Source organism: Suncus etruscus, chromosome 17 (assembly GCF_024139225.1).
Source record: "Suncus etruscus isolate mSunEtr1 chromosome 17, mSunEtr1.pri.cur, whole genome shotgun sequence".
In the NCBI taxonomy this organism is placed as follows: Eukaryota; Metazoa; Chordata; class Mammalia; order Eulipotyphla; family Soricidae; genus Suncus; species Suncus etruscus.
The window spans coordinates 65,640,379-65,711,302 of NC_064864.1; the positions used below are offsets into that span (position 1 = coordinate 65,640,379).

Sequence of the window (70,924 nt, forward strand, 5' to 3'; positions counted from 1 at the left end):
GGTATTAGGGAGGAGAAGGTATTACACCCAGGATCCTGTGTTCAAACCAGGGCTTTTGCCCCTTGAGCCTCTGATTTGGAAATAGCAGCTTTATAGCTGCAAGGGCCACAGCTTTTTTAGAGGGTGGGAAATCACACCCAGCAGTGCTCAGGGGTTACTCCTGGTTCTGCATTCAGAATCGCCCCTGGCAGGCTTGGGGTAACCATATGGGATGCAGGGAATTGAACCCAAGTCTGTCTTGGGTCAGCCACGTGCAAGGCAAAAGCCCTATTGCTATGCTTTCTCTCCAGCCCCAAGAAGCCTTTTATTTATTTATTTTTGTTTTGGGGGGGCCACATCCGGTGATGCTCAAAGGTTACTCCTGGCTATGCTCTCAGAAATCGTCCCTGGCTTGGGGCACTATAGGGGACGCCTGGGGAACAAACCGCGGTCCTTCCTAGGTCAGCCGTTTGCCAGGCAAATGCCCAACCGCTGTGCCACTGCTCCGGCCCCGAGCCTTTTTTTTTTTTTTTTGGTTTTTGGGCCACACCCAGCGTTGCTCAGGGGTTACTCCTGGCTGTCTGCTCAGAAACAGCTCCTGGCAGGCACGGGGGACCATATGGGACACCGGGATTCGAACCAACCACCTTTGGTCCTGGATGGGCTGCTTGCAAGGCAAACACCGCTGTGCTATCTCTCCGGGCCCCGGGCCTTTTATTTTTTATTATTATTTGGTTTTGGTTTCGGCGGTTATACCTGGGTTGGACTCAAGGCCCACTAACGCCTGGCTCTCATTCATGGATCATTCCTGGCAGGCTTGGAGACCTTATCAGGTGCCAGGGATGGAGCCCTGGTGGGCTGCATGCAGGCGTGAGCACCACCTGCTGTGAAGTGTGGAAAGAAAACAGGTGTCAAACCTATGTTCTTCGCTATGACGCTGTCCTGAGGAAGGTACCTGGAACCACTCAGAACTATGCCCAGGCGGGTCCATCCTCCTCCTCTAGCTCTTTCAGACTTGACCTTACTTCAGAACCTGTGTACAGGGCCCCTGCCTGCAAGACCTGGGCAGGTTCTCAGGCTCCTCCCTCAGCATATGCCCAGCACCCTGGCCTAAGAGATGAGGCAGCTGGCCAGAGAAACAGAACCAGTCAGCAGCCCCACCCCGTACCAAGACCATGTTTAAGTCAGGTTCCCTGGCCAGGGAGCTGCAGCCAGGCTCTTGGCCCAGCGTTTTCGCAGCTGTTTCCCAGCCCAGGACCACATGGGTACGTTGGAATCCCAGTTCCATCTGTTCCAGACCTGCCCTGATTTCTCAGGCAGGCTGCAGTGAGGCTGGGGCAGGAGCAGCCTCAAGCTTCCAGCTGCTGAGAGGGCTGTGGCCCCACAAACCCCAACCCCCGCATGCTCCTCCGCTGTCTGCCTCTGTCTGTGCTCAGCAGCAGCTGTAAATCTTCTCCAGCCCCCTCAAACTCAGAAGAAAAACGGGCAGGCAGAAGAGAGGTACTGACTGTTCGAAAGGAAGGAATTAAAAGTACTTCTTCAACACATGGAAAGACGTTCAGTTGTACTCATACTCAGAGAAATGTAAATCAAGAGGACCAGCAGGGGCAATCTCTCAGATGGACAGGAGGAGACTGGCATTGAGGCCATCTGGTGAGGGGGAGGTGTGCCCGGAGCGGGTGGTGCCCGGCCAACCTGACCTGGTCTCTTGGCAATCAGTTTGCCTGAAGAGCTCCGGTTCTTGGGTCTGATGGCTCAGACCTTGTGTTTCAGACACGAATATATAGAAATTACTGCAAAAGGACTTGCACCCAAGAATTTGGCTTCAAGAGTGTTTCTGACAGTAGAAAACTGGGAACTATGGAGATGTCTTAGCATAGCAACCAGGTAGATGAGACGCAGACGTGTCCCCACCACCCAAACAAGTAAGGAAATGAAGGAACAGCAGGGAGTCGTAACAAGGGGAGGGAGGAAGGAGAGGGAAAAAGATCGCATATACGTGGTCAAAGCCATGAGGTTGCCTTAAAGAATACCTGGAAATTTGGAGGCATAAGAAAGGGGAGACTTGGGAACACCAGAGGGAAGGAGTTGTGTTTTTTTTCCCCACTGAGCACCACTTATTATGAGCCACAAAACCCATGTGCTGGGGCCAGAGCGATAACATAATAATTTGAACATTTGCCTGTATACTGCTAACCTGGGTTAGATCCCCACCATCCCATATGGTTCTCTGAGCCTTCCAGGAGTGATCCCTGAACACAGAGCCAGCAGTAACCCTCACCACTGCTGCGTGTGGCCCAAAACCAATAAAATAAAATAAAATAAAAAATAAACAAAACAAAAAACCCATGTGTTGAAGTCCTAATGTTCAGCATCCCAGCAAATGCCCTTATTTGGAAACAGGGTCACTGCATATGGGATTAGTGAAGATGAGGTTGCTCAGATCCCTCCTCACTGGGACCCCTGTCCTTGGTCAAGGGAATCTGTGGACACAGACAGGCCGGCTGGCAGAAAGCAATGGGAAGAAGAAGACAGTGGTAGGTGCTTTTCAGCAAGCTTGCAGAGGCATCCTTCTCTAATCCAGCTCCAGTTCCAACCTCGAGCTGTATCCTCACTACAGCCCCAGGAAGCTCAGGTTTGACCCCCAGCTTCCTATGACTGCATAAACACTCAGGAAGCAACCCTAATTACAAAACTGGGAGTAGCCCCTAAATACTGCTGGGAATAGTCCTAAGACCCCGCCCCCAATAAAGAAAATTCTTCATGAAGTATTTCTTTTCTAATGGAAGGTGTGTTAACAGGGCTCTCCCACCATCCTAGCAATCTGTTTGGGTCTGGTCTGGAATTGCACAACTGAAACATTAAGAGCCGAGTTCGGGGTATATGTTCCTTTGTTGCTTTGGAGGCCAAGGCCCTGGAGTCTTCTGTGGAACTTGGTGTGTGCGGCAGGTCCCCACTGGCTAGCTCCACTTCCTGACAAATTGCTGTGTTTTTCCACTTTCCTGTTCAGGACCACTAAAAGCTAACATGTGGAGGCAAACCAAAACAAAAGCAGCCCATTATGTTCTCAGAGAGGTTTTTAAATTTGATTTGAGTGTTTGTGCAAAACCACCTTTGGAAGCAGCAACTATCAAGTCTGAAAAGCAATTGATGCATCCAAGAAACTCTTTCTGGGGTGTGCCTGAGTCCCAAAGCTTTAACATCTTGTTGTAAAGCTGAATGCAATAGCATTCCATAAGCAGTCTTTTTTATTGTCTGATCATGGCCTAATTTTAGTACAATAAAAAAGTGTGAGGGGGGCCAGAGACATAGCACAGCGGTAGGGCATTTGCCTTGCATGCAGAAGGACGGTGGTTCGAATCCTGGCATCATATATGGTCCCCCGAGCCTACCAGGAGCGGTTTCTGAGTGTTGAGCCAGGAGTAAGCCATGAGCCATGTGTGCTGCTGTGACCCAAAAACCAAACCAAAACAAAAAACAAAAACAAACAAACAAAAAAAATGTGAGGGCTGGAGTGACAGCACCGTGGTAGGGCATTTGCCTTGCACGGGGCCAACCCAGGACAAACCCAGGTTCGATCCTCACCATCCCATATGGTCCCCCAGCCTGCCAGGAGTGATTTCTGAGCACAGAGCCAGGAATAAGCCATGAGCGCAACTGCTGCCGGGTGTGACCCCAAACCAAACAGACAAAAAAGAATTTGGAGGCCAGAACAATAGCACAGTGGTAGGGTATTTGCCTTGCACGTGGCCAACCCAGAGTGGACAGTAGTTTGGATCCTGGCATCCCGTATGATCCCCCGAGCCTGCCAGGAGCAATTTCTGACCACAGTAACCCCTGAGCGCCATCGGGTGTGACCCAAAAGCAAAACAAAACAAAAGTGTGTATTGGGGCTGGAGAGATAGCACAGTAGTAAGGCATTTGCTTTGCATGCAGAAGGACGGTGGTTTGAATCCTGGCATCCCATATGGTCCCCCTAGCCTGCCAGGGCGATTTCTGAGCATAGAGCCAGGAGTAGCTCCTGAGTGCTGCCGGGTGTGACCCAAAAACCAAAAAAAAAAAAAAAAAAAAAAAAAAAAAGTATGTATTAAAAATAAAATAAAATATTGTTGTTAAATAAAAATGTTAAAAAATGGTAGCCAAAAAAGAAAAAAAATAAGATAGCCATCAGGACCAGAGAGATAGTACAGGGTTTAAATGCTTGATTTTAGGGGCCAGCATGGTGGCGCTAGAGGTAAGGTGCCTGCCTTGCCTGCGCTAGCCTAGAACGGACTGAGGTTCGATCCCCTGGTGTCCCAGATAGTCCCCCAAGCCAGGAGCGATTTCTGAGTGCATAACCAGGAGTAATCCCTGAGCATCAAGCGGGTGTGGCCTAAAAACAAACAAACAAACAAAAAAATGCTTGCTTTTACAGGGCCAATCCTGGTTCAATCTCTTGCATCCCTTAGGGTCCCTGATCATGCCCAGGAGGGATTCCTCAGTGCAAAGTAAGAAATAACCCCTAAGAACCGCTGGGTATGACCCCCAAACAAAATAATTTAATTTTTGTTTTTTGGGTCACACCCAGCAACCCTCAGGGGTTACTGCTGGCTCTATGCTCAGAAATCACTCCTGGCAGGGTCGGGGGACCACATGGGATGCTGGGATTCAAACCACGGACCTTCTGTATGCAAGGCAAACACATTACCTCCATGCTATCTCTCTGGCCCAATAATTTAAAAATTTATAGCTGTAATCCAAGCATTTAGCCAGTTTGTACATATAAAAAATTTAGTTGTGGGCAGGAGTGCATGTACTAAAATTTGTTTGTTTGTTTGTGTTTGGTTTTTTTTTTTTTTTTTTTGTTTTTTTGGCACAACCCGGTAACGCTCAGGGGTTACTCCTGGCTAGGCGCTCAGAAGTTGCTCCTGCTCTTGGGGGACCATTATGGGACACCGGGGGATCGAACCGCGGTCCGTCCAAGCTAGCGCTGGCAAGGCAGGCACCTTACCTTTAGCGCCACCGCCCAGCCCCCCTTGTGTTTGGTTTTTGGCTCATACCCCGTGGTGTTTAGGAATTACTCCTGGCTCTGTGCTCAGAAATTGATCCTGGTAGCTCGGGAGACCATATGGGATGGTGAAAATCGAACCCATGTCTGTCCAGAGTCAGCCGCGTGCAGGCAAATGCCTTATCACTGTACTATCACTCTGGTCCTGAGCAGGCAGAATTTCTTTCAAAATTGCTGTCAATTCGCTGAACCCCTTCCTTTGTTGCTGTTTTCTGACCAGACACCCAGACCCCTCTCTGCTTTGACACCTATTCCCCTTGCTCCAGTGCACTTGACCTGCAGCGCAGGAAGAGAGGAGGGAGGCCAGAGATTCCAGCCCAGAGACCCTGGATTCCTAGCTTCAGGCTGCCCATGGCAGAAGGTAAAGGGTAGGATTGCAGGTCCTCGTGTCTGGTAGCATCTGAGGCCAACGAAAAGGATTTGAGATGATGTGCATTTTTCACAGATCCGGGAGGACTGGCTGTTCTAATATGCCAGCTCATGTGTTTCATTCGAAATGAACTTAATCACCCAGATACTGAAATCTTTTGGGTGACATTTTCATTTAAAATTTAGCACCATCATGGCCGGTTTGAACAGCCTTCTCTGTGCCCTGGGCTCTGAGTCAGTCTGGTCCATTCACGTCAAGAACAGGGAGAACTCATCAAATTTTGTGTCGTTCTTGTTTCCTTGACACTAAGGGGTGGGGGAAGTACATGCATAAATCTGTGGGCTTTTGTGATAATTCTGCAATTGTTTCCCTCAGCTGCCGACTCACCTACCACTTTCCAGGGTGCTTGGATAAGAATATGCCTTCTTGAATCCATCTCATAAATCCAAGTCTGTTGCAAGTCAAGCCCCTGAAGAGATTGACTGATGGAGGGGATGGAGGATGAGGTCTTTCCCCCTCCAGCTCGGAGCACGTGTCTGTCTGCCGCCATTCTGAGATGAAACAGTGGGTAAAACAGCTCGCAGACAGTCAGGACTTGTGGAAATATTAGCTTTATTCGGTGGACAAGACTGAAGTCCAACGTCTCACAGCTTCAGTTCCAGCCAAAAAAAAAAGCCCCCCCCCACAGACCCTTGTTTTTAATCCCCAGAATCAGGTACCACCCTAGGGTGGGGGCAGAATGCCAGGCCACACCCTAGGGTAGGGCAGAATCACCGATCAGGGTAGGGTCAGTAACATAATAATCCCATAAAATGTTTACATACACAACACAAGTCCAACCTCTGCATATTTTGAATTTGTCTGTGCCAAGCAGATTACTTATCCTTTCAAAGACTGAGGTCCTTCATCTGTCAGGGCAGAGGAACAAATCTAGCTTTAGGAGTGGGGTTTGCACATCTGGCTCTGTACTCAGAGATCAGTACCGGAAGTGCTTGACGGATGATAAGTGTTGCTGGGTATCAAAGCTGGGTTGACTGTGGACAAGAAAATATCCTACCTGCTGTACCATCTCTCCGGCCCACATAGTATCTACCATTAAGGATGCTGTGAGGTTGGCTCTGGGTTGGTTTCTTGGAAAGCAGACTGTGGGAAAGCAGTCAGTCAGAAAGTAGGTTTTGATGCAGAGATTTTCTTAAGGATCATCATCGGGAAAGGCAAAGCAGGAGATGAGTTGGGACACAGGGAGAGGTTGAGAAGAGTTGTGGCAGAGGGAGAGGTTGAGCTGTGCTGCAAATCCCCAGAAGCCAACCTTAGGGGATGCTCTGGAGCTGGAAGCATGCCTCAGCCCACTCCAGGGTTAGACTTAAAGGTTATGCTCAAGGGAGGGCAGCCATGAGCTGCTATGTGCCCCATGCCCTGGCAGGATGTGTGACCTTGGGTGAGGCAGTTTCCTTCCACTGAGCCAACTTAGCTAAGCTGCGTCTTCCTGCAATGTTCCCGGCAACTGGTGGATTGAAGTGCTCCGGGATCACCAGTGTCAACTGCCAAAACTGAATAGTGAATCCACAGAAAGTCCACAGACCAGTACCGGACACAGCATGTAGGCTTCAATCCAGAGCAGCCCTTTGAATAGCGGTTTCCTGGAGGCTGTGCTCAGGATTCTGCTCTGCTCTTCAAGATACTCCACTCAAAATGGAATCAGGCTGCCAAAGAAGCAATTGCAATGCCATGCACACAATAGGTGGCATGGGACATGCCTGGGAGTGCCAGGAAGGGCACAGGACCCAGACTAGGAGAGAAATGGAGAGTGACAAGTATAAAGGAGGCCCTGGAAGAAGAGTCAGCTAGGCAAAGGACATGGGAGAAGAGATAGAGAAAGCTCAAGGTGCCTGAGATGGAGTTCAGCATGGCTGGCACACAGTGGGCACTGGAGAGAAAAATATGTGCCCACCAGACTAAGGAGTATGGGCCTAGATTTTGAGCTGGCAGTGGGAGCAGAGAAAGCATTCTGTCAGAGAATGCTTCTAGTCCATTTAGACTAGAAGGTACCCCAGGCATTGCGTGGAAATGGATTTGACATGCACAAGACTAAATGTTGATGTTAGGATCCAAATGAACTAAAAAGGGTACCAGATACAGAATTTAGCTCAAGATGGTTCAAAAACTTCAATATTTTTTTACTCAGAAAGATAAATATGTTGAGGAAGACAGGCAGAATATTCATAGCAGAGGTATCCTCAGTGACTCGATACTGTTGACAAAGGCAACAGAAGCAAAATAAAGTTAATCAAACTAAAATATTTCTAAATTGAGTAGTAAAAGACAACTACAATATAAAGATACCCCACTGAATAAAAGAAAATATTTTCTCATCAGACACCTGACAAAGGGGTAATATTCAAGATTTTACATAAAGCACAAACCTTAACAATGAAGACAAGACAAATCAAAACAGGGGCTAGAGAGATAATATAGCAGGTGAAAGACACTTGCCCACAGTCCACCTGGGTCAATGCCCAGCACCACATTTGGTCCCCTAAGCTCCAAAAGGAGTGATCTAAGAGGATGTAGAGCCAGGAGTAAGCCTTGAGCACTGCCAAGTGTGATCTCTACTTGCCCCTCCAAATAAATAAATAAATAAATGGGGAGAGAAACTGAACAGATGTTTCTCCAAAGAGGATCATAACTGGCCAACAGGCATGAGAATAAATGTTCATCATCACTGATTATCCCTGATTATCAGGGAAATGCTAATGAAAAAAAATGACAGATCACCTCCCATCAGTGAGACTACACCGTAGAAAAAAGATCAGGACCGGGCAGTGTTGCTGGGGGAAAGGAATTCTCCCTCACACTGTTGGGGCTGTCTTCTGGACTAGCCACTGTGGGAAACAGTATGAAAACTTATAACTAAATTAACAGAATTCCCATGTGATCCAGCAATTGCATCCCTTGGTATCTAGCAAAGAACAAACAAACACCAAAAAGTTCTTTTGAAAAGATATTTACATGGGCTCGGAGAGATAGCACAGCGGGCGTTTGCCTTGTAAGCAGGACCAAAGGTGGTTGGTTCGAATCCCAGTGTCCCATATGGTCCCCCGTGCCTGCCAGGAGCTATTTCTGAGCAGACAGCCAGGAGTAACCCCTGAGCACCGCTGGGTGTGACCCCCCCCAAAAAAAAAAACAAAAAAAAACAAAAAAAAAAAAAGAAAAGATATTTACAGCGCTAAAGTGAGTACAGGGGAAAGGGCAATTGCTTTGTTCATCAGTGACCTAGATTTGATCCCTAGCATCCTAAATGGTCCCAAATCCCACCAGGAGTGACCCTGAATGCAGAGCCAAGAGTAAGCCCCAAGCAGAATTGGTGTTGCCTAAAAACCAAACAAAAGAAAAGATATTAGCACATCTAATCCATTATGGCACTATTGATAATAGTCTAGATCTGGAAACAATCCAAGCAACCAAAAACAGGAGTAGCTAGAGAAACAACAACCTATATATGCAATGTCACTTAGCTATGAGCAAAGATAGGATCTTGCAGTTCATCGCAACTTGGTTGGAGCTGAAGACTGTCAGCTGAGCAGAGTGAGTCAAAGGGAGAAAGATAAGATAGGAGATAAAGAGCTTGCTTTGCACAAGGCCACCTCCAGTTTGATGCCCAGAACCATATATATCTTATATCTTATATTTATGTTTATATTAAATATTACATATAATATATAATCCTCTGAGCACTGTGAGGAGTGATTCCTGAGGACAGAGCCAGGAATAAGGCCAGAACATCACCCATGTGACCCCCAAACAAAAACAAAGAAGAAATCTTACTGCCGATGATAGCAGACCCTCAGAGTGGGCCTAGAGGACTGTGAGTGGACAGGAACGAAAGGGAACCTGGAGAAGCAATGTATGTGTGTGAATGTGTTTGTGCGTGTGCGTGCAAACAGACACATAGACACACAGTGATGTTACAATAAACACTATTGTAAACCATAGGGAAAGGAAAAAGCATTTGATGTGACCTTGAGGGTCCAGCTCCGTCAATACTAATATTTCCTTCTCCTTTGCCCTCTCTTCCCTTTCTTTTGTTGGAGTGGAGCTCCACGAGTGGTTCAAAAATGTTTGGGGATCAAACTCAAGGCTCAGGCAGCACTTTACTACTGACATCCAAACCTCAATAGTCATATTTCTATTTCTTGGTGTGTGTGTGTGTGTGTGTGCGCGCGCGTGCATACGCGCACCAGGTGTTCCTGGTGGTACAAAAAGGATCATGAAACTGGGGTATGCACTCCAGTCCAGCCTTTGAGGGATATCCCCTAATAAGATAGGGCAACACTCTGCAGTGCTCAGGGCTTCTCCTGGCTCTGTGCTGAGGGATCACTCCTAGTAGTGCTCTGGAGACCTCTGCATATGTACTCTGCATATGAGTATCCAGGATCCAACCAGGGCTGATAGCATCTAGACAAGTGTCTTACCCCCCTATCAACTCTCTGGCCCCAATAACAGGATTATCTATTTGGGTTAATGAACACTTTGGGCTTATACAGTAATACTAGAAATCTGTAAGCCAGTGCCTGAGGTAAAAAAGCTTTGGTGCATGGGGCCGGGCGGTGGCGCTAAAGGTAAGGTGCCTGCCTTGCCTGCGCTAGCCTGCCTTGCCTGCGCTAACCTTGGACGGACCTCGGTTCGATCCCCCGGTGTCCCATATGGTCCCCCAAGCCAGGAGCAACTTCTTCTGAGCACATAGCCAGGAGTAACCCCTGAGCATTACCGGGTGTGGCCCCCCCGCCAAAAAAAAAAAAAAGCTTTGGTGCTTTCATGAAAGTGAATGTCTGGACTTTCCAGCTGATAGCTGCCAGGGTCCAGCCCTGGGTGAACAGCCTTGAAGCAGTGGTGCCAAAGGATTAAGAAAGACCCGAACCTGGAGAGATAGCACAGCGGCGTTTGCCTTGCAAGCAGCCGATCCAGGACCAAAGGTGGTTGGTTCGAATCCCAGTGTCCCATGTGGTCCCCGTGCCTGCCAGGAACTATTTCTGAGCAGACAGTCAGGAGTAACCCCTGAGTAATGCCGGGTGTGGCCCAAAAACAAACAAAGAAAAGAAAGGAAAGAAAAGAAAAGGAAAGAAAAGAAAAGGAAGAAAAGGAAAGAAAGAAGGAAAGAAAAGAAGAAAGAAAAGAAAGAAAGAAAGAAAGAAAGAAAGAAAGAAAAGAAAGAAAGAAAGAAAGAAAGAAAGAAAGAAAGAAAGAAAGAAAGAAAGAAAGAAAGAAAGAAAGAGACTGGGGGCCTGAGAGATAGCAGAGGTGTTTGCCTTGCAAGCAGCCGACCCAGAACCTAAGGTGGTTGGATCGAATCCTGGCGTCCGATATGGTCCCCCGTGCCTGCTAGGAGGTATTTCTGAGCAGATAGCCAGGAGTAACCCCTGAGCAGCGCCAGGTGTGACCCAAAAACCGAAAGAAAAAAGAAAAAAAAAGAATAGAAAGTAAGACTGGGGTCTGAATGTCTTAGCACATAGGGCATTTGCCTTGCACGCAGCCGACCTGGGACAGACCCAGGTTTGATCCCTGGCATCCCATATGGTCCTCAATTCTGAGTGCAAAGTCTGGGTGTGTTTCAACCCCCTCCCCCAAAGAAGACAAACATAAGAGGGACAAGCATGGGGTCAGAGAGAGCCTCATTTGTCCTCCACATAGGACATTTATTGTTCAGGAACAATCAACCATAGGAAGAAGATTGATGACAATTTTGACCTAATGCTAACTAAGTGGGGGGGTGGGGGTGGTTACATTTCGTAAGATATGTGTGAGGAAAGAGGAAACTGAGGTAAAATCTCTGAAGATTGTCTTCCTTCAGGAAGGGGTGACAGTGGACAGGACTCCTGACTGCTGGGCATTAAGAACCTTCAGATCTTCTCCCTAGGACCATCAGACTTCTAACAAAACTTGTTTATTTCTAGGCTGTCTTCATATCCAACAGATACCAGTGACCTTTCCGGGTAGGACTCCTTCCTTTGGAAATGATCCAGGGCATCCGCATTTGCTCTAAAAGGAGCAGTTTGAGGCCGGAAGTTTGAGGGCAAAGGAACAGTCTGAGGCGGCAGGACCTCTTAACAGCGCCCGCTTCTCTTCAAACACAATATGACTTCAAGGAGACTGGGGCGGAAAAGGAAACCGAGCTGCATAGCTAAGGATGCCTCACCTCTCTGGAGGCACATTCTCTCTTCTCCCAGAGCAACTGGGGTGCTTGGCTGGGGTGACAAGTACACCCACCTTTGAGTTCCTGACCAAGAAAGAGTCCAGCAAACTGCTTTGCTGTCACCTTCCCAAGTGAGGGTCAAGAGAGCAAGGCCCAGCGCTGCTGCTGGACTCCCAAGACCCCACAGTCCAGGAGGCTGTTTGTTGGGGCTTCCAGGCCGCGGGGCGTGTCTGAGAGCTGAAGTTCTGGAGAAGAAAAGCAGGGGCTGAGCCCACCTCCGGCCTTTAGCTTCCCCCAAGGAAGCCCCCCGAGGTGAGTAGGCCGGAGCACTCGCATCCCACCCGGCCCCCTGCAGCCAGTCGTCCTGGAGTGCTAACTGCGGGGTCCCGGCCCTGCGGGCGGCCCTTTAATTCAGCCCACGCCAGGAAGTCGTCACAAGGGACGCCGGGGTCCCCAAGTCAGAGTCAGGCGGGCCCGGGACCCAGCGGGGGTGGGGTGGGGGAGCGCGGCTTGGGAGGCGAACGATGACTTTGCCTTTCCCTCCTCCGAGCGGACTCCGCGTGCCGGAGACACCCACAAGCTGGAAGAAGAGGGGGCGGATGTGAAAAAAACCAAAAAAGCCGAAACCCGCCCGCCACACGGGGAAGACAGACGGATCCGAGGTGGGGGGAATCCGGGGGGCTGCGGGGCTCGCCCGTGGGTGGATCCCGACCACGTGGGTCGCCCGGAGGTGGGTCTTATAGGCGCCGGGGAGCTTCCGGGTTTCCAGGAGGGGCGGGAGGAGGGGCTTGTAGAGGACACGCCCACACAGGAAAGATTACGCCCCTTACATCCGTTTCTACAGCACTATGCCCCGCCCTATCTACCCCTAGACCCGCCCCCGACGCAGCAGGCCCCGCCCACCACGCCCGGTTCTTTTATCCGGTCCTGCCAAGGTACGCCCCGCTCCTCTTACTCTTAGGCTCCGCCCCCGACGCAACAGGCCCCGCCCCACCACGCACAGCCCTCATTACCATAGACCACGCCCCCTCTGCCATAGCCCCGCCCGGCTCTGGGCGGAGCTCCGCATCCGGGCGGCCCGCGCCGCCGCCAACTTCTCCGGAGGGGCCCAGAAGTTTCTAGGCGGCCAGTTGCTCCGTCCCTGGCTCCGGTCCTTCCCCCTTGGCCGCGGCGAGGCTATTTCCAGACACTTCCAGCCCTCTCCGGCCACGTCAGCCCCCGCCCGCCTTCGATTCATAAAGGTGCCCGCCCGGCGCCGGCTTCCCGGACGGCCTCGCAGCCCGTGAGACGTCTGTCTCCCCGCGCGACCTCTCGCTCCAGCGCCCACCCCGCGCCCAGCCCGCCACCTCGGCCTCGGCGCCGGGCAGCCCCGCCGCGCCCCGCACCTCCGCGCCCAGCCCGCCACCCCGGCGCCCGGCATGAGCGCCGCCGCCCCCTCGCCCGCGCTGCAGATGCAGATGGCGCCCGGCCACGGCCACGGCGACCGCGACCCGCTGCCCCCCGGCTGGGAGGTGCGCGTCGACCCGCAGACCGGCTGGCCCTTCTTCGTGGACCACAACAGCCGCACCACCACCTGGAACGACCCGCGCGCCGCCCCCGACGCGCCCAAGGTGAGTCCGCCCGGGCCGGGCCTCGCGCCGAGCCGCCCCGGCCTGGCCTGTCCTCCCGCGCGCCCGGGCACTGTCCGGGGAGCCAGGCCCGGCCGAACCCCCGGCGGCCCTCGGGCTCACGCCTCCACCCCCGGGCGCCCAGGGCTCAGGGCCGTTGGGGGACCCGCGCCCCGCGGCCCCCGAGATCTCAAGTTGCCCCCTGGGGTGCGGGCTGCGGGGCCGGAGCGCACCGTGACTCAGGATTCCTGCCCTGGCCATTACTGGACGGTGCGCCGGTGGGAAAGCGTCTCCCCCCGGGGGAGGACAAGACGGACTGGGCTTCCGACCCAGCTTCTCGGCCTTTTGGCTCTTGCTTGCCGTCCCTCCGTCCGTTCGTCCGGCCGGCGCACAAACGGAGCCCAAGCTGTCCGGCCTGTCTCCGCAGTGCCCACTGGCCGCGCTGCAGGCAGGAGAAGCAGATAAAGTGGCTTGCACTCCCTTCCTTAGTACACTTATTAGAGGACCCAAGATCAGTTTCTGATACCTAAATAGCCCAGTAGCCGTGTTGCCTGCATACATTAGGTTTATAGCCTTTATCTACTTGGACGCAAGGTTGGAGATTTATTACCCAATTCTTAGCCAGGACCCTGTGGAAATAGAAATTTGTATTCAGTCTTTTTTTTTTTTTATGTTTTTTATTTATGGGCCACACCCTGTGACGCTCAGGAGTTCCTATTGGCATTGCGCTCAGAAATCGCTCCTGGCTTGGGGGGACCCTATGGGACGCTTGGGGGGGATCGAAACCACGGGTCCGTCCTAGGTCAGCGCGCGCGTGGCAAAAACAGCCTTACCACTTTGCGCCACTGCTCTGCCCCCCCTTTCTAAAATGTACTACATACTATTGTAGTTTTTAGTTTTTCGTTTATTGGAGCCTTTTCAGACTTTTTCAAAAGATTGTGAGAGAATGAAAGGTAAATCTGTAAAGGAATGAAAAGTTAACATGAAGATTTATTGACATGATTTCACAGAACTCAGAATACTTTATAAACCACTTGTAGCAGAAAGTTCTGTGTGTCCCACCTTCCTTTTTCATCACTTTTTCTGAAACTTTTTTTTTTTTTTTTTTTTTTTTGGTTTTGGGCCACACCCTGCGGTGCTCAGGGGTTCCTCCTGGCTATCTGCTCAGAAATAGCTCCTGGCAGGCACGGGGGACCATATGGGACACCGGGATTCGAACCAACCACCTTTGTCCTGGATGGGCTGCTTGCAAGGCAAACGCCGCTGTGCTATCTCTCCGGGCCCTGAAACTTTTTTGTTTGTTTTGTTTTGGGCCATACCTGGCAGCTTTCAGGGGTTAATCCTGGTGCTCAGAAATTACTTCCTTGGCAGGCTCTGGGGACTGTATGGGATGCCGGGAATTAAACTTGGATCAAACCTGGATCAGCCTCATGCAAGGCAAACACCTTACCCACAGTGCTATCTCTCTCTTGCCCCCTTTTTGAAACTTTTTGATAAAACTCTGGTGAATAGGCAATGAGACTTTGTCCCTTCAGCAACTTACATTTATAAGAAATTAATTGTATATTTCTGTAAATTAGTATGAGGCTATAATTACTTGGGGTGGCGTAAATAAAACGAAGCCTGTTAATTCAGCCAATTACTGGGTAGAGCCCAGGTGTTTTTCTACCTAGCTGTGTTCTGGTGGTCTGCATAGACCTTCAGTGTGCTGAGAAGCCACTGCTTTGCAGGTTCTTTCCTGAACAGAAACAGGGACAGTTGGAATCTGCTGGCCCTAGTGAGGCAAGTTCAAGTTTGAACTTATCCACCGTGTGCTGGCAACTTTGTTTTCACCATGAAAAACTCACCTTGCAAGTCATAATCTTCATGCACCCTTCCTATGAATGAGCTGGCTGTGGCTTCATAAACTTTTTAAGGGGGGGAACAGGTTGAGTTACTTTTATTGTTCCCCACAAAGTGAGAAAGTAAGAGCTACTGGGAAAGTTAGCTTGAAAATTGACCAGAGTTTCAAAGTTGAAAGGTCCTGAGAGCTTTTGTCCTATGGTCTTTTTGTAACTCCACCCTGTCAGTGGTCCTCAAACTATGGCCAGGGGCCACATACTGTATTTGTATCTGTTTTGTTTCTTCATTGCAAAATAAGATATATGCAGTGTGCATAAGAATTCGTTCATAAGTTTTGTTTTTACTATAGTCAGACCCTCCAATGGTCTGAGGGACAGTGAACTGGCCCCCTGTTTAAAAAGTTTGAGGACCCCTGACTAATTTAGATGTATCTACCTGAGACCCACCCGTTCCTGGGAGGGCTCTTGGGAAGTGTGATCTTTACCTGCAAGACCCCGCCTTTTCCTGGGAGTGGTCTTGGAGAGGGTAGATAAAGTCTTTAACCCAGGGGATGAGGGACTTTTGGTCTTTTGCCAGCATGGAGGTCAAAGGGAAGATGGCTGAAAGGAGTTAAGACGTAGGGCTAGCTAAGAATGGCTGAATGCTTAATTGGTATGATATAGGCCATACATGTGGTGGATAGGGAAGTATCAAGCTGATACTTCCTGAAGCCCGACTGTGAGATTTCTACGCGCTCTCATGAACCTCCAAACCCGCCAGCTGAAGGGGGCTGCAGAGCCATGTGGCCTGGGATGGCAGAGAAAGGTCTCTCCATCCATCCATCTCCATCCAGCACCATCATTAATTATTTAACACTACAGTCTTTCTATTTTATGGATGAGGAAACAGGGACGTTTTAGGTATGTTTCCAAAGAACATGAGCTGAGTACTAATAGGAGTACTTAGTACTGGTTGGCAGGAGGTCGGTGAGGTCTTCTTGACTTTTAAATTCAGAACAGAGGTTATTTTTGTGACCTTGGTTCTCCGAGTGGTGGAGTCACCTTCGATGCTGTGATTACTTGTGTGATGGTGACCAGCTGTGAGCCACTCCGAATGGTTCTTTTTTTTTTTTTTTTTTTTTTACCAAATTAGCTGCTTGAGACTTGTTCACACCACCCTTGAGCAGGAGGAGGAAAGGGAACTTTTAACTGATTAGCTCCTTGTTTTGTTGTTTGTTGTTTGCTGTTTGTTTTGGGGCCTGCCACTGTGCTTGGGGGGCTCTGGGAACCATATCAGATGTTGTGGATCAAATCCTGGTCATCCAGGTGTAAGGCAAACGCCCTACCCACTGTGCTATATCGCTCTGGCCCCCATTAGCTTTTTGAACTTGATTGTTTTTCTCTTTGATATTTGCAAAACAGGGATGACTAATTCAGTTTCACTTGCCTGATTTACTACAGACTAAGTACGACAGAAAAACCTTCAGTGTAGAAACCACTAGTAGAAAGTGGTTTATTTAGGACCACAAAGATATGCACAGTGAGAAAGGCACTTGATTGCCTTGCACATGGCTGACCCCGGTTCGATCTCCGGCATTGTAAGGTCCACTGAGCCTGCCAGAAGTGATTCCTGACTAGAGTCCATAGTAAACTCTGAGCATTGCTGGTGTGGCTCAAAAACAATAACAGCAACAAAGCGGTTTATTTTTAATCTGGGGCCCTTCTGCTCTGGGGGCTTCTCCCGACTTGGTGCCTGGGCAGAGCACCATGCAATGTCAGAGGCAGTTCGGGCCCTTCTGCTGCTCCAGTGGCCAAAGCTCTCTCAGTGCCTAAAGAGCCCAGAGCAGTTTCGAGGACCATCTGCCCAGCCCCACCTTCAGCCTGTCCTCAGACAAGCTCCTCTTCCAGCCCAACCCAGCTGACCTCTGGGGAAGATACACATATCTGGGCAGTGATTCCGGGCAGAATCCTGCTGCTAAAGAGTGACTTTGTGGGAAGGAAAATGAGCGCTAGGCTTGGAAAGGTAGGGCAGTTGCCTTGCATGTGGCTGACCCCAGAGCCCCCAAAAGGTCTCTCGTACCCCACCAGGAGTCAGCCCTGAGCACAGAGCCAGGAGTAAGCCTGGAGTATAAAGCCAGGTGTCAGCCTTGAGCACCATTGGGTGTGGTGATCAAACCAAAATCACTAGTGTTTTTGTGTTTGATTATTTAGCTTTTTACTTTGACACTTGATTCTTCTCTCCCCACCTTCTGTTGAAGTGGGTTCAGCAGCTCTGTGCCCATTGTTACAGAGAACGGAGTATCCTGCCCCTCATATGAGGCTAGAGGTGGAGCCTGGCCTCCCAGTCAGGGAGGGGGAACCCCGGGTCTCCCCACCAGCAGCTGTCCCCGGTTCTGATGGGTTCTGATGCTCACACAGTTGGGCTTCCCCACTAATCCCCTGGCAAGTTCATACCCTCAGAGGCCCCTTCTCTGCAGAGGTTGGCATTGGCTCTGGAGGCAGCCTCGCCTTGCAGCTCTCCTTACTGAACCTAGGCCGTCACATAGCTCGTGTTGGAACCTACGACTTCCTCCCACAGTTTCCAGGAACTGGGAACCCCTCCCCCACTTCCAGGCAGCAGATCTCGGGGTTCACCACACCTATTTCTGAGCCTGGCACAGTCCAGGGAAAGCTTTTCTTTTTTTTTACTTTTCCCAGTGCTCAGGCTTTGTTCCTGGCTTGGGGGACCAGGCCCTCTGCACACAGAGCCTGTGCTCAACCCCTGTGCTCAGCTCCTAGGGCTTTCTCTCTGTCCCAGCTCTTTTCTACTCCCTTGCGCCCCTGAAATCTGTCAGCCAGCAAAGCTTTCCTGGAGATTCTGTGCCTGGAAGGTGTCTGGGAGCCTTGGACGGAGAGAGACCCCAGTATTTGGGGGGGGGGGCACAATTTCAGCACTGGCCCTTGTGAGAGTTCTGGAACCCCTCAAGCTGTATCTCTTTACTATCTCACCTGTCTTTATGGGGAGATGGGCACCTGATCCTCTGGGGTATCTTGCTTTTCCCACTGAGGGTGTGGAGAGGTGGGGAGGGAGGCAGCCAGGTAGGGTAGGTATGGGGTGTCCGCTGGGGCATAATTGAGTCCCTCCTAGACCCCAGAAAGAAGCGAGCCTTTCATCAGGTCCTGGGGGGAGGAGAGAGAGAGAGAGAGAGAGAGCCTCTCAAGAAACTGAAAATGCTCTGAATTATGATGGACCTAGAGGGACCCATTTATTAGAAAGAGAGAGAGAGGCAGACAGCCTTTTAGAGGAAACTGAAAATGTTCTGAGTTACGATGGACCGAGAGGGACCATTTATTCTGCTCCAGGGTCAGCAGCCTCTCCCAGATGCTCTGAAGGATGAGGTCAGGCACTGTGGGTTGATGGTGGGACCTGGTGCAGAGTAGAGGGCCAGTGGAGACATCTTCCTTTGTGTCTGGCCCATCTCTCCTGTTGCTTTGTCTGAGGAAGCCTGAGATCGTGGGGGGGGGTAGGGGATGGGGACAGCTCAAGAGTGTCCCTCAGAGACCCTTAAGAGTCCAGCACATCCATAGTCTTGGATTTTTTTTTTTGTTTTGGGGGCCACACCCATTTAATGCTCAGGGGTTACTCCTGGCTAAGCGCTCAGAAATAGATCCTGGCTTGGGGGAACCATATGGGACGCCGGGGAATCGAACCGAGGTCCTTCCTTGGCTAGCGCTTGCAAGGCAGACACCTTACCTCTAGCACCACCTCACCGACCCCAGTCTTGGATTTTTTCCCCCTCTCAGCAGCCTGTGATTAAGGGCCTGAGCGATCCCCTTAGGAGGAATGCATTGGCCCTGTGCAGAGACAACCTTGGTTGGATCTCTAGCATTCCATATGCTTCCCTGAACACTGCCAAGAGTAATTCCTGAGTCCAGAGCCAAGAGTTAACCCCTGAGCACTGCTGGGTGTGGCTCCAAAACAAAAAAAAAGCACCAGCAACCTGTGCTCAGGTTGGGCCTATTTCTTTTTTTGGTTTTGTTTTTATGGTTTTGGGGCCACACCCAGCCATGCTCAGGGGTCTTTCCTGGTGGTGCTCAGGAGGGACCCTATGGGATGCTGGAGCTAGAACCTGGGCCAGCCGCGTGCAAGGCAAGTGCCCTCCCAACTGTACTGTCTTTCCAGCCCTGTTTCGTCCACCGGCTTTTCCCTGTCAGGGAAGGTGCCCAGGAGCCGCGGTGGCGATGACGAAAGCCAGGCCTGGGCAAGGCTGAGCCACTGGCTGCGTCGGGCCTGCTGTGAGTCAGAGGTGTCTCCTGAATGCTGCCATGTTCTGGAATGACACGCAGCTCCTTATTTAAGCCGCAATGCACGGTCATGGCTCCCCGGTGACATTTCCAAGCCATCTGCTGCTGCTCCTTAGATGCTGGAAACCAGACGACCTCCAGACCTATCCTTTCTCACTCAAGGGTCTGCAGTTGTCACTGTGCTCTTGAAAATTTAAGATGAAACCAGACGACCTCCAGACCTATCCTTTCTCACTCAAGGGTCTGCAGTTGTCACTGTGCTCTTGAAAATTTAAGATGCTTAAAAAAAAAAAAAAAAAAAAAAGAAAGAAAGAAAGAAAGAAAATTTAAGATGCCTGGAGAGAGATGGGGCATCTTAGTCAACAGAAATGTGGGGAGACGTATTCAATGGAACCCTGAGGATCCTCAGTCATCTCTGATGTGCTGTAGTGCCCTTTCTGGCTCCCCGTTGTTCATGAATCAGTTCTAGCCCCCCTCCCCCCTTATCATATCTTCACTTAATGTTGAAACCTCTTGTGCTGCAGATGTGAAACTGAGCTCCTGGCTTATTAAAAGCTGATTTGTGTCTGTTTTGGGGAGGGCATCAAATCCTCACATATTTGGGGGGACTTTGGTAGCTTTTCAGGAAGCCAGGCAGGCAGCCAAGTAAGAGAGAATTCCTTGTTTTTGGGTCACACCCAGCTGCACTCAGGGGTTACTCCTGTCTCTGTGCTCAGAAATTGCTCCTGGCAGGCTCGGGGAACCATGGAATGCCAGGATTCGAACCACCGTCTGTCCTGGATCTGCTGCATGCAAAGCAAACACCCTACTGCTGTGTTATCTCTCTGGTCCCAAGAATTCCTTTCTTTAAAAAAAATTTTTTTTAATTATGTCACTGAGATATAGAGGTAAAAGTTAAAATTGAGTTTCAGTCACGTAATTTTCCAACATCTGTCCCTTCACCAGTGTTCCTTCCTGCCACCATTTTCCTCAGTTAACTGCCCGTCCCCACACCTCTAGCCTGCCTCAGTGGCTGATACTTGATTCTCTCTTACTGCACTTATTGCTCTGTCTGTGCCAGCCATCTGTGACTCCTTGAGTTCTGCTTCTTCCATCCTGGACCCTGTTCTGGAACTTTCTGAGCAGACAGGTCAGAGGGGTGAGCCCAGACATAGACAGTGTGGCCTGAGGTTTTTACACTGTGGGGGCACTCACGGACTTGTCCACTGTGGGCCAGGCTGCCTCTTGAACACCTTTCCGAGTCAGCGTGCCAGGCCATAGGCCGGACCGCCAACAGACTTGGTTCCCTTGGGATCCACTGAGCAGAACTGTTGGCCCATTTCCTGGGCCTGGGTCTGCACCTTGTCACAGACCCCGTCTTCTTCCCACTCATTATTCTGCTGCACTGGGCTACAGCTGCCTCTGCCAGCCAGGTGGGTCTCTGTCACAGCACTGCCCTGTTGACACCCTTGTTCACAGACCAATCTCTGCCTCTCTGCAGCTGGAAACAGACCTACTCTGCTCTGTCTCTCAACATCAACTTTGGTCCTCATCTTTCTTTCCTGAGGCTCTACTTCCCTGTTTTGCCTTGGGGTCCTGACCTTGCCGGTTCAAGTCCCAGAGGCATGTCCAGCACACATGGAACCATTCTTTGTGCCTGATGGTGTTCCCAGCCCAGACTCACAGTGTTCTGGCTTCATCTTCCGGGCTTATAGTGTGGGGTGCTGATGCCTGCTGTGAGTTCCCATACCACAGTCTACTTGCGGGCCCCTAACCCCTCTGAACCAACATTTATTTATTTGTGCTTATTTATGTGTTCATTATGTATTTAGTTATGTATTTATTTATTTGGTTTAATGTGCCACACCCAGCAGTACTTGGGTTGCTCCTGGCTTTTTGCTCAGAAATCACTCCTGGCAGGCTCATTTGGGATGCTGGGGTTCAAACCTGGGTTGGCTGCATGCAAGGCGAATGACTTACCCGCTGTGCTATCACTCTGGCCACCAACTTTTCCTAATTCCTTACAGGAAAAACTTTTCTCCAGTGGGGTTTTTGTGATCAATTCATCCTGGTAGGTGGAGACTGGGAGGGGATCAGCCACCAGATGTGCCCACCCACAGCAGCAAGCAGCCCCCACCAGCCTGGAAGGGGTGTCTTTAGTCATTGGGTTTTCTATGTGGCTGGCAGCAAAATCGGGCCACAAAGTGCAGCTGCTGCCTCTCTGTGGATTTCAAACAGCCCAGCACTGAAAGCCTGATAGCCTGTAAGGCCTGTGAGTGTCAGGGAGTCACAGTTCCTTAGGATTTAACCTGAAAAGAGAAATTTCTTTTTTCTCTTTTATTTGCTTTTTGGGCCACTCCCGGTGACGCTCAGGGGTTACTCCTGGCTTTGCGCTCAAAAATTGCTCCTGGCCTGGGGGACCATATGGGATGCCGGGATTTGAACCGATGACCTTCTCCATGAAAGGCAAACGCCTTACCTCCATGCTATCTCTCCAGCCCCTAATTTTTTAAATTTTTCCTTTTATTTAAACACCATGATTACATGACTGAATTTCAAGTCTTTCAATGTACACCAACTTTCACCCCTGAACATTTCCCACTACAGATGTCCCTGTTTTCCCTCCCCCTCTCCTCTGGTGCAGGCATTTGTCTTCTCTCTCACTCTCTTTCTCTCTCTCTTCCCTTCCTCCCTTTTCCTCCCCCTCCCCCTCTCCCTTTATTCCTTTATTTTTGCTTTTTAGACACTCTGCTTTTGTCAGGGTATTATACATACTATGTTATCTCTGTCCAATACCTAGTTCTTGTCCAGAGTGATCAGTTCCAACTATCACTCTCATAGTGGTTCCTGCTCTGCCCTAACTGCATTGCACCACTATTTGTGGCAAGAGAAGAAACATTTCTGACTTCTTTTTTTTGGGGGGGGGTTTTTTGGGCCACACCTGTTTGATACTCAGGGGTTGCCCCTGGCTTGGGGGACCATATGGGACGCCGGGGGATCGAACCGCGGTCTTTTTTCTTGGCTAGTGCTTGCAAGGCAAACACCTTACCTCTAGCGCCACCTCGCCGGCCCCAACATTTCTGACTTCTAAAGAACCTCTGCTTGTAGCATTTTCTTTTCTTTGGATCAACCCCCCACTCCCACCCCCCAGCAGCAGCCAGGGCCTGGTTTAAAATTCCAAGACACAGAAAGCATGTGTTGCAGTCAGTTCCAGCGACCACCCAGGCTCCAGGTTCCTACAGACCCAGAGTATCAGCCACGAAGAGGCCTGGTCTGGAGATGGAACTGGGTTTTCTCCCACCAGGGGACCTCTGTAGGCACTGGTGGCGCTGGACAAGGTTGACTCAGAACTGAGCCTCTGCCCTCTGTGCCCGTGCTGCCCGCCAGGCAGTGACTCAGCACCCAGCACTGCTCCTGATCCAGGCCACACTTGAACTGAATGTTCCAGGTCTGGGTCGCGGCCCACTTGACTGGGCAAATGAAACACTTTGCTTTTCCTTCCTGCTGTCGTTTTCACTGGGGGGAAGATACAGCTTTAGAAATGTTGGGGTCTGGTAGACCCCAGAGCACAGGCCTGGTTCCACTGACCATGGATTGGTGACTGCTCTTCCCCGAGACTCGGACTCCCCTTTTCTAGAGTTGGCACCCAGCAGTGTCGGTCCAGCGGGACCAGGTAGGACACCTCAAGAGCCATGAGCCAGGACCGGATCTGACATGCTGCTCTGCCAAAATGGGGAGACTCACATGAGTACACCCTCTCTGCAAAATAGCTCTTGTTGGATAAGGGGATCTCTGGCTCCCAAAGGGCCCTAAGTCTTGCTTCTTAGAAGCAGGGAGGGCCTCCTCTTCCCTTTTTCTCTTTTTTTTTCTTATTTCTTGGGAGGGCACATACCTTTCAGTGCTCAGGGGTTATTCCTGGCTCTGCACTCGGGTTTCTCTTCTGGCTGTGGTCAGAAGACCATGTGGGATGTTAAAGATCAAAACCCGGGACCGGGCGGTGGCGCAAGAGGTAAGGTGCCTGCCTTGCCTGCTCTAGCCTTGGACGGACCGCGGTTCGATTCCCCGGTGTCCCATATGGTCCCCCAAGCCAGGAGCGACTTCTGAGCACATAGCCAGGAGTAACCCCTGAGCGTTACCGGGTGTGGCCCAAAAACCAAAAAAAAAAAAAAAAAAAAAAAAAAAAAAGATCAAAACCCGATTCTCTGTGTGCAAGGCAAACACCTTACCTACTATACTGTCGCTCTGGCCCCTCTTTTCCCGCTTTTACTACTGCTAAGTGCCTTTTCTGTGGGGGGATTCTGTGTGGCAGGACAGAAAGTCAGGGGTATGGCATTAGGGTCTGATGAAGGCTGCTGGGCCTTCTGCAGCCTTAGCCAGATCCTACGACGCCCACCCAGAGGACAGCCGGGCCCTGTCTTTTCCGCACTGGCCACAAGGGGTGCAGTGTCTGGCTGGTGTGAGGAGACACAGACCAGACTGTTTTCTGGCTCAGATGGTGCTGCAGTGAGCCTAGATCACAGAGCTCTCTGCTTGCCTTCCCGATGTGGAGAAGCAACCCCTCCACCACCCACCCTAAGGCCATCATCGTTTTTTGGCTGATTTGTCTCTTGTGTACAAATGTTCACCTGTGCCGAGACCACAGAGCTGTGCGGATGCTTTTCTTTTTCTCTCTTTGGTCTTTGGGTCACACCAGGCAACACTCAGGTTACTTCTGACTCTGCTCTCAGGGATCACTCCCGGTGGGCTCAGGAGACCCTATGGGATGCTTGGGATCGAACTCAGGACCATCATGTACAAGACAAATGCCCTCCTCCTGTGTTGTCACTCCTCAAACTGGCTGCCTTAGCAGGTGCTGGGCTGGCTGTCAGTTTCTATGGAAAATTCCCCGGAGGCGAGTTCTGGTGCATCCGGACAGACTTGCTTCCTGCTGTTAGGAAACTGCAGCTTCCTGCTCACCTACAGCCCACCTGTTGCCCCAAGCCCAAGTCTTTCTTTCCCAAGAAAGAAAGGGTAGTTCTGCCCTGGCCCTGCAGTGAGAAGTAGAGCTGGTCATCAATGATGGGACTCTGACACTGACACTGTGGGGCCTTCCCAGTGCCTCGGACTGAGAGCTGCAGGGCAGAGGACAGGGCAGCAGGACACTGCTGTGCTCCTAGCCCAGGAGGGCCTAGTGGGGACCCACAGTGCGTGCGGAGAGGCACCTGGAGACCCCAGAGTTTACTTCACCTCCTTGTGGCCTTCACTGTTTTTTCCCTAAATCCCGTTGGCAGTCTTCAAACCCAGGTCCTTACACTGGCAAGACAAGAGTTGCCAGGCCTGGTGTCATCTCTGCCCAGGCTTGGGCCATGGCTCAGCCTCCTGTGGACGCTGGCCAAGGGGACAGGACTACAGGACTCCAGCCTTGATGTTGTTTTTGGCTCTTTTCTTCCTGGCTCTGGTTCAGTTCCTGAACTTCAGGCTCAGTCATTGGGAAATGGCACCTGTGCCGATTAGCACCCTCTCCTTGAGGGGCATCCTGTTGCCTCTGCCTCAGGCAACTTGCTTGGCTGCAGGTGGGGCCCTCAGTGGAGAGAGAGAGAAGGCCAGGAAGGTGAGGTGGAGGCTGTAGAGCAGCTCAGAACTCAGGGTCTCCTGTCTGATCTCACATACATCTGGCTAAAATCCCTTGTAGAGGGGCTGGAGGGTTAGTACAGGGTGAGGTACGTGCCATGTACACTCTTAACCCCTGTTCGGCCCTTGGCACCACCTTTGTTCTGTCCCCGTCCCCCCCCCAGCATGGCTGGGCTGGAGCCCTGAGCACAGCTGGGTGTGGCCTAGAAAACCCCAAAGCAAAAACAAGTACCAGGCAAAGCTAGTTCAAGGTTAAGGCACTCGCCTAGGCAGCTAGCTGGCAGCTGCAGCCCTGGTTTTAGTCTCAAACCTCACCACCACACACACATCCTGTACCGCCTGCCTTGGCCTTTTAACAGAGCCAGGTATGGCCCCAAAACACCAGAGTAGACACCCCCCTCAAGTAATCACTTGGGGATATGGGGATTTCTAACTTGGAAAACAGTCATTAAACTCTTAATTTTGGGGGCTTCCCAGGCATTGTTCAAGGGCCCCTTTTGGAGTTTTTTGGCCATCCAAGCTGGTGGTTTGATGCAAGGACCCAAGGATGTGGCACTTGTTGCCTGGGCTCTGAGGTGCCACTGGGGTTAAGCTGGTTACCCTAGTGGTGTTCCAGAGTCACTCCTAGCAGTGATGGGGGTGGGGTGGGGGTGTCTATGCAGTGCTGCGCTTAGCTGGGACTGTCTGCATGCACAGCACACCCCTCCCCTGTGTTTTCTCTTGGGCCCAGACGTATGGTAGAGCTGCCCCCAAGTTCCTGAGTACAGTAGGATGGGCTGGAGCCTCGGTCTCTGCTCCCCATGGCCACCTGTTAGTTTTGGTTTGAACACAGCTGCAGGAACAGCAGTGCTGGACTTTCTCTTCTAAAAGGGATTTCTCCACAGGAGACTCAGAGACCCCGCCGGGCCCCATGAATCCGACATCAACTAGAGACATTAGTGGTTCCCCGGTGTTTTCTTGGCCTGTGTGGTTGGGCCAGGCTCACCGGCTGTGCAGAATTTCCCTGTGGGTCTGTATGTGCCCTCAGCAGGCTGAGGTAGCAGGATGAGGCCCTGGAAACGGGTCGGGCACACTACTGGGCATCATTTGCTTTGCAAACAAGAGCTCTGATTTTTTTTTTTTGGGGGGGGTTTTGGGCCACACCCGGCATTGCTCAGGGGTTACTGCTGGCTGTCTGCTCAGAAATAGCTCCTGGCAGGCACGGGGGACCATATGGGACACCGGGATTCGAACCAACCACCTTTGGTCCTGGATCGGTTGCTTGCAAGGCAAACACCACTGTGCTATCTCTCCCGGGCCCAAGAGCTCTGATTTTGGGAGTTGGGACCATTGGCTCTTTTGGAGGGAGCCTCAGGACTCACTCTCATTTATATTTGGCCCAACAGTGGGGTGTTGTGTGGGGGACCTTGCCACACCTCTGGCTCACTCCCTGATCTCGGCACCTTTTTGAAGAGGTTGTGTGCCCCTGAGCTGACAGCAGGAATTCACAGGGGGCATTTTCAGGGGCTGTGGGTCACTCAGTGGACATCCCTCTGGTCCCTTCACGGAAGTCTTCAGCAAGGAGATCCGTTTCTCAGATGTGCGGGGCTGTGTAAGCCACATGTACCTCTCCAGCAGAGCCGGAGCAAGGCCCGGCCACAGAACCAGCTTGGCCTTCAGCAGTCATTTGGGTGATTTCCTGCATGTGATCTGGCCAGCTCCTGGGGTTCTTGGGGTGCTCAGAGGCCTTGGGTGTGTGGCACACGAGGAGGAGGCACCTCAAGGGGATTCCTGAGGCACTGGGTACGGGCAGCATCCTTGCTGCTTCTGGGTCTTCTGGCACCATGTTGATCTGATCTGTGGGAGCTGCTCCCTGTCACCCCATCTTACCCAGGAGGTATCAGGTGGGCCGTGAGGAAGAAGAGGAGGGCAGCAGAGGGAAGGCCTCACACAGGTCCCCTCTCCTGTGAAGGGGGGACAGGTGCAGGGCTGGGTCTCCCCGCCTGATGCTGATCTGACAGGCTGGTAGCTGTTCCTCACCTCGGAAGGTGAAAGTAGAACACTACTTTCTTTGTTCATTTTAAATTTTTTTTTTTTCATTTTAAATATTTTTAAATTTAAATATATTCTTTCTAGATAATGGCATGTAAACTGTAAACAACGGAAAGACCTCCAGGCAGTGCATTTTATTTTATCTTTTTTTTTTTGAGGGGGGGGTCACACCGGCAGTGCTCAGGGGTTCCACCTGGCTCTATGCTCAGAAATCACTCCTGTCAGGCTTGGGGGACCATTGGTGTGCCAGGATTCGAACCACTGTCCTCCTGCATGCAAGGCAAACGCCCTCTCTCCATGCTATCTCTCTGGTCCTAGCTCTGTGCTTAGGATCGACCCCTGGCCTTGCTCAGACTGTTTATGGCTTCAAGGGATTGTTTGTTTACCTGGTTGCAAGCACCTTGTTGCAAGTGCTATTTCTCAGGCCTCAGGTGTGGCGTCTTCTTACTTTCATTATTATTGTTGTTGTTGTTGTTGTTGCTATTATGTCTGGGGGGCTCACCGAGGGGTGCTTAGGGATCTCCTGGGAGTGCTGGGGTGGGGAGGGGAACAGATCATCTGTGGTACCAGGGATTTGAACTGGGTAATGGATGGTCTCAGCTGGTTAAGAGTGAGGGCAGATGGAGCCCTGAATGGGGACACTCACATTCCCAGCACAAACTCAGGGGCCTCCCAGCTGTGATGGAAATGGCTCCTTCACTCACAGTGTCTTCCTAACCTGGAAGGTGGATGGGGAATTTTCAGGTGCATAGCTTGTCCCCCGTGCTTGTCATTAGCTGGCAGAAATGGTTAGGGAACCCCCAGGTGCCCTGGGATGCAGTAGCCCCTAGCCCCTTCACCTCTGCTGTCTGCTAGGCCTGCCCTCTACATTCTTCTCCTGTTTTCCTGGGGCCTTCCCTGCCCTTGCCCTGCCATGCCCTAACATGTTCTTTGCGCTTTGCGCCTTCCTGTCATCACCCAGCCAAGTGTCCCTGCCTCTGTGCTGCAGTCTTATCTCCAGTCCCCCTCCAGCCCATCACCCCCAGGCACCCCTCCTGTGCCACAGACATTCCTGCCTCCCTTTTCTCCTCTCTTGCTGAGGGGAGACTCCAGGAGGTGCTCTGCAGGCTGCCCCCTCAGTGGGCTGGATGCTTGGGCCCCCAGGAGAGGGGGACAGGCCCAGCCAGGCCTCTCAGATGTGTCCAGGTCTGGAAGGGCAGGGGCTTAAAGCAGCTGTTGGCGACAGTGGGTTTGGCCGGTGGGTGGGTATTCCAGGGTCAGGTGTCCTGGGGGTGCAGCTGTCTCCACCCAGAGACAGGTCTAGGTCCCTCAGACCCTTGGTAGTCTCTTCCCTTGGCCAGGCCTTCTCTAATTGCTCCGACAACAGGTCCTGAGCGGCTGAGTCATGTACCTATTTCGGGATAGATGCTCACATGCAGGCACAGAGCCTTCTGGGCCACGGCCACCTCACTGCGCTCCCCGAGGACCCCAGCCTGTAGCCCTTCAGGTGGGCAGACCCTTACTAGCACCGTTGTCCAGAAACAGGGGTCAGGCCTCGCAAGGGGCCAGAGGAGCAGCCTGATCATGCACAAGCACACACATGTGCCTATATGCACTTTCCCACACTTGTGCACTCTTTCATATACATATATATATACACACTCTCATTCCCATGCCCGTACAATGCTCCCACACATGTATGCTCATTCATATACATAGTTTCACACATGCACATGGTTACATATATAAATGTACACATGTACACATGCTCCCACATATATCAAAATCACACGTATTCACGCATACACACACACTCACTGACCCAGCCTCTATCTGCTGGCCGGATTGACTTCAACAGTCAGGCCTGGACCCTGTTCCATGTGACCTGCAGACTTGAGCGTAGTCAGGGCCCTATAGAGTCCGGCAGCCCTGGTGGGCATAGATAGACACAGCTGCCTGGCCCAGGACTGCTGTAGCAGCCGCTCATCTAACCTGGATATTTGCAGTTCAAGCACTCGCCCCACTTGGGGAGGGGGGTATCACTGTCTGAGTTCAGTGGCCCCACCCACAGCACCCTCTGTGCCAGGAGATAGACACGCAAAGCCGACCCAGAGCCCCGGCCCTGCTGTCCTGGCGGCTCCTGGTGAGTGGCTCTCATTGCTGGTAACCAGACTTCATTCTGTGGCATATCTGGAACATGGGCCCAGAATAGCTGGGCTAAAAGGTGCCCTGATGATGGGACCCCAGGATTTTTCTTCCCTTCTCCTGCTGTATCCCCAGGAAACCTATTCTTGGAGCTTGTTCTGGAAGGATTCTTCCTGCTTCTACACCCAGCTCTGCAGACTTCAAATGGGGAGCCTGTAGGGGGGGTGTCTCCGGGTCACCCACAGGACATACATGGGCAGAGCTGGAGTTGGACTTGAACTTGAACTCCCTTCTGATCTGGCTGCTGAGTGTTGGAGGGGGTGCCTCCTGACACCCCACTAGGAACTTAGGACCTTGCTGTGTCAGAGAGCCACCAGCTCCCCAGCTCTCCCTTTACCCTGTGGGCCCAGGGTAGGGGTGCCCAGCTACCAGGTCCAACACTGTTTTCTTTTTTTCCCAGGAGACCCCAGCCTCTGCCAACGGCCCTTCCCGGGAGGGTGCCCGGTTGCTGCCCAATCGGGAGGGCCACGCTGTGTACCCGCAGCTCCGCCCCGGCTACATTCCCATCCCCATCCACCATGAGGGTGGCGGTGGCATCCGGCACCCGGTCCACGCCTACCCCCAGCCGGGCCCACAGCGCTTTCGTGCTGAGGCAGCTGCCACAGCGCCTCAGAGATCCCAATCGCCACTGCGGGGTGTGACCGAAGCCACCCAGTCAGACAAGCAGAGTGGACAGGTCCAGCCCCCGGCCTCCCATGGACCTGAGGTAAGGAGGGGCTTGGCTAAGGGTTTATAGCTGGCCGGGGCCAGGCGCCAGTACCGGACCTGGGCACCTGGCCAGCTGATCAGAGGGTACCTGGCAGAGACAGACAGTGATGAGGACACTCCTGGTTGCTGACAAGGCACAGAAAGCTGGTGAGAACCTCTACCCAGAGCATGGATTCCAGAGCTCCTGGCCCTGGCACTGCTTCCCCACAGTTTGTTTGGGGGGGTGGCTGTGGGGTCTCTCCAGCAAGACTGGAGTTCATGGAAATGTACCTGTCTTTTTGAACCACACCTAGTGGTGCTCAGGGGTTACTCCTGGCTCTGTGCTCAGAAATTACTCCTGACAGGCTTGGGAGACCCCTAGGGATGCCAAACTTGAGTCAGCTGCATGCCCCATACCTCTTTTTTGCGAAGGAGGGGGTCTACCCCGGCAATGTTCAGGATTTACTTCTAGCAGTGTTAAGGAGAATGTATGGAATGCTGGATGCTGGGGCTCGAATCCAGGCTAGCCAGGTGCAGGGCCAGCCCTTTTCCCCTTTGTACTCTCGTTCTGGCCCCAACCACGCTTCTCTGGTGTCTTGCAGCGATCCCAATCTCCGGCCTTCTCCGACTGCTCCTCAGCATCATCCTCGGCCAGCCTGCCCTCCTCAGGCCGGAGCAGCCTGGGCAGTCACCAGCTGCCACGGGGCTACATCCCCATCCCCGTGATCCATGAGCAGAACCTTGGCCGGCCGGCAGCGCAGCCCTTCCACCAGGCCCAGAAGACTCACTTCCCAGCTCAGCAGGCTGAGTTCCAGAGCCACCAGCCTGTGTACCACAAGGTGCAGGCGGACGACTGGGAGCCCCGGCCCCTGCGGGCAGCATCCCCGTTCCGGCCATCCCCCAGGGGCGCGGCCAGCCGGGAGGGCTCACCAGCTAGGAGCAGCACGCCAGTACGCCCAGCCTCACCTCTGCGCCCGGCCTCACCTCTGCGCGTACATACAGTCGGCGATAAGTCTCAGGTAAGGGAGATGGTACCAGTAGAGCCGGTAGGGAGGGCCCCTCACCTTTAAGGTTGGAGTAGGTGAAGCCCCAGCACTACCCGAGGTTTTGGGGGTCAGTGACCAGACAGGAGCTGCGCCTTTTCTACTCTATTATGTCCAGTGTCACCTCTTCGAGCAGCAGAGTTCCCCGTCCCCCAGCTGCTTTTTGTTGTTGTTGTTGTCACACCCGGCGGTGCTCAGGGTTACTCCTGACTCTGTCTGTGCTCAGAAATTGCTCCTGGCAGGCTTGGGGGACCATATGATATTCTGGGAAACAAACCGGACTCCATTCAGGGTTGCCTGTATGCAAGGTAAACGCCCTACCACTGTGCTGTTGCTCCGGCCCCTCGAGTGCTTTTTGTTTTCGTTTTCTTTTGTTTGGGGGCCATAACTGGTGGGACTCAGGACTTACTCCTAGCTCTGTGTTCAAGCATCTCTCCTGGCTCAGGGGATCATATGGGGTTCTAGTAATTGAACCCTGGTGGGCCATGTGTTAATGCTGTACCATTTCTCCAACCTCCCTTCTCAGCTTTTTAAAATTTTGAAATAATGTTGGCATTATAGAAGTACCTTAAGAGTCATGTCCCATTGGCATGTTCTCTACCCTTATTTGCTGCTTGTTAACGTGTGCCACATTGACTCTGCCCTTTATATGTATGTTTTACAATAGTTGGAGAGTTAGTTGAAGGTGCTATGTTCTCTTACCCCCAAATCCTGTTGCTAATGTTTTTCTAAGAAAAGACTCTCTCACTCATCACCATAGTAGGACTTAAGGGGGACCTTTTGCACTCAGAAAATGCTGTCTGGTACACAGATCCTTCAGAGCCATTTCCCAGACCCTGGTCTCATGCACGTCCCCAAACACTGGCTAGATGGCAGTCACTTCTAGTCTGGAGCTGTGTCTGGCTTGTGCTTGCTCTCCCATGACCCTGACATTTACGAAGACTTGAATGCCTTCTTGGGTATTTCTGAAAGGATTCCTACCCGGTTCTGATGGTGAAGCCCCAATGTGAAGGGTCACAGCTGATGGGGATTCAGGCCACAACTCAAACTTGGGAAAGTGCCCTGCACAGTGTCAATGCTGACTTCCCTGGATATCGCCGCATTTAGTCCTGCTTTACAGCCCAGGCCCTTGGCCCAGAGCTAGCTGTTCAGAACCTCTTCCTGCAGGGCTATGGTGGAACTGGACCCGCAAGTAGAGTTGTAGCATTTTAGAGCGGGTGGGTGATGCCCAGCTTTCCAGTAGATAAACTTGGAGGTAGAAAGAGGAGCATTTTTTAAGGGATTTTAGTTGTTCATTTAAACACCCGAAGAGCCAGGGCATTTCTGTTTTGGAAAGCTCTGATGAGCAGGTATCAGGCCATGCTAGGGACTAGGAAGGGGTACAGAGAGAGATCCTGCTGCGATGGTTATTTCAAGGGAGCCCCAGATCTCAGCTTTCCTGCTCATGCTTTCTAGCATCTGCCTGAGTCTCAAAAACAATAGAAAAACCAATGCTTTCATCTTGGGCTATACTAGGTTTTAAGAAAAATAGCAAGTGGCTGTAGAGATAATACAGAGGGAGAGGTACTTGCCTTATATGTCACTAACCTCAGTTTGATCTCCAGCACCCCATATGGTCCTCTGAGCACTGCCAGGAGTAACCTGAGCATCACTGTGTGTGACCCCCCAAAAAAAATAAACCCCCAAAAACCAAAAACTTTGCTGAGACAGGAGATGAGACAGTCACACCCAAGCAGGACAGTCCTGTGTGTCCTATAAGGAAAGCAGCATGTGTGCTTGTGGGGTCTGGCGTAACCAAGCTTCTGGAACTAGGAGCTTTTAAAGTCCCTGACAGTCAGCAGCAGCAGCAGGTAGCGTTTGCATGTTTGCAGTTCTGTTTGCTCTTCATTGTTCTGAGCACTATCCCCAGAAAGTCATCCGGGTGGTCCTAGCCCCACATACCTGTGACCAGGAAATAAGACAGATAGTGCCATCACAGGCTGCGTGTGTTTGGACTTTGTGATGCTGTCAGCTGGCTTGGAAAATCTCTGCCCTCCCCAACCCTTTTCACCTCTGGCAGTGACCACAGCCTGTGAGTCCCAGCTTGTAACTAACACTTTCCTTGTGTCTTTGCCTCTCCTCAGCCGCCCGTTACTTCTCGGGGGTCTTCGCCTATACCCCAGCCAGAAAGCAAAGCAGAAAGCAAGACTGGCCTAGCTGGACCAGACCTCCCTCCCGGACACATCCCCATCCAAGTGATCCGCAAGGAGCCAGAGCCCCGACCTGTCCCTCAGAAGGCTGCACCCCCCTCGGAGAAGGTGGAAATGAAGGTGCCCCCAACCCCTGTTCCTCCCAGCCCCGCCACCCCTGCGGCTCCCTCTTCCCCCAAGAATGTGGCTCCAGAAGAGAGAGCAACCCCTAGCCCCGCCCCTGCTGAGGCCACCCCCCCAAAACCTGGAGCTGCCGAGGGGTCCCCTAAGCACCCGGGTGTGCAGAAAGTCGAAGCCATCCTGGAGAAGGTGCAGAGGCTGGAACAGGCTGTGGACAACTTCGAAGGCAAGAAGACAGACAAAAAGTATCTCATGATAGAAGAGTACTTGACCAAAGAGCTGCTGGCCCTGGATTCGGTGGACCCTGAAGGACGAGCTGATGTCCGCCAGGCCCGGAGAGACGGTGTCAGGAAGGTGCAGACCATTCTGGAAAAACTCGAGCAAAAAGCCATCGATGTCCCTGGCCAAGTCCAGGTCTACGAACTCCAGCCCAGTGGCTTGGAGGCGGACCCGCCGCTGCCGGAAATCATGGGGGCAGCAGCCACAGACCAGAGCCCGAAAAGTGTGGGAGGAGATGGAGGGGAACCTCAGACTACCCCCCCGCAGCAGCCTGATGCCAAAGAAGCAGCAGCTCCAAACCCAGGCAACACCACAGACTCCAGCGGTCACCCCACAGCAGCACCGTAGGGTCCATGGTGCCTGTACATCTCTGGAGCTGGGGCTGGCTATGTCCTTGGGGATGGCTGCATTGCATGCGATTCAGACTTGACATCGATTGGTTTGTGCTAGTCATAGGCGTTAGATCTGCGGTAACTTGGGTAGAGGCACTAATAAAAGGCAGCACTGTGAGGAGAAAGCTGCTTTTCTTTGTGTTCTTATTGCACTGTGCAAGTCACTTGTTTCAGAAGGGGGGAGGGTGTTTCGATTTCCTAATTTTCAGAAAGGTTGCCGTTTTAATAAAAAATTTTTTTTCTCTAAAATACCTAACTTGAGCTAGAATAAAGGTTGTAAGGAGCTATAGTGATCTCTGTATATTGGATAAATTCAATGCAGCATGGAAGAAAAGGAAAATAAAAGACTGACCCCAAATGTTTCTGTGGTTTTTAAAAGTTGGGGAAGAAAACAGCATCAGGCCAGTCTCTCGATGGCTTCAGGTGGAAAGACTCTGCCTGGAAACTTTCCTGAGCATCTGCAAGTGGGAACCCGGAAAGGCTCAGAGCTCTGAACTCTGGCCTCTGATTCTGACCCTCAGCCTGCCCCACTTCTTCACACTGCCCCTTGCCAGATGCTCTTGGTACCATTTCTGCTCATCAGGCCTTGCCAGGGAACTGAAGAGGAAGCCCCAAAGGATTTTGGCGAAACCAGCATATTTTGCCCTGGAGCCTAGCCAGAGTCTGGGGGTAGGAACACTGTGAATCATGAGTTGTCTCTGACAGTTCTGAGTCACCAATGCAGTCCTGGGGCCAGGTCTCTGTCCCAGACAGGGCTCCTAGTTGCGTATGGGGTTCAGTGTGTGTTTAGGATCAAATGCACCCACTCAGCCACCAGCACCAGGTGCAGGAAGGATTTGTGGTTTTCTTGTGTGTGTGTGTGTGTGTGTGTGTGTGTGTGTGTGTGTGTGTGTGTGTGTGTGTGTTTGGTTGGTTTGGTTGGTTTTGGCTTTTGGGCCACCCCCAGCTGTGTTCATGGCTCACTCTTTGCTCTTTACTCAGGAATCACTCCTGGTAGACTTGGGACCATATGGGGTACCAGGAATTGATTCTGGTCAGCTGTATGCAAGACAGATGCTTTCTCTGCTGTGTTGTAGCTCCAGCCCTGTGCCAGTGGTTTTTAAATAAGAAAGACCACTGGCTCCAGAATGTGCTAGATTTTGAGTTTTATTTGTTTGTTTGGGGGTCACACCTGATGGTGCTCGGGTTACTCCTGGCTCTTCGCTCAGAAATAGCTCCTGGCAGGCTCCGAACCATATGGGATGCCAGGGATCGAACCTGCATTCGTCCCCGGGTCATCCATATGCAATGCAAATGCCCTACTGCTGTGCTATCATTCTGGCCCCTGGATTTTGAATTTTCCTTAAACAGTTTTGACAGTCATGACAATGAAAGAGGAAAAGTAGATGGTAGTCACAGCCAGGGTGGGGGAGCAAAAACCAGCAATAAATAGAATAGGGGAAAGATCACACTGGTCTTTTTTTTTAAGGAGCCAAAGTTCAAGAATGGGACCTTTTAGTGATGGCGGTGGGGGTCAGTGGGTCTCCACTGTCTGTCCTTTAGCAGCTTCTGAATTAGGTTTTGGTTTTTTTTGGGGGGGCCACACCCGGTGGTGCTCAGGGGTTACTCCTGGCTGTCTGCTCAGAAATAGCTCCTGGCAGGCATGAGGGACCATATGGGACACCAGGATTCGAACCAACCACCTTTGGTCCTGGATCGGCTGCTTGCAAGGCAAATGCCGCTGTGCTATCTCTCCGGGCCCAGGTATTATTTTTTGACTCTGTAATTGCCGTTCTTGCAATTGGAGCATTTTCACTGTACAGAGTCCATGGGATAGTGTGTGGCAGAGGCAGCTAGCCTGTTAGTCCCTGGGCCTGGCCAGAGTAGCAGGCTGGGTAGAGGGTTGGCCATGAGGTTTTTGGGAGCATGAGGACTCTGCAACTTGGGAATCAGGTCAGACTGACCACTGCAACTTAATGAATCATCCCAGTGCTCTTGAGTGAGAAATCCAGTAGGCCTTGAAGTGCAGTAGCCTGTCTAGCATTGCGGCTAGGCTCTCAGCCTGGCTTTCTCTGCAGGTGGTCCTGGACTGTCTGGGGTGATGGCTGCTGTAAATTCAGACATGTGGCTCCTTGCAGGCCTGACATCTGACAGGCGTCCCCACAATTAGCAGCTCGTGTCATGCACTAGGAAGCCAGAAGCAGCAGAGCCAGGAGCAGGGGTGGGATTTGAATCAGGTCAGCAGCCTGCTGATCTGAGTAACAAGGCCACAGGGTCTGAGGCACCACAGACCAGATAATGACCTCTGCCCTCTTCTGGGAAAGACGGATGGAGGGCAGACCCCTCGTCAGTACAAGGCACGCACACTCCCTCTGAGCCACATTTCTAAATACCTGAAAATTTTGCTTGTTTTCCATTTTGGGAGTCACACCCTCCTGTGTTAAGGAGCCAGACCCAATCTACATTACTCAAGATGATCTCTCTGGGCATGCTCCATACCATGCAATGCTGGGGTTCAAATCTGGCCTCCTGCCCCCAGAGCACATTCAGATCTCTGAGCTTCCCCTCTGACATGAAAGCATTTTGATAAAAATCTAGTGAGATTCTTATTCTTCTGGATGAGGCTTTGTGATTTGGAGTGTGCCAGGAAGGGCCTCCCCACTAGGGATTCCGTGGATGTGGCCAGGTCTCCTGCATTGGTTTCCAGTTTTCTACAGCACCCTCCAGTGTGACCCTGTTTTCCAGACACTCCCCTACCCCTCAGGATTTCCTCCACGGGGAAGGGTATCTCCAATGGTCCTTTCTCCAAATACTTTCAAACCTCTGTTCTGTTTGCCAGGACCCAGCTGTTCTAGCTTCACTTCTAAGCAGCCCAGCAGAAACATGCGGGGGGGGGGGGGGGGGCTACTATTTCCCAAGAAGGCTTCCTGTAACCCCTCATTTTCCATGTCCTTACCTGGACACATATAGGATCCCTGCAGCCCTTAAATACCTGGGCTAACTTGATATCTCATTGACAACACTAGGGCCCAGCCCTTACCTGACCCTATTTCTCTGGGCCCCCCAGATGTGTGCATCTGGGCCAGTCTTTTCCTTTTGAAGCCTTTTTCTATCTCTACAAGGTGGACCTTTGACTCAGATCTCTGGGAACTCCAGTCTTCCTACTGTGGTCTTTAGGGGCTTTTACGTGTGGGCAGTGCCCCTCTGCAGCTCTGGGTGAGCAGGTCCAAGTGCCTGCTCACTGTTCTGTAACCTTAAACCCACCACATCATATGCCAGGGGACCCGGGCCAGGGATAGAGCTATTCTGGGATGTGCAGGACCTTGTCTGAGTCACTCAGGCAGAAACCTTTCTCCTCCGCTCCGGGCGCTGCATCTGGCAGGCCACTTGGCGAGAGTGGCAGCGGGCTTTCTGGGCACCTTTCTGAGCAGCTCTCCATGTCCCCCCAGACATTGGAACTTGGGACAGAAGTCTGGATACCTGGAGAGGAGCTGAGTGGACTGGGAAAGTGTCCTGAAGGAATCTTCTCGAACACTACTTGTCCACTCTGGCTCTGCCTGTCTAGAGGCCATGTGGGGAAGGGGACCATCTTCTCATTTATTTTGGTGGGGGTCACACCCAGCAATGCTCAAGGGTCACTCCTGACTGCACTCAGAAAACACTCCTGGCAGTAAACAGGAGGACCATGTGGGATGCCGGTGATCGAACCCAGTTCAGTAAGGCAAGCGCCTTCCTGCTGTGATAACTTTTCCAGCCTGAATCATGTCTGAAGATAAGACCCAAAGACATCCCACCCCCATACGGTCCTGTCCACATGCTTTTCTCGAAACTGGCCCCTCCATTCTCCCTTGTTCCCACAAGGAAACGGGACTCCCAGGAGATCTTCCTTCCTCAGTGCCTCCCCTTGGTTAGCAGATACCCTCAAAGAGCTGACTGAAGCTGTCACCTGTCTCTTAAGATGTGTTCCTGGTGGTCCCCCCAACACTGAGACCATTCCCAGAGTGCCCCATGGGGATCCTGTTTCTATCAGACTGCCCCCCCTGGGGACAGTGAGCCCTTCTGAGTGTCCAGCTGTGCCACTGATGGTCTTAGATGCATCTCAGGGGTGATACTGCCCAACTCACTGGTGGGTGGTCAAGGGGTGTGTCACAGTTGCATTAGCAGCAACGTTCATTTTACTCCTTTTTTTTTTTTTTTTTTTTGGTGTTTGGATTTTGGGTCACACCCGGCAGCGCTCAGGTATTACTCCTGGCTCCACGCTCAGAACTTGCTCCTGGCAGGCTCGGGGGACCATATGGGATGCCGGGATTTGAACCAATGACCTTCTGCATGAAAGGCAGATGCCTTACCTCCATGCTATCTCTCCGGCCACTCATTTTACTCTTAAGTGAATCTCGTTTTCCAGAGTAGGGTGTGTGTCACATTCTTTTTTTGGGGTGGGGCACACCCAGTGGCGCTCAGGGGTTACTCCTGGCTCTGTGCTCAGAAATCACTCCTGGTAGGCTTGGGGGACCATATGGGATGCTGGGATTCGAATCAACATCGGTTCTGGGTCGGCCACTTGCAAAGTAAATCCCCTACTGCTGTCCTATCTCTCTGGCCCCCATGTGTATCACATTTAATAAGTTCAGGCTTGAGCGCTAACTTGGGTGCCTGGAGAGACACTCTTCTGCCTTAATACAAGTGCCATCCTGATGGCCTACCACATGGTCCTTTGAACCAGCTCTTTACAAGTCAATCTTGTTAAAGGGCCAGAAAGAAAGTACAGTGGGTAAGGCACTTGCCTTACACAGAGTGACCCAAGTTTGAGCCCCTGTACTACATATGGCCTTTTTTGTTTTGTTTTGTTTTTGTTTGTGGGCTACACCCGGTGACACTCAGAGGTTATTCCTAGCTATGCACTCAGAAATCGCTCCTGGCTTGGAAGACCACATGGGACGCTGGGAATTGAACCCAGGTCCATCCTGGGTCAGCCATATGCAAGGCTGTGCTATTGCTCTGGCCCCAATGTATCATTATTTAATGTGTTTTGTATTTACTTTTCAAACTTTTCACAGTTATTTTTCCCCTGTATTTCATACTTGAATGCATCCATGGGTGTAGTCCCTGCACTGAATGTCCATATTACATATTCTATTACATAACATTGATGTTTTTGTGTCAGTGCTGTGCACAGGTGCAGAGAGTGGGAGAACCAGCTGAGGCATGATGCCTCCCCCTCCATGCTCTCACTGTAACCCTGTCTCTACTTTCTTTTGTGGGGAACACCCAGTGATGCTTAGGGGTTACTCCTGGCTATGCACTCAGAAATTGCTCCTGGTTTGGGGGACCATATGGGACTCTGAGGATCGAACCTAGGTCTGTCCTGGATCAGCCATGTGAAAGGCAAACATCCTATTGCTGTGATATTGACCCCCCAGTTTCTCTCCTGATGGCAAACTGGGGCACACAGGACAGTGACTGTCCACTCGATGTCCCCAGGAGCCAAGGGTTCAAGTGACAGGGCTACCTCTGGGTTCCCTCAGTTCCTCTGCAGCCTTCCCAGCAGAGCCAGCAGGTGGTGCAGTGACAGCAGCTGTCATGGAGGCTGGTACCTCTCCCAGCCAGCACTGACATATGTTTGCAGGAAAATCCAGATCCATTGACTAGAGCTGCTTCATTCTGAAATATCCTCAAACATCTTCAAACCCAGCAGGTTCAACAAAACCTACCTGTGGACTTGGTTCGGCCCCAGGGCTGCTGATACAGTGTTATGTCTGTTGGGCCTTCTGTCCTGCTCTCAGGAAGTGAGCACTGCCCCTCCTACCTGCTGCAGCCCACTTGTGGGAAGGGTGAGGTTTGAATGAATGAACCCTTCACTTCAAACAGCTGGTTTGCCCTGTATGGCACCTTGTTGAAGACTGACCTGACTTCAGGGTTCCCCAGCCTTGACCCTATTGTTCTAACAGAGACAGGGGCTGCCTCCAGGTCCCACATTCAATCATTTACTGACCCTCCTTGCTCTTCTCTGGGTGTTGAGGTCCAAGGGCTATTTTATGTGCAACGCCATGTCAATGTTCAAACACAGTGATGCAGGAGGCATGGGGACCATGGGGGCCAGGGATCAAACTTAGGCTTCAAACTCCAACCATTTTGTTTTGATTTGTTTTGTTTTGCAGGCCACATATGGTGCTTAGGGGTTACTCCTGACTCTGTGCTCAGAAATCACTTCTGCCAGACGCAGATGACCATATTCCCCATTGTGCTATATCGCTCTGGCTTCCAAACACCAGTACTCTTTCTCTCAGGCCCTTGCTGGAAATTGTTTTGGAGTTGGCACCCCTAAGGGGGACACAGAAGATGTGGGGACACTCTTTATGCTTCTCTGCCAACTAGGTTGGCAGTTCAAAATTTTCAGCTAAACTATAATAGGATACAGACTCCCCTGCTATAATAAAATACAAACAAATTAAATTTATTCTAACCTTGATTTTAGTTTACAATACTGATAATCCTGAGGAGGGGGGATAATGACAAGACTAGAGGTGACTTAGGGATACTGGTGAGGGTTAGGCACTTAGGGGGTGGGGCACAGAAATTTTGCACATAGGTGCCATAAACTTTGACACTAATGTAATCATCTCACCCAAACTGAAGAAATTTTTACAAAGTATATTGAAATCAAATCCAAGGATGGGGGCCGGAGAGATAGCATGGAGGTAAGGCATTTTGCCTTGCCTGCAGAAGGACGGTGGTTCAAATCCAGGCATTCCATATTGTCCCCTGAGCCTGCCAGGAGTGATTTCTGAGCATAGATCCAGGAGTAATCCCTGAGCACTGCCAGTGTGGACCCCCCCAAAAAAATCCAAGGATATACCCCATGGACCAGTGGGTCAACTCAAGGCTTCTGGAGCTACACCAGTGATGCAGGTGATTCTGGGGATCGGACCAGGCCTGCCCTGTACTTTTCTCTGATGTGCACACTGGAATTTGTCTGGTTTTATCTGAGGGTCGTGCCTAGTGGTGCTCTTGTAACCCTTTGTGAGTTGTATGTTCTTGGGTTCTCTGAGTGTAGATGGCCAGATGGACAAAAGCAAGTAGAGGCTCCCTCTGAAATTGGAGCTGCAGTGAATGGGTGCACCTTGGATGACAGACTAGAGGAGCTTCCTCTGGTTTACAGAGGGCAGAGATAAGGCCCAGTGGCAGAGTGCAAAAGAAGCCTCAGGCTCCAAAAGTAGGACCTGGAGAGATGCAGGTCTGGAAGCAAATATCGATGCAGAAAATAATCCAGACAGTGAAAAGGTACAAGAACAGGTTCAGGAAATCCAACACTCAAGCTAGGAATGCTACCACACAAGCCTTCTGCTCCTAAGAAGAAAAGCAGCTTAGGGAGGAAGACTGAAGAATGCGCCCCTGCCTTGCTGAAATCTGGGCTTTTATTAGCAAGAACCAGACCACACCTTAGGGTGAAGGAACACCAGGTAGGGATGGATCCAGTAATCCAATCACCAGATCACACCCTAGGGTGGAGTATGAATACTGAATAGGGTAGGACCCAGTAATCCAACATCTCCCCCAAATTGACTATAGAAAAACAAAGTAATTCACATCCCATGATTCTAAGAAAAAGGCTTATGCTTGTAACTAAAGGTTGCATAGGCACAGCAAAAGTTGGAAAAGTAGAAAGAAAAAACTTTTGGCCTAAAAACAGAGTCTCCCTACCTATGAAGCATCCTGTCCTAAGACCAACTACTTTCTCCGGGCACACTAATTTTTCTAACTCCAATGTCTTTCTTCAGAATCCTAGGAAGGTACTTTTTAATCACAATTTTCACTGTCAGATTTCAATAATTGGAGATATTGATGTTAGCACATATCCTATATCAAAAGCAGGATGTCCTGGTGAATCTCCTGGTTTCATCTCAACATTATGTGGCAAAGCAGGGAAATCTGCCTTTGAAGCAAGTCATTACTGATTTCCAAGCCATAGTCTGATTAGTGTGCTAGCCACCCTGGGTCAAATATGTGCCAATATAGTTCCATTCATTCCTAGATGTTCTCCAATTTCCCTAGACCAATCTGCCTTTATGGTCTCCCATTATGGTGTCATGTCAGGGTTACCTAGGCTTGGCCACTGTAGAGATGCGAAAGTCAACTCAACATGATGAGCCAGAAGGTGGTCTTGGGCCTCTGATCCTCTGTAAGAGAATCCTGGCAGGAGGGGGTCTGTCCCATGTCTCTTCAGGGTCTGGAGAGACTCTGATCTCCATAGTTTTTCTTGATGTTGAGAACAGAGCCCAGGCTGTGGCCAGTCAGCACAGATCCAGGACCAAACTGGTAGAGAGTCAATCCCTGGTGTAGGTGAAAGAACCGTGCCAGACCCAAGGCTCAGGGATAATTGGCTGATGTCCAAGTGAATAAAGCCAAAGTCAAGACGCTATGGCAGATGTTCAGGGTGGAAGGCCCCCAGTAGCAAGAAATTACTGAGTACCCATCCCTAATGTATAATTACACCTCTTAGTATCTAATATTTTCTGATTTTAATGTGCCCATGCAAAAGGAACAGTGCCATAGGATACTGCTGGGGCCCAAGGGGAAGATAATAATAAACCAAACAATCCTTAACCTGGATGTTTGGTTCTATCAAAAGCACAAAAACTTCAAGGATGAAGCCTCATTCCCCCCATTCTTCCTAGGTAACTTGACCTTACCTGCAAGACCCCGCCTGCTTAAAAGGTTATGATATAGGCCACATATGTGGTGGATAGGGCATGAATAAAGTTGATGCTTCCTGATGCCTGTCTCTGGATGAGTCTGATTTCGTTGTTCACCTAAACCTGGGACCCGCCAGCTGAATGGGGATTGCGGAGCCATGTGGTCTGGGATGGCAGAGAAAAATCCCTCCATCCATCCACCTCAATCCAGCACGATCGTTAATTATTTAATTCTACAACTGGCGCTTGGAACTTGGATGTAAACCCTGGACCCAAGAAAACAGCAATTATGATGAGATTTCTGCTTTTCAGTTTGATTTTGGCTTTTTTCGGATGTACTGAGCCCAAAACCCTGGGACACGTGCAACCATGTTCAAAGATGGCCACAACCCCTTCTGGGGACACAAAGGCCTATGAAACATGGGAGATGGAAGCTTGCATCACCTCCATCCCAGACCCAGGCCCAGGACTTAAACTTCGTTACAATAAACAAAAACCTCGGCCTCCTCAAAGACTGATTAAAAGCCTAGATTGGAAACGGAGGAAAAAAAAAACTGTATTGAAAGTGGACTGATTTTCTAAGAACAACTTCGGCTTGAATTTGGATTTTGATTATGGAAATTTCGGACTGGACTTTTAGTTTAAATCACTTTGAACTCTGAACATCCACAAGCGCCCTGTGAAGCTGTGGTCGAGAAGCTGCAGTGGCTGTGGCAGTGGAACCTGCTTCCAAAGTGCCGCCCATAGGGGAGAAAAGGCAGCGGTGATCAGCCAACAGTGCCTGTCCTGCAGCAAAGAAGCGGCAAAAAACTCCTAATCGAGCGAACCAGCCTGCAGAAAGTTTAAAGAAGCCACGTGGTGAAATCAGCGTGGGACAAACCAGCATCTGGACTTATGGTTTTAGGTGTAGGGACTAAGTGGGTAGTCATATATTTTACTCATAGTTGGTGATGGGATAAGTTTTAGTTAGTTAGTGGTTTAAAAAAAATAAAAAAAAGGAGTAATAACAGCTTAGCCCATTTAAAGATCTGATTTCTAACCGCCTGCATCTTTGTCTTGATTAAGTCATTTTCTTTATAATTTAAATGTGTTTTGTTTTCCATAGTTAATATTTTCAATTGCAAAATGTTTTACTGTGTGTATTTTAATGTACTTAGCCTGTTTTTATAATGTATGTTATGCATTTATGCTGTAGTACTTGTGTGTAGGGAAGGTTAATAGGAACAGAAAGTTCCCCAAAAATAGTTTAATAGGTATAGGAACATGAAAGTTCCAGGATAGTGCTTGGTAGAAAAGCATTAAGAAAATTTTAAGATACAGGTGTATAGTATATTTTGCAGAAATGTTAGGTTTTTAAAAAGGGATGGTATGTTAATTTTCACTTTATTACGTTGTTGCATGAAAATATTAACCCGCCTTTGGCTAAAGGTGGAGTCAGGATTACAAAAGGTTTTTTTATATTTCAGAGAAGGGGGAGATGAAGCCTCATCCCCCATTCTTCCTAGGTAACCTGACCTTACCTGCAAGACCCCGCCCATTTCCTGGGAGAGGTCTTGGAAAGGGTAGATAAGGCTTTGACCAGAGGGGATTAGACCCTTTTGGTCTTTTGCCAGCATAAAGGTAAAAGGGAAGATGGATGAAAGGAGTTAAAATGCAGGGCTAGCTAAGAATGGCTGAATGCTTAAAAGGTTATGATATAGGCCACATATATGGTGGATAGGGCATGAATAAAGTTGATGCTTCCTGAAGACTGCCTGTGAGTGAGTTCAATGCCCGTCGCTTTCCTGGACCCCAGACCCGCCGGTTGATGGGGGATGAAGCCACGTGGCCAAGGCCTAAGAATAAAGGCCTCCATCCTTCTCCATCCAGCACCATTGTTAATTATTTAATTCTACAAAGGGTACTATCTATACTATCTTCTAATCTAAGAATTCCTACTAGCAAATCAAAGAGAAGGGGAAAGCTGTAACTACATAATGAAATATACCATAGAGAAATATACATGTTGAAGAGATACACTTAAGAATTATAAAGAAGGGGCTGGAGAGATAGCATGGAGGTAAGGCATTTGCCTTTCATGCAGAAGGTCATCGGTTGGAATCCCGGAGTCCCATATGGTCCCCCGTGCCTGCCAGGAGCAATTTCTGAGCATGGAGCCAGGAGTAACCCCTAAGCACTGCCAGGTGTGACCCAACCCCCCCCCCCCACACACACACACAAAGTATACAAAGAAAAAAAAAGAAGTTTACAAAGAAAGTATACATATCCCCTAAGTCTTTTGGGGTAGTCAACATCAACGCAGGAAATAATCCACACAGTGAAAAGGTACAAAAATAGGTTCAGGGGCCGGGCGGTGGCGCTGGAGGTAAGGTGCCTGCCTTGCCTGCGCTAGCCTTGGACGGACCGAGGTTCGATCCCCCGGCATCCCATATGGTCCCCCAAGCCAGGAGCAACTTCTGAGCACATAGCCAGGAGTAACCCCTGAGCGTTACCAGGTGTGGCCCAAAAACTAAAAAAAAAAAAAAAAAAATAGGTTCAGGAAATCTAACACTCAAGCCAGGAATCCCACCACACAGCCTTCTGCTCCTAAGAAGGAAAGCAGCTTAGTGGAGGAAGACTGAAGAATGCGCTCCTGTCTTTCTGAAACCCAAACTTTCATTAGTCAGAACCAAACCACACTCTAGGGTGGAGAAGGAACACCAGGTAGGGAGGGACCAGTAATCCAACAGCAGAGCACTTGCTTTCTAGGTGTGATTCCCAGCACTTGCCCAAAACCAAGCACAGGAAAATGTGGAAAAATCAGACAGTATGATAGAAAATTTGGGGCCGGAGAGATAGCATGAAGGTATGACGTCTGCCTTGCATGCAGAAGGTCAGTGGTTTGAATCCCGGCATCCTATATGGTCCCCTGTGCCTGCCAGGGGTGATTTCTGAGAGTAGAGCCAGGAGTAACCCCTGAGCGCTGCCGGGTGTGACCCCTCCCCCCAAAAAAAGAAAATTTAAGAAAATTCTAGAAGAGTCTTTAGAGAAGCTGGCAGCTGCATTGGCAGCTGTGGAGACATGGTGTTAGAAACGCCACAGCACCTGCCCCATCCTTCAGTGAGCCCCAGCTTCTGTTTAGCCAACACTTTGGCTTACACAAGATCCTAGTGGCCACGAGGTCTCTGATGGCATTTGCGCTTTTTAATTCCCTTTCCCACCAGTCACCCTTTCAGCTTCTGCTTGTCAATTTTGCTTTTAAATGGAGGTTACTGAGGTATAATTTACATGCCACACAATGAACCCATCGGAGGCAATGCTGGCCAATGATTTATTTTTTAGTTTTTAAGTTTTTTGGGTCACACCTGGAAGTGCTCAGGGGTTACTCCTGGCTCTCTGCTCAGAAATCGCTCCTGGCAGGCTCGGGGGATGCTGGGATTCGTACTACCGTCCTTCTGCATGCAAGGCAAACACTTTACCTCCATGCTATTTCTCAGGCCCCAGTGATTTTTAATTATATTCATAGAGTGACTATAAACACTTTTAGAACATTTTCTTCTTTTTTTATTTAAAAAAAATTTAAAACTTCATTGATTGATTGATTGGTTGGTTGGTTGGTTGGTTGGTGGGCCACACCCAGCGGTGCTCAGAAGTTACTCCTGGCTCTGCACTTATAAATCGTCCCTGGCAGACTGGGGGACCAAATGGGATGCCAGAAATCGAACTGGGTCCCTCTCAGGTCAGCTTCATGCAAGGCAAATGCCCTACTGCTGTGACATCTCTCTGGCCCCAAATTAAAAAAAATTTTTTTATAAATATCTTTATTCAAGCATCATGATTACAAGCATGTTTGTAGTTATATATGTTTTAGTTTTATTATATATATATATATATATATATATATATATATATATATATATATATTAAAAAGAACACCCCCTTCACCAGTGCAGCGGTCCCACCACCCATGCCCTCCATCTCCCTCCTCCCCCATCCCTTGCCTGTATTCAGGACAGGCATTCTGTTTCTCTCACTCACTACCATTGTCATGGTAATTGTCAGTGTAGTTATTTCTCTAACTGATCTCACCACTCTTTATGGTAAGCTTCATATTGTGGGCCAGACCTTCCAGCCCTCATCTCTATTGTCTCTATGTATTATTACAATAGGGTCTTTTCTTTTTTCTTAAAACCCATAAATGAATGATACTATTCTGTGTCTCTCTCTCCCTCTGACTTATTTCACTCAGCATAATAATTTTCATGTCCATCCATGTATAGGAAAATTTCATGACTTCATTTATATGTACCACAGTTTCTTTAGCCACTCATCTGTTGTCAGGCATCTGGGTTGTTTTCAGATTCTGGCTATAGTAAATAGCATTGCAATGAATATAGGTGTGCAGAAGGCCTTTTTGTGTTGTGTTTTTATGTTCCTAGGGTATATCCCTAGGAGTGGTATAACTGAATCATATGAGAACTCAATTTCCATATTTTGGAGGAATTTCCATATTGTTTTTCAGAAAGACTGAACAAGAGGGCATTACCACCAGCAGTGAATGAGTTCTTTTCTCCTCACATCCTTGCCAGCACTGATTGTTTTTATTCTCTGTGATGTATGCCAGTCTCTATGATTGGCGTGAGATGGTACCTTATTGTTGTTTTGATTTGCATCTCCTGAGGATTAATGATGTGGAGCATTTTTTCATGTGTCTTTTGGCCATTTGTATTTCTTCTCTAAGGAATTGTCTGTTTATTTCTTCTCCCCATATTTTGATGGAGTTAAAATATTTTTCATGTTAAGTTCTGTCAGTACCTTGTATATCTTAGATATTAACCCCTTATATGATAAGTATTGGATAAATAGTTTTTCCCATCCTTTGGGTGGCCTTTGTATCCTTGTCACTATTTCCTTTGAGGTGCAGAAACTTCTCAGCTTAATATAGTCCCACCTGTTTATCTCTGCTTCCACTTGTTTGGACAGTGGTGTTTCCTCCTTGAAGATGTCTTTAATCTCAATGCCATGGAGTGTTTTGCCTATGTATTCTATATAGCTTATGGTTCCAGCTTTGATATTAAGGTCTTTACCATATTTGGATTTGACCTTTGTGCAGGGTGTTAAATGGATCTTTCCTTTTTTAAAAAAAAATGTTTGTGGGGCCAGAGGAACAGTGAAGCGGGTAAGGTGCTTGCTTGCCTTGCACTCAGCTAACTCAGGTTTGATCCCCAGCATTCCTTTATGGTCCTTCAAGCCTGCCAGGAGTAACCCTGAGCACCGCCAGGTGTGGCCCAAATACAAAAGAAAAGAAGTATGAAACTTTATTTTATTTTTATTTTATTTTATTTTATTTTGGTTTTTGGGCCACACCCGGCGATGCTCAGGGGTTACTCCTGGCTGTCTGCTCAGAAATAGCTCCTGGCAGGCACGGGGACCATATGGGACACCAGGATTCGAACCAACCACCTTTGGTCCTGGATCGGCTGCTTGCAAGGCAAACACCGCTGTGCTATCTCTCCAGGCCCTGAAACTTTATTTTAAACATTGTCATTTACCACATTGTTTATAATACAGTTGTTGCAGGTATTCAATATTCCAATACCAATCTCACCACCAATGTGACCTTCTCTCCACCAATATCCCCTGTTACCCATCCACCCTCCAGCCTGCCCCATGAGCAGTTACAAAAGCATTCACTTTATGTTGCTTGTTACAACATGGATCTCATAATGGTCTTATTCAAGGTATTGTCTGAGGATTTACAGGAGACTGAGCCTCTTGTGTTGCTGTTTTTGCTCATTGAACTTAGTGGGCTTTGATATAACATTTCCATCAAATTTTCTGTGCTCCTAGTAGGCTGTCAGTACTGAAGAATTTGGAAGTGGTCTCAACCTACGGTAGCTGTATATCTGCAGGCAGAAGCCAGTGTGGGTGGAGCGATGAGCTTTCCAACAGGCGGGGACCAACCTCAAGCTCAAGTCTCTGGCCTCTCTCTCTCCTCTCCCCTTCTCTTTCCTCTTTTCGTTCTCTCTTCTCTCTCTCCTTCTTTCTCTCCCTCTCTCCTTTTTTTTCCCTCTCCTCCCTCTGTCCTTTTCTCTCTCCGTATCTCTCTCTCTCTTTTTTTGTTTTTTGTTTTTTTGGGTCACACCCAGCAGTGCTCAGGGGTTACTCCTGGCTGTCTGCTCAGAAATAGCTCCTGGCAGCACGAGGGACCATATGGGATACCGAGATTCGAACCAACCACCTTTGGTCCTGGATCGGCTCCTTGCAAGGCAAGCGCTGCTGTGCTATCTCTCTGGGCCCTCTCTCCCTCTCTTTATCTCTCTCTCCTTCTCTCCCTCTATCTATCTATCTCCCTCTCTCCATCTCCCTCTCTCTCCCTGTTTCCCTTTCTCTTTCCCTCCCTTTCTCTCCTTCCTCCCTCTTTCTCTCCCTCCTTCATTCTTACTCTCTCTCTGCTCCTCCTCCTTCTGCTCTTCATTTCCTCTTCCTCTTCTCCTTACTTTGCACCCATATATCTGGGTGGCCCAGTAGTAACAGCTTAATGATTTGGTATTCAGCTGCGGTAAGGCAGTGACACTTGAACTTGTATGCTTGAGCAGACCCAGACCACACCCAGTACTGCTAGGGGATAGGGAAGGACCATGTAGTGCCAGGACTAAACTCAGAGCCTCATACATGCACTCTAGACCCCAGGGATTTGTGGCATATGGGTTCCTGTTCCAAGAATTTAAGCATTATTATTTACAAAATGTGTGTTCTCTTGTAACTGTAACCTTCAGTCCCTGAACCACTACATATTTGCATATTGAAAAGAAAGATTAGGGGCCGGGCGGTGGCGCTAGCCTAGGACGGACCGCGGTTCGATCCCCCGGCATCCCATATGGTCCCTCAAGCCAGGAGCGACTTCTGAGCGCATAGCCAGGAGTAACCCCTGAGCGTTACCGGGTGTGGCCCAGAAACCAAAAAAAAAAAAAAGAAAAGAAAAGAAAAAAAGAAAAGAAAGATTAAAAATAAAAGAAGAAAGGCCCGGAGAGATAGCACAGCAGCGTTTGCCTTGCAAGCAGCTGATCCAGGACCTAAGGTGGTTGGTTCAAATCCCGGTGTCCCATATGGTCCCCTGTGCCTGTCAGGAGCTATTTCTGAGCAGACAGCCAAGAGTAACCCCTGAGCACCACCGGGTGTGGTCCAAAAAAACAAAAACAAAAAATAAATAAATAAATAAATAAATAAATAAATAAAAGAAGGGCGGGAGAGATAACACAGAAGTAAGGTGTTTGTCTTGCACACAGCCGATCCAGGATGGTTTGAATAGCAGCAGGAGGAGGAGGAGGAGGAAGATTAGGAGTTGGAAGAGGAGGAAGAAGAAGGAAGGAAGAAAAAGAAGAGAGAAAGGAAGGAAGGGAGGAAGGAAGGAAGGGAGAGAAAGAAAAAGAAATAAAGGGGGCCGGAGAGATAGCATGGAGGTAAGGCGTTTGCCTTTCATGCAGAAGGTCATCGGTTCGAATCCCGGCGTCCCATATGGTCCCCCGTGCCTGCCAGGAGCAATTTCTGAGCATGGAGCCAGGAGTAACCCCTGAGCACTGCCGGGTGTGACCCAAAAACCACAAAAAAAAAAAAAAAAAAAAAAAAGAAAAAGAAATAAAGAAAAAGAAAGGAAGGAAGAAAGGAAGGAAGAAAGAAAAAAGAAAGAAAGAGAAAGAAAGAAAAGAAAGAAAAAGAAAGAAGAAAGCAAGAAAGCAAGCAAGCAAGAGAGAGAGAAAGAAAGAAAGAAAGGAAGGAAGGAAGGAAGGAAGGAAGGAAGGAAGAAAGAAAGAAAGAAAGAAAGAAAGAAAGAAAGAAAGAAAGAAAGAAAGAAAGAAAGAAAGAAAGAAAGAAAGAAAGAAAGAAAGAAAGAAAGAAAGAAAGAAAGAAAGAAAGAAAGAAAGAAAGAAAGAGGGGCCGGGCGGTGGCGCAAGAGGTAAGGTGCCTGCCTTACCTGCGCTAGCCTTGGACAGGACCGCGGTTCGATCCCCCGGCGTCCCATATGGTCCCCCAAGCCAGGAGCGACTTCTGAGCACATAGCCAGGAGTAACCCCTGAGCATCACAGGGTGTGGCCCAAAAAACAAAAAAAAGAAAGAAAGAAAGAAAGAAAGAAAGAAAGAAAGAAAGAAAGAAAGAAAGAAAGAAAGAAAGAAAGAAAGAAAGAAAGAAAGAAAGAAAGAAAGAAAGAAAGAAAGAAAGAAAGAAAGAAAGAAAGAAAGAAAGAAAGAAAGAAAGAAAGAAAGAAAGAAAGAAAGAAAGAAAGAAAGAAAGAAAGAAAGAAAGAAAGAAAGAAAGAAAGAAAAAGAAAGAAAAAAAAAGTTTCCATCTGGGTTGAGACCAGGCCTGCCTGGACCAGCTCAGCTACGAAGTCTCTCTGAGCAAAAATTTTCATTTTCTTGCCAGCCCTTCAGTTCTCTTCAACTGAGAACACCTCGCTGTGCCTGTGTTTCTCCTGGGAGCCCTGAGCTGGATCCAAAGCTCTTTTCTCTTCTCCTGAGCACCATTTTTTGCATTCAATTGGCACCAAACCTCTTTCATGATCCACAGTTATGTCTGGGGCTCATTTAGTTTAAAAAAAGTTTATTTGGGAGGCCAGAGCAATAGCGTCGTGTGGTAGGGTGTATGTCGCCTTGTATGCGACTGACCCAGGACAGAACTGGGTTCAATCCCCGTCGTCCCATATGGTCCCCCAAGCCAGGAGCAATTTCTGGGTGCATAGCCAGGAGCAACCCCTGAGCATCACTGAGTGGGGCCCACCCCCCCAAAGTTTATTTTTGTGGGGCGGAGCAATAGTACAGCAGGTAGGGCATTTGGATTGCATGTGGCCTACCTGGGTTCAATTCCTCAGCATCATATATGGTCCCCAAGTACCACCAGGAATAATTCCTAAGTCTGGAGCCAGGAATAACTCAGAGCATCACAGGTTTTGGCCTAAAACACAAAACCAACCGAGCAAAAGTGATTGCATCATTAAATATTCCCACCAGTGGGGCTCCAATCTCCCCTACAGAGCTCAGTTGAGCTATTGGGGAGCACTGATTTGACAGAGCTCACCCAGAAGGCTAGTAGCTCCTTCACTAGCTTGTGGACTGTCTGCCCTGGGTCCAAGTGACAGAGCTACAGTAGCTCCAAACACAACTCCCCAAAAGCCCCTCTCTCCCTAGGACCTCTGGGACCCACAAGAGAACTGCACTGCTACATTGCCTGACAGCAGAGAAGGTGAGTGAGGCAACCGCTGCCATCTTCAGCCAGAAACAAGAAAGAGGGGCCAGAGCCATAGCACAGCGGTAGGGTGTTTGCCTTGCACGTGGCTGACCCAGGCAGGCCTGGGTTTGATCCCCGGTATTCCAGATAGTCTCCCCCAGCCAACACTGATTTCTGAGTGCATAACCAGGAGCAACCCCTGAGTGTCACAAGGTGTGGCCCCAAAACAAAACAAAACAAAACAAGAAACAGAAAGGGGGAAAGGCAGAGAGAGAGAATAGCATTGGTGTCCTTGCAGCTCTAACAGAGCAAATCCAAAATTTGATCTGCTTCCAAATGCATATTGGGGTGCTTTAAATAAATCCGCACACTTGGATTAAATTCCCTTGGGATTGGGGACATGGGTCTGGAAATAAAGCTGCTGCAAAAAATAATCTAAACCAAGTTGGAGAGATGAAACGGGTCTAAGGATCTTCCCACCGTGAGAAGCAGAGATCAGCCTAAGAATAGGACCACCCCATGGATGGAGAACAGGTTGGGGTAGAGAGCCTATCCAGAGGTTGTTTCCAACCAAAGAAGAGGAGGAAAAGAGAGGAAGGAATGGGAGGAGAAGGGAGGGGAAGAGAGGGGAGGGGAAAGGAGGGGGGAAGAGGAGAGGAGGGAAGGAGAAAAGAGGAGAGGATGGGAGGAGAGAAGAGGAGGGGAGAGAAGGGGAGGAGAAAGGAGAGGAGAGGAGGGGAGAGGAGAGGAGATGAGGGGAGAGGAGGGGAGAGGAGAGGAGATGAGGGGAGAGGAGGGGAGTGGAGAGGAGATGAAGGGAGAGGAGGGGAAGGGAGAGTAGGGTAGGGGAAAGGAGGGGAGGGTAAAGGAGGGGAGAGGAAGGGAGAGGAGGAGTGGGGAGGTGAGGTGAGGAGAGGAGAAGGGAAGGGAAGGGAAGGTAGGAATGTGGATAAGAAGAGAACAGTAGGGGCTGGGAAGGTGGCGCTAGAGGTAAGCGCCTTGCAAGCACTAGCGTAGGACGGACTGCAGTTCGGTTCGATTCCCCAGCGTCCCATATGGTCCCCCTAAGCCAGGAGCGATTTCTGAGCGCATAGCCAGGAGTAACCCCTGAGTGTCAAACGGGTGTGGGCCAAAAACCAAAACAAAAGAGAGAGAGAGAGAGAGAGAGAGAGAGAGAGAGAGAGAGAGAGAGAGAGAGAGAGAGAACAGTAGAGAAGAGTGGAGCAGAAGAGAGAGGTAAAGAGAAGAGTAAATCTATGTAAAGAAGCCATTTTTGGTTAGGGTGAAAATCGTTTAATCCAACAGCCCCCCCCCCCCACTTCTAGTTCATTGTTAGAGTGCCTGCATTCCTGGAAGAGCAGGAAATTTGAGGTGTCCATCCCATAGTCACTTTTTCTGCCCTGGCTTGCCCTGAACCTTCAGGAACACACTGCCTGCCTCAGTGTTTGCATGAAATGGGGCAGCTTTCTTGTGTGGACATCAGCTCTTCTTGCAGAGACCAGACCTGGATACCTGCCTCCCCCCCCCACCCCAGGTCACCCCAACCCACTGCCTCTTTCCAGGATCTGAATTCAGAGCTGTCTTGGTGGCATAGAACTTTTAGCATCTGCTGTCTGGCTTTTCCCTTAGTCACACCTTCTGCAGGAAACAGCCCATGGACCTGGGAAGATTCCGCCCAAGCTCGAGGCCTAGGATTGAGGAAGAAACTTTCTGATCCAGGGGTTGCAATGAAACTACCTCAATAGTTTCCTGAGAGAAAGAGAGTAATGAGATCAAGGGGTAATGAGAGTATGTAAGGAATAATTCTGCTAGCAGAGTGGTCTGCAGTTCATGGCATTTGTCAAATTACAAAACCAGGCAGGATTCCAGACTTGCTCCACCAGGCTGCACACTGAGCGTTGCCTCCCTCCTAGGATAACGCAGGAGACATCTCGCCTAGACATGCCTGAACATCTTCGCCTATACTAGTCTCATTAGTTGGGACACACCAATGCCAGTCAGCATGTTTAACCCTTTACCATCCACCAGTGTCTTCTGAGCATCTCATCCTGTTAATCAACGAGAGTCAACTACCTCCCAAACACCTCTACACCCCACATCCTGGGCTCCAGGCCACACCCACATTCTGGGCTCCAGGTCACACTCACATCCTGGTCTCCAGTTCACTCTCCATATCCTGGTCAGTTCATACCCGCCCCATATTTTTGTCTCCAGGTCATACCTCACATGCTGGTCTCCAGTTCACACTTCCCAAATGGGACTTTATTGCAGTTTGGTCTGTTCACAAGCCCCTGAATCTTGATGTCCAATTCATGCCCTTGTTCTTTTTTTTTTTTTTTTTTTTTTTTTTTTTGGTTTTTGGTTTTTGGGCCACACCCATTTGACGCTCAGGGGTTACTCCTGGCTATGCGCTCAGAAGTCGCTCCTGGCTTGGGGGACCATATGGGATGCCGGGGGATCAAACTGCGGTCCGTCCTAGGCTAGCGCAGGCAAGGCAGGCACCTTACCTCTAGCGCCACCGCCCGGCCCCCATGCCCTTGTTCATACCTCACATACTGGTCAGTCTATCCCCCATATCCTGGTCTCTGATTTACTCCTACCTCCTGGTCTTCAGTTTACGTCTCACATGCTGGTTTCCAGTTTACACCCCATATCTTCGTCTCCAGTTCACACCTTACATGCTGGTCTCGGGTGTTATTCTTCATATTCTGGTCCTTCATTCAGATTCCTCCCAGGGATTTCCCTGGGTTTCTGGAAATCCTTTTTTTTTTTTTTTTTACATCTGGCAGCACTCAGGGGTTACTCCTGGCTCTATGCTCAGAAATCACTCCTGGCAGGCTCGGGGGACTATATGGGATGCTGGGATTCGAACCACCATCCTTCTGCATGACAGGCAAACGCCTTACCTTCATGCTATCTCTCTGGCCCCTGGGAATCCTTCTTGCCCATAACCCTTAGTCTCTCCCAATATGTTTACCTGCCTTGACTCTCAGAGAGAGAGGCTGGGATCCAGAGACCTAACTGGCTCCAACTGTTAGACAAGTTTCTACTTTTTCTTGCTGGCAGCCAGATCTACTCATCAGAAGATGCCAAGAGAGGACAGTCCTCAGTCACCTTTAAAAAACAAAACAAAACAAATCTTATGCCACTTTCCTTTCAGAGTGACATAAGTGCCTACTCGCTCTATATTTTCTTAACTAAGAGAATCTACACCAAGATTGTTGCCTGAATAATAAAATTTATAGGATGATTCTAGATCTTCTCTCTGAGACAGAAACAACTGGCATGATATAGAAATTTCTCCCAATAAGTGCTGAACTATTCATTTTGGAGATGATTTTAATGACCCTGGGGTCACTAAGTCAGACAAAAAAAGATTAAAATATAATAATTCCAAATACATCTTCTTAAAAATACTTGTTTTGTTTTGAGGCCACAACCAGTGCTCGAAGTTTACTTCTGGTTCTATGCCCAGGGATTATTTCTGGCAATGCTCAGAAGACCATAAATATGACAGAGATCAAACTAGAGTCAGCAGAATACAAGCAAATAGGCAAGTGCCGAAGTCCCTGTACTGTCTTCCCAGCCTACAATTTTTTTTCACTGGTTGTGTGTGTAGGGGTGTGTGTAGGGGTGGTACATCCAGAGGTTCTTAGGGGCAACTTGAGCTCTGTGCTCAGAAGTTGCTTGTTGGTGGTGCTTACGGGACAATGTGGTGCCAGAGATCGAACATTGGCCTCCTATGTGCTGAGAATGTGCTCAGCCATTGCACTATCTCCCTGCTCCTCAATACATTTTTAAACCCTCAGAATTTCAACAAATGGTTGTTCCTTGATCATGGAACTTGTCCCTACCACCCATCTTTGGGTTGCCTTGTTTCTCAGGCAGAATCACAATTTGCTCTTCACAGGAGACAGTCCTGGCCTATATTCCAACTTCCTAGCTTCCTTGTCTACTTGCACAGAAAATAAATTTAGGAGAAAACAGATAATGAAGCAAATAGTTTATTTAAAAGGGAGAATGGGAGCTGGCAATATAGCACAGAAGTAGGGGGTTTGCTTTGCACGCAGCTAATCCAAGATGGACGATGGTTCAAATCCTGGCATCCCATATAGTGCCTGTGCTCCTGTGCCTGCCAGGAGAGATTTCTGAGCGCAGAGCCAGGAGTAATCCCTGAGCGTCCCCGGGTGTGACCCAAAAACAAACAAACAAGTGAGAGACTAGGGGCCAGAGAGATATCACGATGGATAGGGTGTTTGCCTTGCACAAGGCCAACCTAGTTTTGATCCCCAACATCCCATATGGTCGCTGAGCCTGCCAGGAGCAATTTCTGAGTGCAGAGCCAGGAGTAACCCCTGAGTGCCACCAGGTGTAGCTCAAAAACCAAAAACCAACCAACCAACCAATAAATAAATAGGAAAATGCAGGCAGCTGAGAGAGAGAAACAAAGAAAGAATGAGACAGAGAGAGAGAGGGAGGGGTAGAAGGGAGAGGAAGACAGAAAGAGAGACAGAGATGGGGCCAGAGCAATAGCACAGTAGGTAGGGCATTTGCTTTGCATGGGCTGACCTGGGACTGACCCAAATTTAATCCCCAATATTCCATATGGACCCCTGAGACTGCAAGGAGTGGTTTCTGAACACAGAGCCAGGAGTAACCCCTGAGAACTTCAGGGTGTAGCCCCAAACTCAAAAATACAAGAAAGGACCCATGCACCCTAAGTTGGGACTGGGGTCACTCCAGAATGGAAAGTTTTCTGCATGTTTTTATAGTCAGTTTTATAGGGTTTTTCCCAAACTGCCACAGCGTGGGACTTCATGTAAGTAAAGTCCATTGTTGGAGTGTGGTCAAGGGAAAAAGACTGAACTTCTGGTCATCTCCTTTCATCTTCTTTTAGGACATTTTGTTCCTGCTAAAGTTTCCTCAAATAAGGGGCCCAGCCTTCTCCTACCAGCTCTGACCTCTCTCAAGTTTGTTGTTTTTATTATTGTTGTTTTGTTTTTGTGAGGGCCACACATGACAGTATTCCTATACCTGATTCTGCACTTAAGGATCATTCCAGGTAGGGCTTGGGGGACAGTATATGGTGCTAGGGATGGACCCAGGTTGGCCTAGTGCAAGTCAAGTGCCCTCCCCTCTGTTCTCTCTGTCTCTGTCTCTCTGTCTCACTTTGTCTGTCTGTCTGTCTGTCTGTCTGTCTGTCTGTCTGTCTGTCTGTCTGTCTTCCTGAGCCTTCCAATTTGAGGATTGGCAAAATGGCTGATGGCCAGAAGAGCTTCTTTTTTTTTTTTTAATTTTTTTTGTTTGTTTTGTTTTGGGCCACACCTGGTGATGTTCAGGCATTACTCCTGGCTATGCGCTCAGAAATTGCTCCTGGCTTGGGGGACCATATGGGACACTGGGGGATTGAAACACGGTTCATTCTGGGTCAGTTGTATGCAAGGCAAAAGCCCCACTGCTGCATCACTGTTTTGGCCCCAGAAGAGCTTCTTTTTGATAGATCATATCTTAATTTTATCACTTCCCGACTTTCATTGCCCGGGAACTCAGACAGAGAAGGATATGAAGGAAGGAAAGAAGTTCCACATAAAACTAATTAATTCGGGCCCGGAGAGATAGCACAGCGGCCTTTGCCTTGCAAGCAGCCGATCCAGGACCAAAGGTGGTTGGTTCGAATCCCGGTGTCCCATATGGTCCCCCGTGCCTGCCGGGAGCAATTTCTGAGCAGACAGCCAGGAGTGACCCCTGAGTACTGCCGGGTGTGGCCCAAAAAACAAAACAACAAAAACAAAACAAAACAAAACAAAACTAATTAATTCATCATTAATTCACATAAAGTGTATATGGCTGTGGGGTTGATTTTGGGTAAATGTCTCCCTGGGTTTATTTTGTTTGGAGGCCACCACACCTGGTGGTCCTCAGGGGACATATGGGGTGCTGGGGATTGAACCTGGGTCTTCTACATGCAAGATAAAGCTCTACCAGCTGTATCATCACTCTGGACCCTAAATGTTTCTTGTGTGTTTTACATTAGAATGTAAAACTTGGGCCCGGAGAGATAGCACAGTGGTGTTTGCCTTGCAAGCAGCCGATCCAGGACCAAAGGTGGTTGGTTCAAATCCCGGTGTCCCATATGGTCCCCCATGCCTGCCAGGAGCTATTTCTGAGCAGACAGCCAGGAGTAACCCCTGAGCACCACTGGGTGTGACCCAAAAAGCTAAAAAAAAAAAAAAAAAAAAAAGAATGTAAAACTTAAAAAAAAAATTCCCAAAGGGGCCCGGAGAGATAGCACAGCGACGTTTGCCTTGCAAGCAGCCGATCCAGGACCAAAGGTGGTTGGTTCGAATCCCGGTGTCCCTTATGGTCCCCGGTGCCTGTCAGGAGCTATTTCTGAGCAGACAGCCAGGAGTAACCCCTGAGCACCACTGGGTGTGGCCCAAAACCAAACCAAAAAAAAAAAAAAATCCCCAAAGCTACTAGAAATTTCCAGGGAGATTTATTATGGGTACAATTAGTCACAGGGTAGATTCTGTTAAATTAAGTTTTGGGCTCCTGAGATGCCAATTTTTTATTGAAACAACCCCAGAAACTCATTGGATAAGTGCTTTAACTAGACACTTCTCTTTGGACCCATAATGGTAGGCAAGAGTTCTGCTCCTTCCAGAAAAGACTCTGGCCCAAGATTAAATCCCAGGGTGGGATGCACCCAGGACAGGATGCATCCTGGTGACCAGCAGGCGGCGACGGGGCGCTGTGCCTCCAGAGATTACCCCTGGTTCGCTCTCAGAAACCCTTCCGGCTTCCCAGGAGCCTCTTATACTGCTTATAATTCTCCTCAGACACTGGCAGAGGCAAATTTAGAAATCTAGTAAAAGTAAAGGCATAGACAGGACAAGGGGCTGGTTCCATCCATTCTTTTTCCGTTTCATGAATCATGAGGCCAGGGAAAATGCAGTGGATATCATCCCATTATCAAACTGCTTGGAATTTGGTTCCAAAAAGGGGAATTGTGTGCACCCTGATGTCTGGTTCTGCAAAGACAGTTTTCTGGTCACGGAAGCCCTGCTGGGGGTCTGTGGGTTCCTTAACATTTTCTATTTGTTTGTTTGTTTGCTTGCTTGCTTGTTTTGGGACCACACCCTGCGTGCTCAGGAATTACTCAGGGGACCACATGGGATGATACCAGGGATTGAACCCGGGTCAACTGCATGCAAGGCAAATGCTCTACCCTCTGTGCTAAACTCTGGTTCCAGTTCTCGGCATTATAATCCCAGGCTTAATCAGTCCTAAGGAATAGGGCCAAAAGAACCATGATGAGAAAAAAATCACCTGTCTTGCATGAGGCTGGTGAAAGGCATGGACCTTTTCACCCTGGATGAGAATGCAAAACTGAAGGAATGTTTTCTTCTCAAAGGAGGAGCCAGGTCCCTCACTCTACACACCACAGCTCATGCTGCTGGGATAATAAGTGGAAGTTGGGCAGACCTGCCATCATTCCTCCTGATGAGACCAGATGCAGATTGGACAAAGTATTGCTCAAGAGAATTTCTTTACTAGCATCATGGGAAAGCCTGTACAAACTGATGCCTGAAAGACTCAAGAGGAAGAAACATTTTTTTTCCCTTCCGGGAGGACAGTTACTGTAGTGGCAGATTGGCAGGTCAACCCTCCTATCAAGAACAGCTAGAAAGGATCCAGAGCAATAGCATAGCAGGTAGGGTAGGCCTTGCACATGGTAGGCCTTGCACATGGCCGACATGGGTTTGATCCCTGGCATCCCATATGGTCCCTTGAGCCTGCCAGGAGCAATTTCTGAGCGCAGAGCTAGAAGTAACCCCTGAGAGCTGCAGGGTGAGGCCCCAAAACAAACAAACAAGAGAACTAGAAAAAAGATGCAAAACATACAAAATGGGGGCCTGAGATAGGAGTCAGGGAGCTGAGCACATAAGGCTGGATTTGAGAGCCATTGCAAACCAGAGCCCCAAAAGTAACCCCTGAGCATGACTGGTTTGGGTGGGGGAACCAATCACAACCCCCTAACCCCAGAAACTACTTCAAAGTGAGATCTTTTGCCAAATTTGGTTGGGAAGGGGAGAACTAAAATACTGAACAGGGATATGCTCATTGGCACAGATAAACCCATTGAGTAAGAGCCTCATGTCCTGACACCAGCTCCTATCAAGGGTGAGATGAGGGGCTGGAGAGATAGCATGGAGGTAGGGCGTTTGCCTTCCATGCCGGATGGTGGTTCGAATCCCGGCATCCCATATGATCCCCCGAGCCTGCCAGGAGCGATTTCTGAGCGTAGAGCCAGGAGTAACTCCTGAGCGTAGTCGGGTGTGACCCCCCAAAAACAAAACAAACAAACAAAAAGGGTGAGATGAGCCTGGAGAAGGTGGGCTCTGGGGGTGATAGGAAGGATCACAAGGTCTGAGACTGGGCTGGGGGCAGAGGTCCTGTGAGTGTCTACAAACATTAGCCTGGGAAGATTTGGATGGGCAAAGGTCGAGTTGCTGATACTAATGTCTGGGCAACTTAGACCATTCCTAAGACACTTTTTAAACTAGTTGCAAACAGAGTTCTGGGTCATGAGAATTCTGTGATAAATTTATTTTCTGAAGAAAAAAAAGAAAATTTAACAAAAAAAAAAAGAAAAGAAAAAAAGAAAAAAAAGAAAATTTTAGCATTCATCATTTTAGAGACTTAACTCATTTTGTTTTCTTTTGGGTGATGGTGGGATGGGGGGCCAGTGACTCACATCTAGGAAGAACATCAGAGCTAGTTGGTCCAGTCCTCACACTTTCTTGTTTTTTTGTGGTTTTTGGGTCACACCCGGCAGTGCTCAAGGGTTACTCCTGACTCTACGCTAAGAAATTGCTCCTGGCAGACTCAGGGGACTGTATGGGATGCCAGGATTCAAACCACCGTCCTTCTGCATGCAAGGCTAATGCCCTACCTCCATGATATCTCTCCGACCCCTAGTCCTCACACTTCCACTGTGTTCCAAGTGGGATATGTATGTGCTTCCTGCTGGCACGCGGTTCTAGGACTGTTTGCTTAGACAGACAGATGATGGGAGGGGAGTTACACGGCATGAGTGGCAACTGCTTGTTCCCTTTTCCTCCAGCTCACACAGGAAACTCCTCTTTGCACTAGGAAAAGGCTGACTTTTCCCTCTCAACCTCGGAGGTGCTCAATTTCCTGTTCTCCGTTGCATTTTTCTTTTTTTTTCTTTTTTTCAGGCCACACCCGTTTGATGCTCAGGGGTTACTCCTGGCTAAGTGCTCAGAAATTGCCCCTGGCTTGGGGGGACCATATGGGATGCCGAGGGATCAAACCGCGGTCGTTCCTTGGCTAGCACTTGCAAGGCAGACACCTTACCTCTAGCGCCACCTCACCGGCCCAGCATTTTTCTAACTTTGCCAACCAGAACTCCCACACCAGCTGCATGGCTTCTTTCAGGGGTCATATTGCAGAGAAAACATGCCCGAAATAAAGTACACCAAAGGAGTGCTCAGAAATGGCTCCTGGCTTGGGGGATCATATGGGACGCCGGGGGATTAAACCACAGTTCGTCCTAGGTTAGCTCGTCCTAGGTTAGCGCTTGCAAGGCAGACGCCTTACTGATTGCACCACTACTCCGGCCCCTTTTCTTTCTTTCAAGTGCAGGAGGGCTACTTCTTTTTTTTTTTTTTTTTTTTTTTTTTTTTTTTTTTTTTTTTGGTTTTTGGGCCACACCCGTTTGACGCTCAGGGGTTACTCCTGGCTATGTGCTCAGAAATCGCCCCTGGCTTGGGGGGACCATATGGGACGCCGGGGGATCGAACCGCGGTCCTTCCTTGGCTAGCGCTTGCAAGGCAAGCACCTTACCTCCAGCGCCACCTACCCGGCCCCTGGAGGAGGGCTACTTCTTGTGTGTGATCAGGAGTAACCCCTGCTGTTACTGGGAGACCATAAGTGGTGGTGGGATTGAATTGGGTTCAGCTGCATGGAAGATAAGCACCTCACCTTCCTGCACTAATTCTCTGACACAGAAATGCTTTTTCTTCCTGGGCCTTCTGTTTCCTTTATAGCCACATCTCAAGGTATACATTCCTAACTTGCTTGACTGTCTCTCTCTGTCTCTCTCTGTTCTCTCTGTCTCTGTCTGTCTGTCTGTCTGTCTCTCTCTATCTCTATCTCTATCTATCTCTCTCCCCCATGACTGTTAATCCTTGTCTAGTCGGGTCAGGTCTACTGGGTCTGGAACACTATTTACCCATATTCATTACCTCTCTGAGAGAGTGATGGCAACAGGGCGTGATGAGACCATTATCTTATGTCTCTAAAGACTCAGGCTGGCACGTCACCACCAATCTCAGGGGATTTTTGTAGCAATGCCAACATTAGTAGAAGCATAAACAGCTTGGTCAAATGAGAATAGAATTAGGATACATATATGTACCTTATTTTTGCCTTTTGTTTTTAACTCTGCATGGGAGTAAAGGTATACATGGTTATTACCATTTCATTGGATGATAATGGTTCACATAGTGTGTTATCATCTGTCAAGAGTCAGGGCCAGCTCTTCCAGTGTTGGGCATGAATGAAGCCGACCTTGGTTGTGGTGCTTGCGCACATGTTCACCAGGGTCAAAGATCTCTGTGGTACTCATGTATGGTTGTGATGTTGGGGAGGGTCACTCATATGGAGTTCACTCACATACTCACTGAGGGGCGCACCAGGTGGTAAACATCTGGGTCGTGCTCACACACACCTGGCTACAGTGCTCTGGGCATTGAACATTATTGGAGTGCAGGGATCCTGGACAGCAGTGCTGTTTGGGAGCACCCTCGGGAGCACTAGGAATCCAGCTCCTGGCCTCACACTTATTGCAAGGAAGTGGCTTTTGTACTGAATATTCTTGGTACCTTATGCTTTAAATGTTTATGTAAAGCGATGAGTTTCCTTGTAAGGGGAATAAATGAAAATAAAATGAAGATAGAGTAATGTCTCGCTGTCTCTCTGTATCTGTCTGTCCGTCTGTCTGTCTGTCTGTCTGTCTCTAAGGTAGGGGAAGAGGTAAGGCATACCCAGTGGTGTTTAAGGCCTACTCCTTGGTCTGTGCTCAGGGCATCATGTGGTACCAAGGATCAAACCAGGATCAACTGTATGCATACAAGACAATGTCCTTAATCCCTATCCTAGTTCTGGCCCCAAAAGCAGTTCATTTAGTACTGATTCCTCAATTCCTCATTCCTTGTTCTACATCACATACCCAGATAAAGATTGCTACTTACTCCCCAAGCCAGTGCTGAAAGTGAGCTTATAACTTGTAAATGAACTGCATCACAGAGATATTATATGATATAATTATATGATATAATTAGATATATAATAATATAATTATTATATGATATAATTAGCCAGACTGTTTTCCCTCCTTCCTCCCTTCCTCTTCCTTCCTTCCTCCCTCCCTCCCTCCCTCCCTCCTTCCCTCCCTCCCTCCCTCCCTCCCTCCCTCCTTCCTTCCCTCCCTCCCTCCCTCCCTCCCTCCCTCCCTCCCTCCCTCCCTTCCTTCCTTCCTTCCTTCCTTCCTTCCTTCCTTCCTTCCTTCCTTCCTTCCTTCCTTCCTTCCTTCCTTCCTTCCTTTCTTTTCTCTCTTCCATTGGTGCATAAAAAGAAAAAGAAAAAAAAAAAAGAAACAGCCAGACTATAACCAAGTCTGTCTTTGAAGCCCTGTATTAGAGCGGGCTGGCTGCTGAATTTCAACAGGAAGCACTAAACCAGGAGTCCTCAGACTCTGGCCTGTGGGCCACATGCAGCCTGCCAAGGACATTTATCTGGCCTGGGTGTTTTTGCCACTGCTGCCTGTCCTCCTTAACAGCCAACCTGTCCTGGACCTGCAGTGCACTTGTGTGGGTTGTGTGCCTCATTCTTCGACTTCCCTCCTTCCTTCTGGCCTTCCCTTCTCTCTCTCTCTCTCTCTCTCTCTCTCTCTCTCTCTCTCTCTCTCTCTCTCTCTCTCTCTCTCTCTCTCTCTCTCCTCTCTCTCTCTCTCTCTCTCTCTCTCTCTCTCCACACACATCTCCCCTCTCTTCCTCTTCCCTCTTCCTCTCCATGAACTCCTTCTTCCACTCTGCTCTCTCTTCCCATAAGCATTAACTCACCTTTCAGTGTTCCTTCTTTCTTCAGTTTCTGTTTACCTCTCTGTCCCTTGGAAACCCAGCGACCTGATGGAGTAGTTCCCTATTTTCACCACCCTGCTCCCTCTTTCCTTGTCATAGACACCCAGTAGGCTGGCACAGGGAGCTTCCTCCTACAAGAGGCCCTTTGCAAGTCACAAGTGACTTTAGAGCTTGGAAATCGAAGCCCAAGAGTGTCCCCGCTGGAACCCAATGGACTGTAAGCCCATCAGTGTGAAGAGAAACCTGAGTTTCTGCTTTCTGTCCTTCCCTTTTCTCCTCTCTCTGGTTCTCCAGATTTTTAACCTAGCTCCTACTGTCCACAGACCGACACAGCCTAACAGCCTTGTGATTCTGTTGAGGGGATATTATTGTCATTTGAGGCCACTGGCCTGCCCAAGACAGGATCTGTGGCTCTGAATAGCTACAGAACACAGGATGGTAGACCTCAGAAGGAGCAGTGAAAGGGGCTAGGCAGACATGAGAAGAAGCTTTGTTTTCCTCCTCCTCACTCTTGACCCTAGGCATTTGACTTCTCTCCCAGTGGCCTGGAAGTTGTTCTCATCAAGGCCAAGAACAATGTCTTTGCTGTTGGATCCACTGGGTGGATTCACTTCCTCCTGGACATCAGTATTCAGGGGTTCTGGGGACTGTTGGCCCCTTTCCTGTTCATTTTCCTCTAACTGCCATGACATGTGCTGGTTTTTGTTTTCTCTCCAACTTCCCTGCCTCCTTCCTTCCAGCCTATCTGGGGTGGGGGCCTCCCTTCTTTCTACTTCTCCTTTGAAAGTTGACCTTCTGCTGGGCCCAAATTTTTCTTCCTTCTTGAATCCTTTCTGGTCTTGCTCCAATCAACTCTCCCCCATGTGGTCACAGTCAGAGGGTCCAACTTCAATATCCTGCCAGATCCACATGCCCCATTAAACAGCTTCTTCTACCCTCCAAAATGCCCCATTTCTGCCTCAGCCATTGTGTGGACACTGACCCTACCAGCAACCCTCCTGCATCTCCTCCTGTGACATTGTCTGTGCTGGAGAAGAGGGTATCCCACTTACTGCATTAGGCTCAGTGCCCGTCTCCATCACTTTCCACACACAATCACATGATAACCATGATGGAATGGGCACCAATTCCTTGACACATTCAATCCCCGAGACCCACTTACTAAGCATCTCATTATTTCTTTTTTTGTTGTTGCTGTTTTTTGTTTTAGGGCTATATCTGGCAGCACTGAAGGGTTACTCCTGGCTCTGCACTCAGAAATCACTCCTGACAGGCTCGGGGGACCCTATGGGATGCCAGGGATCAAACCTAGGTCAGCCACGTGCAAGGCAAACACACTAACCACTGTGCCATCACTCCAACCCCTATTTCTTCATTTTTTTCCTCACTCTTTTTTTTTTTTGTTTGTTTTTGTTTTTTGTTTTTCTGGGGTCACACCTGGTGGTGCTCAGGGGTTACTACTGGCTTTGTGCTCAGAAATCGCTCCTGGCAGGCTCGGGGACCATATGGGATGCTGGGATTCAAACTGCTGTCCAAGCTGGGTCGGCTGTGTGCAAGACAAATGTCCTACCACTGTGCTATCTCTCCAGCCCCCCTATTTCTTCATTTTCTATCTTTTTTTTTTTTTTTTTTTTTTTGGTTTTTGGGCTACACCCAGTGGTGCTCAGGGGTTACTCCTGGCTGTCTGCTCAGAAATAGCTCCTGGCAGGCACGGGAGACCATATGGGACACCGGGATTCGAACCAACCACCTTTGGTCCTGGATCGGCTGCTTGCAAGGCAAACACCGCTATGCTATCTCTCCAGGCCCTTCATTTTCTATCTTGCTCCTGCCCTCACTCCAGGATTATCCAGGCAGCCTTCTAAAGAGGCATCATGGATCGTATTCCCAGTCTTTCTCTGATGATCCACCCTCTGTAGCCAGTGTTCTTTTCCTTTTCTTATTTATTTACTGACTTTTTTTTTTTTTTTAAGGATTTGAGGGCTACCTGCTGCTGTGCTCAGAGTTCACTCCTGCTCCTGTGCTCAGGGATCACTCCTAGAGGTGCTCAGTGGGGATAACAAGGATAGAATCCAGGTTGGCCACATGCAAGGCAAGTGCCCTAACTGCTGTACTTATCTCTCCAAACCTATTTTTTCTGTAAACATTTTTTATTTTTCGAAGCCGGAGAGATAGCACAGCTGTAGGGCATTTGCCTTGCAAGCAATCAATCCAGGATAGACGGTGGTTTGAATCCCGGCATCCCATATGGTCCCCCATGCCTGCCCAGAGCGATTTCTGAGCACAGAGCCAGGAGGAACCCTGAGCGCAGCCAGATGTGACCCAAAAAGCAAAAAAAATTTATTTTTATTTTTATTTTCCTCCTTCCTAAAAGAAATGAAGTGTTAACGCCTATATATATAGGCATATATTAATATATTTTCTTGAACCATGATACATAAAACATGCAGACTATTGCTCATATGAATGTATATATTTTTATTTTTTAACTTTTTGTACAGCAATATTTGAATTTGAAGATGGTCTATTATAATGTTCTTTCTCCTCTTCCCCCAATCCCAACAGCCATCAATTCCAGTCATGCTTGCCTGACTATATCCCATCCTTCATCACTTCATTTTTTTAATTTATTTGCTTGCTTATTTATTATTTGTTTTGGTTTTAGGGCCACATCTGGTGGTGCTTGGGGGTTACTCCTGGCTCTATGCTTGGATGTCTCTTTGGCAGGCTCAGAGGACCATATGGGATGCCAGGGATCGAACCCAGGCCCATCCCAGGTTCATCCAGGTCCATCCCAGGTCATCTGCGTGCAAGGCAAGTGCCCTACCTATCACTCCATCCCCCATCACTTTATTTTTATTATCGTTGGTTTCATGTGTCTTTTTTTTTTTTTTTTTTGCCTGATGGGGCAATCAGGAGTACACTGTGCAAGCATGCAATTAGAGAGAAAGTTCAGGACCTCACTCTTGCCTGAACATTTTCCTTTTATTATATTTTTCTTTTTGGGTCACACCTGGTGAGGTTCAGGGGCTACTCCTGGATCTGCACTCAGAAACCATTCCCAGTGTGTTTGAGGGAACATATGAAATGCTGGGGATTGAATACATGTCAAATGTGTGCGAAAGAAGTGCCTAGCCCGGGCCGGGCAGTGGCGCTAAAGGTAAGGTGCCTGCCTTGCCTGCGCTAGCCTTGGACGGACCTCGGTTCGATCCCCCGGTGTCCCATATGGTCCCCCAAGCCAGGAGCAACTTCTGAGCACATAGCCAGGAGTAACCCCTGAGCATTACCGGGTGTGGCCCAAAAATCAAAAAAAAAAAAAAAGAAGTGCCTAACCCACTTTACTATTTCTATGACCACATCTAAGCTTTTTTTTTTTTTTTTTTTTTGGTTTTTGGGCCACACCCGGCTGTGCTCAGGGATTACTCCTGGCTGTCTGCTCAGAAATAGCTCCTGGCAGGCACGGGGCCAACATGGGACATCAGGATTCGAACCAACCACATTAGGTCCTGGATCGGCTGCTTGTAAGGCAAACACCGCTGTACTATCTCTCTGGGCCCATCTAAGCACTTTCTAAGCCACTGACCTTTCTTCTGGGCCCTTTCCTTGCATAGATCTTTTCTTTTTTTGTTTTTTGTTTTTGCTTTTGTTTTTTTTTGGGGGGAGGTGTCACACCCGGCAGTGCTCAGGAACTACTCCTGGCTCTATGCTTAGAAATCGTTCCTGGCAGCCTCGGGGGACCATATGGGATGCTGGGATTCGAACCAATGACCTTCTGCATGAAAAGCAAACGCTTCACCTCCATGCTATCTCTCTGGCCCTTCCTTGCATAGATCTAACAGAGTTCTCAGCATATTGGAGCCACCAGGGTTAAACCAGTGCCCTTGTTACCAAGCAAAAGCTTTAAACCAATGAACCATTTCCTAGACCCCCTCGCCGAATATTTTGAAGCAAGTCCCATACCTCTTACCCATTTATTCAGAAACATTTCCGCATAGTTCCTAAAAGATAAAGATTGTTTCGTGCTAGTATTGCATTGAAAAGGAATTTACGGGGGCCGGAGAGATAGCAAGGAGGTAGGGCATTTGCCTTTCATGCAGAAGGTCATTGGTTCGAATCCCAGCATCCCATATGGTCCCCCGAGGCTGCCAGGAGCAGTTTCTGAGCGTAGAGCCAGGAGTAGCCCCTGAGCACTGCCGGGTATGACCCAAAAACCAAATAAAATAAAATAAAATAAAAAATTTACAGCAATTCCTAACATCCTTAATTAGACAGTTTTCAGATTTACCGTTATCTTAGAAATACCTAGTTAAAAAAACAAAAACAAAACAAAACACAGGATTCAAATAAAGTCTCTACATTGGCTACATTTCCATGTCTTCAGAAGACCCTGTGCCTATGGATTCTCCCTCTTTAACTCTCTCTTTTAGCCTTGCAGTTTTTATTGAGAGAGAGAGAGAGAGAGAGAGAGAGAGAGAGAGAGAGAGAGAGAGAGAGAGAGAGAGAGAGAGAGAGAGAGAGCACGAGTTCTGTCATTTCTCCTCTAGTGGTTTCCTTAATTGCATCCCCATGGTTTCATTTAATGCAGTCCTCTGTCTTCAGTACTTCCTCCGTCTTGGTAATCGGACTTGGTGAACATTTTCCTAAGCTGAGCTGTCAGAGCAAAATGCCATAGGCTGAATAGTTTCAACAATAAAGTTTATTTTTTTAGTTTTGGGCCTACGAGGGCCAATACTAGCTGTATGGCCAAGTTATGACATAGCCCCTTTTCCAGATTGACTACTTGCTTTGTCCTCCATGACAGGGCTGGGGAGCCCTAGTCTCTTCCTCTGCTTATACAGGGTTTGGTCTCCTCTGGGAATTGTCTCCTGGAATTCATCCAAATTATCTGCAATTTTGGTGGATGGCGATGATGTGCCTCAGTGCTAAGATCTGTGTTTGATCCTTAAAAGAACTCCCTAACCCCTACTCAAAAGAGGGAGGAGTGAGTACATACATTTAGCTTATTTTTTTGTGGGGGGACACCCAGTGACACTCAGGGGTTACTCCTGTCTATGCGCTCAGAAATTGCTCCTGGCTAGGGGACCATATGAGATGCCGGGTACAAACCAGGTCTGTCCTGCATCTGCCGCGTGCAAGGCAAATGCCCTACCACTGTGCTATAGCTCTGGCCCCAGACATTCAGCTTATTATAGGAAAATCTCTTCATATTTGCAGCATCGTTGCATCAAATACTGAATAGGCTGGTTTAAGGTTAGTGAATTTTTTTTCGCTGTTTCCTAGTTAGGGAAGGTTTCTGAGTTTGGTTATCTCCTCTAGCTAAATTCTTCAGCAGGAGCATTAGGACAGCGGGTAGTCGCTTGCTTTGAACACAGCCACCCGAAGTCCATCCTAAGCATCCCCCAAACTATAACAAGCTAAACATAAACGAACCTGTTCCACTAGTAGTCCAGGGGGCTAAGGGTGGAGGTATGGGATGCATGCTGGGAACTCTGGTGGAAGGAGGTCAATGCTGGTGATGGGAATGGCCCCAATTCGCTGTCACTATGTGCCTGAAATGCAACTGTGAAAGACTTGCAATTCACAATGGTCTCAATATTATTTTTTTTGGGGGGGGTCACACCCGGCAGTGCTCAGGGATTATTTCTGGCTCTGTGCTCAGAAATCGCTCCTGCTAGGCTCAGGGGACCATATGGGATGCCGGGATTCGAACCAATGACCTTCTGCATGCAAGGCAAACGCCCCACCTCCATGCTATCTCTCCGGCCCTAATGAAAATTTTTTAATAAAAAATAAGGGGGGGGGGCCGGAGAGATAGCATGGAGGTAAGGCGTTTGCCTTTCATGCAGGAGATCATCAGTTCGAATCCCGGCACCCCATATGGTCCCCTGTGCCTGCCAGGAGCAATTTCTGAGCCGGGAGCCAGAAATAACCCCTGAGCACTGCCGGTGTGACCAAAAAAAAAAAAAAAACAAAATAAATAAAGGAGGGCTGGAGAGATAGCATGGAGGTAAGGCCTTTGCCTTGCATGCAGAAGGACGGTGGTTCGAATCCTGGCATCCCACATGGTCCCCCAAGCCTGCCAGGAGCGATTTCTGAGTGTAGAGCCAGGCGTAATCTCTGAGCGCAGTCGGGTGTGACCCAAACGCCCCCACCCCGCAAAAAAAAAAAAAGAATAAAGAAATTATGAGCCAGAGCAGTAGTGCAAGCCGTAAAGCATCTGCTTTGCGAGGGCTAGCCTAGGACGGACCACAGTTTGATCCCCCGGTGTCCCATATGGCCCCCCAGGGGCAATTTCTGAGCGCATAACCAGGAGTAACCCCTGGGTGTTACTGGTGTGGTCGAAAAACAAACAAACAAACAAACAACAACCTTAAAAAAAAGAAAGAAATTACTCCTGGCAGGTTTGGGGGAACCATATGGGATGCTGGGGATCAAACCCAGGTCAGCCTCATGCAAGGTAAATGCCCTACATGCTGTGCTAACGCTCTGGCCCTGGATCTTGTAGTGTTTTTTAATTATTTTTTGTTTTGTTTTTTGTTTGTTTGTTTTTGGGCCACTACCAGTGACCCTCAGGAGTTACTCCAGGCTATGCACTCAGAAATTGCTCCTGGCTTGGAGACCATGTGGGACGCCGGGGAATCAAACCGCAGTCCATCCTAGGCTAGCGCTTGCAAGGCAGATGCCTTACCTCTAGCTCTACTGCTCCGGTCCCTAATTATGTTTTTTAAAGTTAGAATTCTAGGTGGTCTTTAAAGAAGCTTATGTCTAGATTCAAAACCACCTGCTAATCACCGTTCTGACCTATTTCAGAAAGCATCTGTGTGTGGTCCAAATGCTGGGAGTGGACCCAGGGCCTTTCACATGCGAAGTGGGTGGAGTCATTTTCCCAGCCCTCTCTCAGCATGTATTGAATAACATGCTTTGATCACTGATGATGAATGAAGAACGCTGGGGGCAGATAGGCACACAATGAATCGAATCTGGTTCAGTTCCAATTTATAGAAAACAGTGTCTTTCCTCTAGGGTTTTTACTCATTTGACTTAGTACCCACGTGTTATATTATTAGAT

General features: G+C 49.2%; 1 protein-coding gene across 1 annotated transcript; it reads left to right on the forward strand.

Annotated features, from left to right (window-relative positions):
• The first annotated feature begins 13,003 nt into the window (after nt 1-13,003).
• Nucleotides 13,004-34,169, forward strand: BAG3 (BAG cochaperone 3). The gene is made up of 4 exons (XM_049764468.1): nt 13,004-13,196; nt 29,502-29,807; nt 30,391-30,807; nt 32,955-34,169. The coding sequence occupies exons 1-4, from the start codon at nt 13,005-13,007 to the stop codon at nt 33,765-33,767; spliced, it is 1,728 nt and encodes a 575-aa protein (XP_049620425.1). The 5' UTR covers nt 13,004; the 3' UTR covers nt 33,768-34,169.
• The last annotated feature ends 36,755 nt before the right edge of the window (nt 34,170-70,924 follow it).

Coding starts and splice junctions, on each gene's coding strand:
- BAG3 (XM_049764468.1), top strand. CDS start 13,005: ATGAGCGCCGCCGCCCCCTCGCCCGCGCTGCAGATGCAGATGGCGCCC. Junction 13,197..29,501: donor CCGCCCCCGACGCGCCCAAG/GTGAGTCCGCCC, acceptor TTTTTTTCCCAG/GAGACCCCAGCCTCTGCCAA. Junction 30,808..32,954: donor CAGTCGGCGATAAGTCTCAG/GTAAGGGAGATG, acceptor GCCTCTCCTCAG/CCGCCCGTTACTTCTCGGGG.